The 68,706-nt window shown below is 49.6% G+C and overlaps 3 protein-coding genes across 6 annotated transcripts; all 3 read left to right on the top strand.

The window, feature by feature from the left end:
* The first annotated feature begins 8,644 nt into the window (after positions 1 to 8,644).
* On the top strand, positions 8,645 to 13,376 carry PTMS (parathymosin). Its single transcript, XM_080812062.1, has 5 exons — positions 8,645 to 9,097; positions 12,088 to 12,159; positions 12,368 to 12,446; positions 12,589 to 12,650; positions 12,821 to 13,376. The coding sequence occupies exons 1-5, from the start codon at positions 9,053 to 9,055 to the stop codon at positions 12,869 to 12,871; spliced, it is 309 nt and encodes a 102-aa protein (XP_080668188.1). The 5' UTR covers positions 8,645 to 9,052; the 3' UTR covers positions 12,872 to 13,376.
* Positions 13,377 to 14,803: 1,427 nt separating this feature from the next.
* Positions 14,804 to 20,937, top strand: LAG3 (lymphocyte activating 3). Of its 3 annotated transcripts, none has more exons than XM_080810924.1 (8): positions 14,804 to 15,222; positions 15,531 to 15,678; positions 16,056 to 16,339; positions 16,965 to 17,222; positions 17,616 to 17,891; positions 19,736 to 19,978; positions 20,241 to 20,368; positions 20,688 to 20,937. In XM_080810924.1, exons 1-8 carry the CDS (start codon positions 15,165 to 15,167, stop codon positions 20,880 to 20,882), a joined length of 1,590 nt encoding a protein of 529 aa, XP_080667050.1. In that variant the 5' UTR covers positions 14,804 to 15,164; the 3' UTR covers positions 20,883 to 20,937. The 3 variants fall into 3 exon arrangements, with proteins under 3 accessions (XP_080667050.1, XP_080667049.1, XP_080667051.1); XM_080810923.1 differs by having other exon boundaries at positions 14,824 to 15,222; positions 16,053 to 16,339; XM_080810925.1 differs by lacking the exon at positions 16,965 to 17,222 and having other exon boundaries at positions 14,824 to 15,222; positions 16,053 to 16,339.
* Positions 20,938 to 31,028: 10,091 nt separating this feature from the next.
* Positions 31,029 to 67,489, top strand: CD4 (CD4 molecule). 2 transcript variants are annotated; one of them, XM_080812552.1, is made up of 10 exons: positions 31,029 to 31,159; positions 37,416 to 37,516; positions 37,622 to 37,786; positions 61,971 to 62,129; positions 62,543 to 62,803; positions 63,165 to 63,497; positions 64,303 to 64,503; positions 65,089 to 65,213; positions 65,551 to 65,618; positions 65,970 to 67,489. In XM_080812552.1, the coding sequence occupies exons 2-10, from the start codon at positions 37,468 to 37,470 to the stop codon at positions 65,998 to 66,000; spliced, it is 1,392 nt and encodes a 463-aa protein (XP_080668678.1). In that variant the 5' UTR covers positions 31,029 to 31,159; positions 37,416 to 37,467; the 3' UTR covers positions 66,001 to 67,489. The 2 variants fall into 2 exon arrangements, with proteins under 2 accessions (XP_080668678.1, XP_080668679.1); XM_080812553.1 differs by lacking the exon at positions 65,089 to 65,213.
* Positions 67,490 to 68,706: the final 1,217 nt, after the last annotated feature.

The raw sequence follows: 68,706 nt of genomic DNA, 5'->3' as shown, positions 1-68,706 counted from the left end.
TAACTATGAGAGAAAGCTCCAAACCTGGACTTTGTCTGAGATTAAAAAGAAATTCTTGAATAGGTGGGGGTGAAGAAGGACATGGAAGAGCTCATTTCCAGAGTCCCCAGAGACATGCCACATAGGCAACTATCTACTCCAAAAATGGAAGGAATGTAATTTTACAAGTAACTTTTATGTTCCCCACAACCAAAGTTTGTGTCTCTCTCCCTTCTCCCTTCCCTTCCCTGTCCCTCCCTTCCATTCCTTTCCTCCCTCTTCCTTCCTTCCTTCCTTCCTTCCTTCCTTCCTTCCTTCCTTCCCCCCTTCCTCCCTTCCTTCCTCCCTTTCTCCCTTCCCTTCCCTTCCTTCCTTCTCTGTCCAATGAACTCTGAAGAACAGAAATTCCTCTGTCCCTGGAGTGTCCATTATATGATAAGATGTAGGAGGGACAGTGGGCCCTGCCAGGAGTGAGGTTTAGCACAAGTAGGATAGCATTTGGGGAAGGAAGAGAAACAATGTGGTTCTTATACTTGCTGCTCTGTCTGATGGAGCCACAGTCAGAAAGTCCTTGTGAGAGTAGAGCTGGGCCAGGAAAGGGACCCTCTTTAGATGAGAGGTCATACATTTGGGGCAATCCCAGGACAGTAGGATATTGGAACAGAGTAGGGCTGGGGCAATGATGTGTGAGTTAGGGGAGACTGGATTTCCTGCCTGGAAAGCCAAAGTGAATGGGTGTGACTGAGTGTGTGTGTGTGTGTGTGTGTGTGTACGTATGTGTATGGGCATATGTCTTGGGGAAAAGAGAAAAAGCCTGAAAATTAGTGCTAAGTTGCCATAGATAGAGTTGTACTGTGGACATCAGGTCAGAGTAAGATTAAAAAGTGACTCGAGCATTTTTTTTTAAATCAAATTTTCAGTTTGTTTTCATCTCCATATCCATTCAACAAATACTGAATGCCATCGTGTGTCAGGTAAAATTCCTGGCTCTAGAAATACAGTAGTGACACAGACAAAAATAAAGCACGGGAGAAGGGGGACAGATGAATAAGCAAGTAGTTGGGAAGTAGTGGTTGCTTTTTAGGGTAACTAGGGAAGCCCTAACTGATCAGATGACATTGAAGCAGAGACCTAACAAGCTCAGGAAAGCTGAGGTGAGAGCATTCTGGGCAGAGGAAACAGTAAGTGCAAAGGCCCTGAGGCAGAAGTATGCTTAGTATATTCAACACAGAAGCCAGTGTGCCTAGACTGATGTGAATGAAAGGAAGAGCAGTAGTAAGAGACAAGGTCACAGAGAAAGAAGAAGGTGGATCATGTGGGACTTTGTAAGACCTACAGAAGAATCACTCTGGCTCTTGTATGGAGAACAGACTATTGGGGGGACAACAGCAGAAACAGAAAGACCATTAGCATGCTGTTGCCATAATCCAGGTGAGACCCTGTGATGTCTTAAGAGTAGATTCGAAACAGCAGAGGAAGAGGAGTGGTCAGATTCTAGATAGATTTTGAAGATGAGGCCAACAGAATCGGCTGATGGATGGGAGTAGAGTCAAGAATGACTCCCACCAGATTTTTTTGACCTGGGCACCTGAATGAGAACGAAATGACCATCCTGCTTGCCGCACTGAGAATAGACAAATATTGGTTAGAGAATATACTGAAATCATGTCTAGCTGTAAGATCCTGACCACGTGGATACACAGGGTAACTGACCCAGATGGTCTTACCTTCAGCAGCTGACTACCCCAAGTAGGAGGAGATGTAGAAATAAGTGAATTCCATAGGCAGTTTGACCACAAGATATTAGTTGTTAGACCATTTTGAGTGGATATGCTAATGTGAATGGTCAGCTTAGAATTTGAAGGGTTTTGTTTTTTTAAATATTTTATTTATTTATTTGACAGGGAGACAGACAGCAAGAGCAGGAACACAAGCAGGGGGCAGAGGGAGAGGAAGAAGCAGGCTTCCCGCTGGGCAGGGAGCCCCATGTGGGGCTTGATCCCAGGACCCCAGGACCATGCCCCATCCAAAGTCAGACGCTTAACAACTGAGCTACCCAGGGGTCCCGAATTTGAAGTTTTCAGTCTTAAGAACTTCCTATTGTCTGATCTTTTCAAGAAGATATCCAGAAGGAGGCAGAACACCTTATGATTAACATGGACATTAAGGGTTGAAGTTTGAGCTACATGTGTGACAGTTTTAATCAAGATCTACTGAGCTTTTACTCTGTGCCAGGCGTGGTGCTAGGGGCTGGAGATAATAAGGCAAGGAAGATGTGGTCTCTGCCCCAGCAATTTCACAGCCTAGTGAGAGGGGGCAACATGGAATTGATTATAATCCTGTGATGAAGGCTTCAGTAGAAAGATGTATATTGGGGCACCTGGGTGGCTCAGTGGGTTAAGCCACTGCCTTCGGCTCAGGTCATGATCTCAGGGTCCTGGGATCGAGCCCCACATCGGGCTCTCTGCTCAGCGGGGAGCCTGCTTCCCTCTCTCTCTCTGTCTGCCTCTCTGCCTATTTGTGATCTCTGTCAAATAAATAAAAATCTTAAAAAAAAAATTTTAGAAAGATGTATATTAAGAGGGCAAAAGCCATTCAGAAGAGGGAGTGTGATGTGGGGACGGGGGTGGGGAAGCCAGGAGACCATTCCAAGCAGGAAATGTGATCAGTGCAAAAGCACAGAGGTATGCTCCATTCGGGAAGAATTGGAAGGAGTAGAAACGTTGATGAAGCAAAACTTTTGAGGGAACAGTGCTGAGAGATAAGGGTACATAGGTTAGGTTTAAAGGGACCAGTGCTTGAAGGGCCCTATTTTCTTCTGGACTTCATCCTATAGGCCTAGGGAAGCTATCAAAAGGTTTTATGTAGGGAAATGGCAAATATCAGTTTGTATTTTATTTTATTTATTCTTTAGTCGATTTGTATTTTAGGTAGAAAGTCAGTTTATGCATTTCAGGAAACATTTTTGAGCTTCTGCTGTATGCCAGGTAGGGAGGTGAGTGCTGAAGATACACAAATTCTTAAAGTATGGTCAAAAACCCTAATGAAGGAAGTCAGCACATGATCTTGACCCCTGGAGCAGAGACAGGACTGAGTTTGGACAGAAGGGGAGGTACTCCAGGAATCTTTAGAAAGTCAGATGTGGAGGAGCTGGGGAGGGAAAGAAAAGGTGGTCTTGGATGACCCCCTGGCAGGAATGAATGGGTGGAGGACAGTACCTTTAACTGAAGTAGAAAGCGAGAGAATCTCAGTGGGATCATGCAGGGTTTGAGGAGCTCCAGAGGACTGAGGGATTGATGACTGGAAGGGAGACTGTGAAGAGTAAGAACAGAACCTCTGAGACCAGTCACCTAGGAGGGTTCAGGCACCACTGTCATTGCCTCCTCCTGGTTCCTGGGTCCTCCCTCCTGTCTTTTACCCTGTGGGCAAAAGGAGTCTCTAGCTGTCACTTCCATAACATTTCCCCTAGACTTTTCTAGACTTTTCATTTCTACTCTCTGTCCTCTGCCTCAGGCACATCGTCTGTTTAACCTGTAAAAGTGTTGGAACCCTGAATAGACTTGCACCGACAGTAAAGTATATGACAACAGCCCAGATAACCTTCAGCATGGCAGCCAGAGTTGCTCTCGCCATTCTACCTACGGAACACTGGGAATGGAGAAGGGCATGAAGATGGATGAAGAGACAGTTTAGGGCTGAGGTATAAAGTGGTGCTGTCCAATATGGCGGCCACTAGCCATAGGTGGCTATTTAAATGTAATTAAAATTAAATAACCTTAAGAAATGCAGTTCCTTAGCTGCAGGAGCCACATTTCAAGGGTTCATAACCACACGTGGCTAGTAACCACTGTATTGGAAAGTGCAGATATAGAACGCTTCCATGATCACAGTAAATTTATTGGGCAGGGGCACCTGGGTGGCTCAGTGGGTTAAGCCTCTACCTTCCGCTCAGGTCATGATCTCAGGGTCCTGGGATTGAGCCCCACGTCAGGCTTTCTGGTCAGCGGGGAGTCTGCTTCCCCTTCTCTCTCTGCCTACTTGTGATCTCTCTGTCAAATAAATAAAAAATCTTAAAAAAAAAAAAAAGTAAATGTATTTCTAAAAAAAAAAAAAAAAATTTATTGGGCAGACCCAGAAACCATCTATAAATGTGATCTTCTTTCCGGACTTTTCTGAAGGCCTGTGAAGGCTTTCTGAAAAGCGTAAGCAAGGAGGAGAAACAGAAAGGAGGACAGTAGAGGGTTGGGCAGTGGCAACTATGCTTTGTCTAAAAGTGAAGGTCAGGAAGAAGGCAGGGAGAATTACAAAGCCAATCAGAAAATCTGGAGGAGACGTAAGATGGTAAAACCAATTCTTCTAGCTGGGGAGAACATTCATGGGGAAGTAGGAAAGCCACACAACTTTTGGTTGTGAGGATGATAGCATAAAAGACAGGGGCCGCCAGGACATCAGTAGTTAGAAGATTCCAAGTCAGAGAGAAGCCTACTCAAAGAAAGAAGGTTGAGAGGACTCTGAGAATGAGGCCAAAATGGTGTGTCAGGGCTAGGAAGTCAATGATTTATTGAGCTCTTCCTCTTTGGTGCCTAGCACTGTGTTAGGTATTCGGCACAGGAGAAGGAGACAATCGCTAAGGGTGGAGGAACAGGGTGGAGGAACGAAGGGAGCCTATTCTGAGTTGGGAACAATGGATAAGGATTTGTAGAATCAGGAGAGTTCCAGGAGACATTCTAGAAAAGTGTACCCATGGAGACAGTGTGCTCTCTGCCTAGTGGAAAGAGTGCTGGATGCGTGTCCCTTTCCAAAGGACTTTTTTTTTTAATTTTTAAAAAAGATTTTATTTATTTGAGAGAGAGAGAGCAAGAGAGTGCACAAGAAGGGGGAGTGGCAGAGGGAGAGGGAGAAGCAGATTCCTTGCTGAGCAGGGAGCCCAATGTGGCCTCCATCCCCAGACCCCGATATCATGACCAGAGCTAAAGTCAGAGGCTTAACCAACTGAGCCACCCAGGAGCCCCTGCATGTCCCTATTCAGGCTGTACTTTGAGCTATCCCCATCTATTCCTTGAGGAGAGGGACCATCTCTTTTTCAGCTTTGTGTCTCCATCACAGAGCACAGTGTCTGACACCAAGGAGGAACCCCCAAGTTTGGTTTGTTTGTTTGTTTTTAAGATTTTATTTATTTATTTGACAGAGAGAGAGATCACAAGTAGGCAGAGAGGCAGGCAGAGAGAGAGGGGGGAAGCAGGCTCCCTGCTGAGCAGAAAGCCTGATGCTGGGCTGGATCCCAGGATCCTGGAATCATGACCTCAGAAAAGGCATAGGCTTTAACCCACTGAGCCACCCAGGCGCCGCATCCCCCCCACCCCAAGTTTGTTGAAGGCAAGAGTTCAAGCTTGGAAAGAGGGCAAAAAGAAAACTTAGAATGAAAAAGGTTTACCTCTACTTAAGAGTGCATGGAATGTGATGATGGATATGATGTGACGGGCAGTGTTCCTGATGGATGCGCCTGAGTGTTGTGAAGAGGTTTTCTTAAGGAACATTCCTGTAGGCAACAAACATGATCAAACCTAGGCTGGTTTAGGTCTCTCTCTAGGAGTCCCTGTCTCTCAACTCTCCACTGACTTGAGTTTTGAAAAGATTAAAAAAAAAAGTAAAGGAAAAATGAGGAAAAGAAAATGAGTTATACTGCAACTAGAATGGGGATAAAAAAGTACAGTGAGGAGTGGGGAGGTTCAACTTTCAGGTTTCTGTTGTCTAATGTCCCCAAGGATCACCAGGGCTTCCTTAGCACTTAACTTATTAAGAGAAACAGGCAAGCTGAAAAAAGTCAGGAAGCTGGAGACAAGCAAGAATTAAGAATCAGATGGCAAGAGTTTGAACTGAACATCTTTCACACAGTAACGACGTAAATCTCTAGGATGTCAGGACAGCAGCCATGGTTTCCAGGGGGCTCATGCCTGCCTCCCTTGTTCTCACCTGGCTTCCTTTTTCCCACCTCCAGAAAATGTGTAAGAAGCAGGTTTCTCCATTCAGCTAGTGGGAGAAATTCTCAGTTGGCCTGAGGAGTAGTGGAACTCTAGGAATAGGCAAGCCTCTACAAGGTCTCAGAAGTAGTTCTCTGGAAGGAGCAAACACTAGCTGGCACCTTTTAACACCACTGGCCCCAGAGGCTCAGAGACTAACCCTAAGGACTATGGGGTTAGGCTTTCAGCATCCCACTTGCTCCAAATTCATCCCAAGTTCCACTTCTAGCTTCTTTCTCATGAAGCCAAGACGTCAGGAGGCCGGGTCTGCTGTCCAACCAGACAGGAAAGGATAAGAGATGCTTCTCCCCTGCAGGAAGGGAATTAGATCTAGGCTTTCTGCTTCCTGGATCTTTTCCTGTGGTCCCTGGGGACCCTAGTGTCCAAACTCTTAGATTCTCAAGGCACTCCCTTGGGCCTTGGGGCAGGATTCCCATTCTCTGCCTCTTCATCTCCCTGGAATTTTCCACTGCAGCTGCCTCCGCTCCCAGACACCCCTCCCTGGGCAAAATTCCCGGCTCCCTCCGCCTCCCTTTCCTAATCACACCTCATTCCCACCCCCAGCCCAGAGGCCCAGCCCACAGTCCGGCCCACTCCCCACACTAACCCCGGTGGTTCCAGTTAGAGAAATGGGAGGCCAGGCCCTATTCGAGGGTGACAGGGAGGGTCCCAGGCTCTCTCCAGGGCGGGGAGAAAGGACAGTGGAGGGGCTGGTCCCCTGTGGGGCTGGAGTGGGGGGAGTGGCCCTCCTCAAATCCCCATATAAGGCAGGGCAAGCAGTTAGACTCCTGGATTGGCTGATTCAAATGAGCATTCCACCTGGCAACAGGGTTTCTATTGGCTCTCAGGGAAAATAGGAGGAAGGTGGATGGAGGTTGTTGGTGGCGGTGATTGGAGGGGGGGAGGGGATTGGAGGTGACCGGAGTGGGGGGCGGTTACCAGGGCAACAGGGTAAGAGCCCAGCAGGGTGTCCGAGACTGCAGGCGGGGCTCGGAGGTGGAGAAGGGGAAGAGGAAAGGAGGGTGGGAGGGAGAGGAAAGAGAGTGCCGGGAGGGAGCGAGACGAGGAGACTGGGTGGGGGGTAAAGGAGAGGGGAGAGGGAGAGAAATGAAGCAGGAGAGTACAGAGATGGAGAGGGTCAGAGATCGCCAAAGACATCAGTGAGTGAGTCAGAGAAACAGACTGAGATAGAGATGGGAAGGTCTCACAGAAAGGTGATCAGAGTCGGGCAAGGAAAAACCTGGGTGGGGCTCCAAGATTTTTGAGGAGATGGAGACTGAGAAACTGATGGAAAGAGTGAGAAAGAGAAATTGGGAGGTGTGTACACCATAGGACCAAAAGATGGTATATTTAAGCACTCAGATATCAAATGATGATGATTGATCAGTGTCTCTCTTATTAAGAAAATGAAAAGACAAATAATGATAATGATAGACAAATACAGAAGTGCGCACACACCAAGGATATCTTTTCCCAAACCCTAGCCTTCCACTCCATCCACTTTCCTGACCGTTAATACATCCAGCTCCTGAAACCCCCAAGCTTCTCAAAAGGATCCAAAGATACGAAGACTGTGGGCCAGAAACTGAGGATGAGTGGAATGGGGTGGGGCTGGAACTCCAGGCCTGAACCCCTTGCAAAGGAGGCAAATACAATCCAGAAAGGCTGGGGAAGATGGCAGCAGAGGAAAGAAAAAAAGCAAATTGAAAATGTAAATCAATCAGGACCTGAAGAGAGAAGTTGGGGGAATCAGCAAGGGTACAGGGCCAGGTGACAGACTCAGATGGGACAGGAACAGTGTGGTCCCGGACAGGGGGGAAGGGAGATCAGAGATGGAAGGAAAGAAGAGGGGAATGAGAAGCGGGGAAGAGGCTACACAAGTATGAGAGATGTGAGGGATAAATGGTTGTGAGGGAGGGGTCTGGGTCCAGGTGAATGAGCTGGGATGAAGAGAAAAAGACCAGGCAAAGACAAGTGGGATGAGATGGGCGAAATCAGAGAGGTCCAACGTGGAAGAGAAGGAAGGATCCTGGAGGGCCTCTGACTCCTCTAGATCTCCAGAAAGATCCAGGAAGGGCGGAACCCAGTAGGGTTCACAAAAGTCAGCCTCCAGCCGGGACAGACGGTGGACTGCCCTTTTGGCCCTCCCATCCCCTCTTAAGGCCACCCAGAGAAAGGAGATGCAAGAGGAGAGGGGAAAGCCAGCGTGATGTGGAAGTAGCTCCGCCACCCTCTTCCTCTTCTTTAAGCTTTTGGTTTCTCAAATACCTGCCCGGCCTTTACATCTGCTTCTCCCACCCCAACCCTTGGCAAAATCTCAGGGTTTCTTGGGAGGTGAGGGGGAGGGTCAGAAGGATTCAGGCCATCCCTCCAGCCCGCCCCCAAAAGACAGACTCCACTTTCGCAGGCAGTAGGTCGGGATTCGGAGAGGTCCCTCCCCGCAGGAACCCCACCCCTTCCCACCTCCTCGCCCCACTCCTTTCTCCGAGACCGTCAGTCTCTCCATTTCCCCCTTCTGGTCCTGTCCTCCCTCCCGCCTCTCGCGCGCTCCCTCCCCTCGCTTTCATCCTCCTATCCCCACCTCGCCAACCTCCGCTTTCATCCCCCTCCCCTCTCCTCTCCTCCCCGCTCCCGCCAGCCCCACCCCTGGGAAGCCCCTCCCGTCGGGCAGCGCCGCCTTTATAAGCGGGTTCCCTGCCCGGGGGCGGCAGCGGCTGGTCGGCGGCAGCTCTGCTGGTGCGGGGGCGGCGAGCCGAGGACCGAGCGACCGCGGCCGGAGCGCGCCGGCCACCGCCCGCACCGCCCTTCCGCCCGCCCTCCGGACGGCCGCAGCCCTGCGGGTCTCCGTTCCAGACCCACCCCCGCCCCACCCCGCGCGCCTCTGCCGCCTCTTCCAGAGACCCAGCTTGCTGAGCGGCTGCCGCTGCCGCTGTCGCCGCCGCCGCCGTCACCGCGCCAGGTTCCGGCCGCGGCCACCCTCCGCCGTCCAGGGCCCCTCCGTCCCGGCCCCGGGACCCCGGCTCCCCGCCAGCCCCGGCCCCGGCCCCGGCACCATGTCGGAGAAGAGCGTGGAGGCAGCGGCCGAGTTGAGCGCCAAGGTACGGGCGGGGACGGCGGCGGCCAGGACCCCGCGCGACCCCCGGGCTCCGCGCGGTCTTGCGCCCCACGCCGCCCCCGACGGCCCCACGCTGCCCCGGCGCCGGGTCCCGGCGGACCCCTCTCCGCCCTCCCCCCCGCTCCCCTGCCCGGCGCTGCCTACCCCGCTTCGCGCGGCTCCCGCCAGCGCCCTCTAGCTTCTTGAGCGCTGCACGCCGCCGCTCCGGCCTCACCGCTCGGCCGTCGCCCGGCCCCCGCCGCCGTCCCCACCCCTCTCCGGCTCCGGCTCGCGCGCCTCTACCCCGTCCGCTTCCCGTCGGAGCGCGCCGCGGCTCACTTTACCGTGCCCCTCCCCCGCTGCCTCTCTCCGCGCCCCCTTTCCCCGTCTCTCCTTCCAGTCTGACCTCACCTTTCCTCTGCTAAGCGGTTTGAGATCCTCCAGAGTAAACAGGACTCTCCCGGGAGGCTGCTGCTCTCGGGCCCCTCCCCTCGAGGCCCGACTGCCTCTTGCTTCTCTCCTCGGACGGCTAGTGTCTCTGTCTTCTCTCCTTTTCTTCCGTCTGTATCCATTTCTTCCCCCTACTGGCCTTCAGCTCTCTTTTCTCTCCATAGCCCCCTCCAGCCTCTCCCCCTCCCCCCCAACACAGACGGACTTAAAGAGTCTTGGATTTCTAAAAATCACGAAGGGAGGCGGGAATAGCCTTCGAGAAAGCTGAAGCTCAGCGTTGCAAGACATTGCTTCGAGCCGTCCTTGTTCACATCAGCTCCCTTTCCTGGCCCCATCCCTTTGCCCTTGCCTCGCTTCCAGCCTTCCTCTAATTTCCCTAGGGAACCTGCTGAGTGTCGCTTTGGGAAATTAATTCGGCCAGCGTTTGGGGGCTGGGAGCCCGACTTGGCCGGGGTCGGGGTGGGGTGGGGGGATGGCGTTGGTTGTTGAGGAGGTCACAGAGGGCTCCTAGAGGCCCCCGAAGTGAAAGGGGGCCACCAGTGGGATTAAAGGCAGTGGCAGCGAGGGGCAACGTGTGAGAACTGATAAGGTGTGCCGTGGGGCCCTCCGGTGGGCTGTGCGGTGGCATGTGACTCCGCTGAGTAGGTGTCTTTGTATGTCTGAAATCCAGCGAGTGTGTGGGACTGCCCGTGTCAGTTACATGTGTGCATGTGGAGACGCCGATGTGCTGGAGCCATGTTGCTGCTTTGTGAGTGCCGAGTGGCTCCCCTGCGCTCTGGTGTGTCTCAGGAGTGTGTGCCAGAATGCCCAGACCCAGGCCATGTGTCTCCGGATCTCATGGGCCCTCCTCTGTAGCTGCGTGTGTGAATCGGTGTCAGCCTGTGTCAGTGTGTGTGCCTGTGTTGAGTAAATGAGGCCAGAGAGCTGCTTAGCACAAGACCTAGGTCACATACCCTCCTGGAAAAGGGATCATGGAAGGACAGTGACCAGAAGGACAGGACAGGGGAGGAGAGGGCCCGGCCCCTTGGACTTTGGTCTCCGGTAGTCTCCCTCCCTCCCTTCCTAGAATTCTCCCTCCCTCCCTCTGTCTGGGCAGCCCAGATGGGAAACTCAGGCCAGGGGAGCATAGATAGACCTGGTGCTGGGGTCCCTGGAGAGAAGCCGACCAGCCAGCCCCTGGCTCTCCAGGCCCAGGACAGGCCCAGGATGCCAGGGAAAGCCCACCAGGTGGTAGAGATGTCCTGTCAACCATGGAGCAAAGAAATGAGGACGGGGAAGTGGCAGGAAGAAACCGAACTGGAGTGAGAGGGTCTAGTGTCCTGTTTTTCTCTTAAAGGGATAAGGGAATTGAGTGTCCCTCCAGGTCAGCCGTTCTGCACCAACCCCTACTGCTGTCCCTGATCCTGGTCCAGAAAGGACACACCCTCCAGGGTGATCTACTCGCACAGAAAACTTCCATCCACATGGAATCAGATACACAGAGTTGTACGCCAACACCAGATCAGATCACACAGGGACACCCACAGCTGATCAGTGCCTGCCATGGACAGTTGGGGAGGGTTGGGGGGGGGGGAAGAGGACTGGAATCTAAACTGGAAGACACTGGGTGGTATCCAGAGAGAGGGGACTCAGGAGCATCTCCATCTGTCACAGCAGAATGGGACGTTAAATGTGCACCTGCTGGGCTCCTGGGGGGATGAAGGAGGGAGGGTACCCCAGACAGGTATCTTCTCCATCTACAGTCTCATCTCAGCCCAGCCCAGACACAGACCTTGTCTCTCTTCATCTACCACGTCCAGTACCCTCTCCCTTCCACGTTTCCTTTATTTTTACCGACATTGCCCCTGGAAATGGTCACTTCTACCCCTTTACCACACCAGTGGCGGCGCCAGGGCCACAGCACACCACACCACCCGCCGGGTGTAGGGAGGAAGAAACTACTCGAACTGGCTTGAAGTAGGTGTGCGTCTTGCTAGGGTGCTCTCCCTGTTTCCGTGGTGTTTGGCCACGGAGGAGCCTGAGGAGTAGAGGGACACATGGACAGAGAAACAAAGGCATTCAAGGAGGCTGAGGGGGAAGCTGGGAGGGATGCCTAGGAGAGAGTACTCAGGAAAAGGCCCCAGAGGTAGACAAAAGGCAGAGCAGGGCAGGCAGCGGGAGGGGGCAGGCCAGGAAGGCGGAGGGCCCTCAAGAGTGGGTGGGGCATCGGGGCTGTGAGCAGATGGAGGGGATTTGCTTTGCTGAGCTGAGCTGAACTCTTCAGCCGGTGAGATTTTGGAGAACTTGATGGGAGTGAAGAGCAGTTACCTCGGCCATCCATTCCTCTGTTTTCATCACTCTCCCTCCTCCCTTGGGGCAGGTGTCCCGTCCCAGCCCCCTTGTGGCCTTGAGGACCCTGGGACCTCTGTTTTGCCTCTAAGCTATTGTAGCCAACTCCTTCATTCTCCCAGTCCTCTAAGCTCACTGCAGCGGGAGAACGGGGCGAGAGGGACCGGCTGCAGTTCATTTGTGGTGAGAGGAAGGTGACCTCTTTCTCTCTTGCAGGACCTGAAGGAGAAGAAAGAGAAGGTGGAGGAGAAAGCCAGCCGAAAAGAGCGAAAGAAAGAAGTGGTGGAGGTGCCAAGGGGTCGGAGGGGTTGGGGGAAGAGACTCGGGGCTCCCCTCCACTTCCCTGGGGTTGGGGGGCACTGGGTCCTGCCTTGGCTCTGGCCCCTCCCACCCTTCCTGCCCCACCCTTGGCCCCTCCAGACCCCCTGCCCTTGGTGGTGGTGGAGGCACCTGGCAGCCTGACGCTGCTCCCTCTCCCCTCTCTCTGTCCTCACAGGAGGAGGAGAACGGAGCCGAGGAGGAAGAAGAAGAAACTGCTGAGGACGGAGAGGAGGAGGATGAAGGGGAAGAAGAAGGTGGGGAGGGGCAGGGGAGGCTGGGCTCAAAGGAACTGAGTCAGGGTGGGTTTGAAGACCTGAAGCAGGGCTGAGGGCAACCACAGGGGGTCTGTGCCAGAACTTCCTGCCCTTCCCCAATGACCCGTTTCTGGCTCCTCAGATGAGGAAGAAGAAGAAGATGACGACGAAGGGCCCGCGCTGAAGAGAGCTGCTGAAGAGGAGGTTTGGGCTGGGTTGTGGGGCCTGAGGGGCTGTCAGGGATGCAGCAGGGGCTGGGAGCCCTTTGGACTTGGACCTGGATCCCTGTGGTGCGTGGGGTGGGGCTGGAGCAGGGCAGGGACAGGGGGAGGTCCTGCTCCCGTTTTGCAGCTACCCCAACTCTCCTTCCACAGGATGAAGCGGATCCCAAGCGGCAGAAGACAGAAAATGGGGCGTCGGCATGAGCCCCCCGCCAATGGGCTGGGGGTGGGAGGCCCCTCAGGGCCTGGAGGTGGGGGTGGGAACAGATGAGTGCAGCCACTCTCCACCTGGCTCCTGGCTCTGGACCCTGCACCAGAGCTGCCACCCTCCTTGTCCCCAGCCTTTCTCATGTCCGCCTCTCCAGACACTGCCCCTTCTATCCTCACTCTGCCATTGTTCCACCTCTTGACCTGCTCCATCTGAGCTCCCCAGCTGGTCCCAATTGCTCTTCTCCCTGTCCTTGCTCTCTTCCTCCCTTCCCCCACCCCTCCTCGGGTAGCCTCTCCTTCCTCACCTCTGCATCCCAGCCTCATGTCCTGTCCATCCCTACCCTGCCTGATCCCTGGGTCTCCCTCAGATCCCCTTCTCTCAGACAGCGCCAGGCCGGGGTGGGGCCAGGGTTGGGGCCGAGCCCCACAGCTGCCCCCCTCCCCTCTCCTCCCCTTTTTGTATAATTTAATAAAGAAACGGTCGCGCTTCTGTTTTTAACCTGTCTCCTGCTTTCCCGGGACAGAGGGAGGGGGGTGGCAGACAGCACATTCCATCAGGACCCTTGCCTTCTATAAAAAAGCAGCCAAACCCTGCTACCAGCCACCACTCAAGAAGACAAGATCAGTGCTCCAGGGGTGGACGCAGAGCCCACAGCTTCTTTGAGAACTAACTTCTTTACTGGTTTTGGATTTTTGGGGATGCTCCTCCCCAGCAGAACATACACACTTCCCTGCTAGCCCACACCAGGTCTAGACACTGCTGAGCCCAGTGGAAAGCTACCAGCTCTGTTGTGCTGAACCAGGCAGAGAAGCAGCCTCAGAAACAGGAAGTCCCGCCCCTGAAGTGGGAGAGGGATGAGAGGCCTGGGTCTCAGCCTCCTGGGACCTGGAGAGAGAGTTGTCTGGCATCAAACCTGTCCTCCACCAGGCAGGGAGGAAGTGAGCACTTGGTTGGGCAGGGGAGAAGTCCAGGGCCTCTTGTGGTTCCCAGGTGTGGTACAAGGTCTTTGTACTCACGCTCCAGCTCTCTGGGCCAGGCTCCTCTGGCTGGGTGGGGTGGGGAGCAAGAGTTACCCTCTGTTAGTCAGACTTCCTTCTCTAGTTCTGTCTCAGTTTTCTTGAGTTTGGTCTCTTCGAGAATTTCTCCCTATCTCCCTTGCCTTGTTAGTTAAAACCTATGGATCGGGAAAAGCTGCTGAGCACACAGGGGTCTTGAACTGGAGGAATGTGTGTGTGCGTGACACACATTGACCCCACCATTCTTCCAAGAGGACATGCATAACTCACCCAGAATCTGGACGACAGACACCTTTTGGCTTAATACTCTGTAACTGACCTTGGTCAATTAATCTTTGAGCCTGCCTCAGTTTCATCATCTGTACAATGGGGAATACATTTCATGAGTTACTGTCTGTAAAGTATCCAATACAGTCTCCACTCTATATCTTCACTAGTATATAGTGAAGGCTCATTATAATGTAGCTTTGCTTTTCTGGGGACTTGGTGTGCCCCTCCCCACACCTGCCATCTTTTATTCCCAAGGAGCCATGGGATGGGTGGGGAGGCTAAGTGGAAGCCCTGGAAGGTTAAGGGAATGAGGGAGGAGAGGAGTACCAAGAAAAGGGCTTGCCAAGAAGAAAGTGTTAATGTTGGGACTGGAGTAGCAACTTAGAGTTGGGCAAGCAGGTAGTCCAGAAAGAAATGGCTTGGAGAGAGAACACAGAAGGCCCAGGGTAGGAGGAATAGTCAGATGGGAGGGGGAGGGTTCGGTGGGGACACCCAGGACTGAGGAAATAAACAAGGGGAGCGCCACCACAGAAGTGGAGGGTAATGCTGCTGGGAATCAACCCCCTCAGACTTTCCACTGCGAAGCGAAACTGTGAGCCTTGGGGTGTGTGTGTGGGGGGGGCGACGGGGAGGGGAAGTGGGGAAGGTGGAGGGAAGGCAGAAGGACAGGGGCAAGGGCCCTGGAGCAGCAGAACTGCCTCCCAGCTCAAGACAGCCACCTTGCCTCCACTCTACTCTCTGCCACTGCCCTGCCCATTTGCTGGGAACCTCCCCTCCCCCCACCCCCAACTCCTGCTGCCTGATCTGGCCAGCTTGCCTCTAGATTCCAGCCTCAGGTCATTGGCTCTTCCCTCTATCTCTAGGTCTCTGTCCTTGTCCCTCTTCTAGATTCCCTTCCTCCACCCCAAATCTTTGCAGAACTCTCTTTTGTCCATCTGTCCCTCCCTTCTTTCTGACCTCTTCCCTTTGGGGGCTCGGCGTGGCCCAGGCCCAAGGGGAGATGTGGGAGGCTCAGTTCCTGGTTCTGCTGCTTCTGCAACTGCGGTGGGTGGCTCCAGGTAAGATGGGGCTGACCCTCTGGGAGGGCCGCCCTCCAGACCCACGGGTGGGGAGGGGGTGGTCAGCAGGGATGTCTGGACCTCACAGATGCCAAGGTCCTTAGCTTGGGTGGATTCTTCTAATGCCTTGCTTGGGGCAGTCATTCTGCCCCCAAAGCCTCTCTTTAGTCTTCCCATTGGGTGGGGAAGGGACAGAAACCCAAGGTCTTCCTCAGCCCTGTGTCTCCTCCAGGTAACTGAGGCTCCTTCTCTACTCCTAAGTCTTTTGGCTCATGGCCCCTCCCCTTGGCCTCTTTTTTCTTCCCCAGTGGAGGCTCCAGGGTCTAGGACAGAGGTCCCGGTGGTGTGGGCCCAGGAGGGGGCTCCCGCTCAGCTCCCCTGCAGGCCCACAATCGCTCCCCAGGATGTCAGCCTTCTGCGAACCGCAGGGGTCACTTGGCACCATCTACCAGACAGGTATGCATCCGTAACTCGGGCAACAGGATCCCCCAAATCCAACAGCATTGGCATCCCGACTCATAACCCCAGGCCCAGTCTAGCCATCCGTCTCCTCCTCTGAGCTGTCAGTCCCTCTGAAGCCAGTGGCTCAGTTCCCCCCCACCCCGCCCGCCCCGCTGCCTTTCCTGGGAAAGACTGCTCCCCTCACACCTGCATCCCTTCTACACCTGCCTCTCCAGAGAGTGGGTGGCGCTGGCACAACCCGAGGGGAGACGGGCATGGGGACAGTTAGCGGGCAAGAGATCTCCTTTTGGGTGGCTTTCCTCCTCCTCGAAGTGGCGCAGGCTTCTTCCCCCTCGAATTTCTCAGTCCCGTCCCTCTCTCCCGCCCAGCAGCCCTCCGGCTCCCGCGCCCAGCCTGCGCCCCGCCGCACCCTCCGCCCGGGGTCCCGGGCCGCGCCGCTACGTGGTGCTGATGCTGGCGCCCGGCGGCCTGCGCAGCGGGAGGCCGCCCCTGCAGCCCCGCGTGCGGCTGGAAGAGCGCGGCCTCCAGCGCGGGGACTTCTCGCTGTGGCTGCGCCCGGCCCGACGCGCCGACGCCGGGGACTACCGCGCGGCAGTGCACCTCCGGGACCGCTCCCTCGCCTGCAGCCTCCGTCTGCGCGTGGGCCAGGCCTCCAGTAGGTGGGGGCGGGCCGCGGGGAGCGGGGCTGGCGGGGCTGAGGCCGGGCGCCGCCGTCCCCGTCGCCCCGGAGACAGGAAGGGCCGGGGGTAGGGGCTGTGCTTCCCAGGAGGTGCCCGGGGCCCTGGCCGAGAGCCCCCAGGAGGGGAGCGGGAGGGGGTGGGGAGCAGAGTGGAAGGGGGCCCCCCCAGGGGAGCACGTGTGTGGGGAGAGGACCCTACGGAGAGACTGTCTCACCCTGGAGCTCCCCTCCCCCACCCACACTGGGAGTGCCAGGGTGGAGGAGGGGAGGCACCCCTGGGTTGGGGGGAGAGTGCAGGGCTGGAGTGACTCATTTCAGACATCTGTAGCTCAGGGGGTGGGCTTAGTGGGGATCCTCGGGCAAAGTCTGCAGAAAGGGAAGGGTGGGGGGGCAGGGGTGTAGGGGGGAGGGGAAGGAGGCAGGAGGTCCCTGAACATCCATTTTAAATATCTCCAGGTACCAGGCGCTGGACTGAAGTGGGGTGGGGGGACGGGGAAGGGGGCTTTGCAGGGTGGTGGTAGGAGGAGGATTGCCTCTTGTCTTCTAGGAGAAGACAGGTGTTTGCGGTAGGGCTAATCAAACCTCCTTTATCCCTGAGCAGTGACTGCCAGCCCCCCAGGGTCCCTCAGGATCTCCGACTGGGTCATTTTGAACTGCTCCTTCAGCCGCCCCGACCCGCCAGCCTCTGTGCACTGGTTCCGGGGCAGAGTCCCTGTTCGGGAGTCCCCCCATCACCACTTAGCTGGAAGCTTCCTCTTCCTGCCCCAAGTCAGCCCCTCAGACTCTGGGCTGTGGGGCTGCATCCTCACCTACAGAGATGGCTTCAATGTCTCCCTCACGCACAACCTCACGGTTCTGGGTAACTTCTTCGGGCTGCCTTCACCCTTGGCCACGACCCCTCCCTGCCCGCCATCACCTCACCCTGACTTCTGGGTCCCCAGACCAGGTCTCCCGCAGCTAGCTAGGGGCCAACGTGAATGCTCTGGGCCTCACTTTTACTTCGCATTGCAACATTTCAGCTGCCTTCCCCACTCCCGGCTTTTCCCTGGGCCATCCAGCCTCACTGGCAGCCTTTGGTCTCCTGCTGGCCCACGTGGGGGCCTCTGAGCATCCTCAGTTCACCCACATTACTCTGCTCCCTTGGGCTCTTCAGAGCCAGACCCCCTCCTTTGCTCTTCTGCCTCTCTTCCCTGCTCCAGCCTCTCTGTACCTCCCCTCTCTGCTTCAACTTTAGCTTCTCCTTCTTTCCCAGGTCTGGAGCCATCAGGGCCTCTGATGGTATACGCTGGAGCCGGTTCCAGGGTGGACCTACCCTGCCGCCTGCCCCCTGGTGTGGGGACCCAGTCTTCTCTCACTGCCAAGTGGAGCCCTCCCGGGGGAGGCCCTGACCTCCTGGTGGCTGGAGACAATGGCAACTTTACCCTCCAACTGGAGGCTGTGAGCCAGGCCCAGGCGGGGGCCTACACCTGCCACATCCATCTGCAGGGACAGCAGCTCAGTGCTACGGTCACTCTGGCAGTCATCACAGGTCAGCCCCAGGTGGGAAAGGAACTCCCATCACAGGGGAGCTGGGACAGGGAGGCCAGGCCTTGGCTGGGCCAAGACCGGGCAGATCCGCTTCATGATGCTAGGCCAGTGGGCACAAGTCACAGAGGCAGCCCTGGTGGCCTCCTCCTTTCTCGCCCCCACATAAAGAACTGAAACTGAAAATCTCCCCTGAGTCACTAGGTGAACATTCCACTCTCCTCTAAGGGACTCCCCTGCTGTGAATTGGGAGGGGGGTCTGAGAAGTTAGAAGGAGAGGTGGCAAAAGTTTGAATGGTTCGAAAGAGGGGGACTCTATCTCTAGAATCCTCCTCTACCTGGGGACCAGTGCTTGGGTTCAAGTTGCAGGAAGTGGTTTGGATTTGGGAGGAGTTAATAAATCAGTCCCTTGGTCAGCAAATATTTACAGAGCAAGGGCTTTTTTTTTTTTTCTTTCTTTCTTTCTTTCTTTTTTTTTTTTTGTTCAAGAGAGTATAACATAAACACAGGAAAAAAAAAACACAACAAAACCCAAAAACTTAGAAAGTATGTGTTGATGGATTGGTAACTATGAGCCATGACAGCTGGCCTGTGTGTTTAGTGTTTACCTGTGGTCACTGAACAGTAACATCTCATAGTAGGTGCTTAGTAATGTACATTAGGGGTGCCTGAGGGCCTCAGGTCATGATCCCAGGGTCCTAGGATGGAGCCCACATCGGGCTCCCTGCTTGGCTCCCTGCTTCTCCCTCTCCTACTCCCTCTGCTTGTGTTCCCTCTCTCGCTGTGTCTCTCTCTGTCAAATAAATAAAATCTTAAAAAAAAAAAAAAAAGGTACATTGGTTCAGCGAATCAGTGAATACGCTAATAGGTCTTACATCTCCCTAGGGCCAATGCTGACTTTCCACCTGCTCCAGGAGAGCTCTGCTTATATGTCATACCCACAGCCCAGCCTCACTCTGAGCCCCATCCTTTCCTCACACTGTGTGTCCTTTTGCTGACTTAGCCTTTCTGTTGGTAACGGCATCCCACTCCCCCTGAAACTGGCCTCCTGTTTCCTCCACATCCAGTCAGCCCACAAAGTCTCCCAATTCTCTCCGTCCAAGGTCTTCTTGAAGGTCAGCTGTTTTGTGTTACTTGTCCAGGTTCTCTGCACCACAGCTCACTGGGAGAGATTGTTGCCCCTGTTTTATAGAGGGGATTTTGCTTAAGTCACAGGGCCAGGAAGTGCCAGCCTTGGGGTCTAAGTTCTGGTGTCTGTGTCACCAAACCCTCAGGTGCCTCCATCGCTATGCTCAGCTCAAGACCCTTCACCACTGGTGTCCCCCTCCCTGCCCTCTCTCTTCTCACTCTACAGCTTTGAGATGCTCTGTGTGTAGTTGTGTGGGTCAGTTCACTATTCTCTGAACATTCAGAAAAGGGGGCACGGATCATTCAGGGGGCACCGATGTGAGCCTAGTCATGAAAGCAAAAGCAAAAAAAAAAAAAAGTGTAAGGTGTGTGTGGGGGGCCCAACACACCTGACTGATCTTGAGGTTTCTGAGCATTTGAGTAGAAAGTTGTGTAAGAGAATCCAAGATGGTATTTGTTATGTGATTCTTCCGGGCCAGCTTGAGTTTGAATAGTCCCTGAAGGCAATAAAGAGCCTGGACAGCTTTTGAACTGCAGAGTGATCTGCCCAGAGCTTTGTCTTGATAAGATTAATTTGGCCCTGACCCCTGATCTCCTCCCCTCAACCTCACCCAATCAGAGCCCAGGTGAGAGCCAGGTGATAGAGACTGGGAAGTTGAGTCTATGGTTTCAAGTAAGGGGGTCGGGCACCCAAAGATCTCTTCCCTCTGATTTTCTCAGTGACTCCCAAATCCTCCGGGTTATCTGGCAAGCTGAGAAAACTGCTTTGTGAGGTGACCCCAGCGTCGGGAAGAGAGCGCTTTGTGTGGAGCCCCCCGGATAAGCAGTCTTGGAGCGGTTCCCCGGGACCCTGGCTGGAGATACAGGAAGCCAGACTCCTTTCCCAGCCCTGGCAGTGCCAGGTGTACCAGGGGGAGAGGCTTCTCGGGACAGCGGTGTACCTCTCTGAGCCGGCTGGCCCAGGTCTGAGACCCCACAACGCCGGGGCACCCGCTCCAGACCCGTCCTCTTGATCCCACTTTCCAGACCCCTCCCCGCCCACCTGCATTCCAGATCTTTTCTTTCTAACCTCCAGCTTTTGTCCAGGCCCCAGCCCCCTTCCGCCATTCATTAGCTCATGATCCTGGATAAGTCCCCAAACTCTGGGCCTCGATGTCTGCCTCTGTAACATATGAGGGGTGGCAAGATATCCTTTGACCTTGTGCCTAATGTACCTCTTCTCTAGGTGCCCAGCGCTCTGGGAGGGCCCCAGGTGCCCCCAAAACAGGCCATCTCCCTCTCTTTCTCATCCTTGGTGTTCTCTCTCTGCTTTTGATGACTGGAGCCTTTGGCTTTCACCTTTGGAGAAGACAGGTGAGCCGGGGACACCCCTCAGCCCCCGCCAGCCACTGGCCTCCCCTCTCTTCAGTTTTCTGAGTGGCACCCCTTCCTCAGGGAAGATGACCGAGGTGGACTCCTCATCCTGCCTTCAGAGCACCCCCCACCCCCCCACCCCCGCCTTCCTAAGCCTCTCCAGGGACTCCTTGTGCCTGGAGGACCCAAGGGAGGCTTGAAGGGGCTGAGAAAAGGCCTGGGACGGGATAGGGAAGGGCAGGGAGCTGGGAAAGAACAGACAGACTCGGTATCCTCCTTATTCTCTTTCCCTTCATCCTTCTCCCCACCGGCCCTCCAGGGCTACCCACAGTGGCTTCAGAGAAGATTCTCTGCCTTGGAGCATGGGACTCACCCACCTCAGGCTCAGAGCAAGCTAGGGGAGCTGGAGCAAGAGCCGGAGCTGGAGCTGGAACTGGAGCTGGAGCCAGAGCCCGAGCTGGAGCCGGAGCCGGAGCCGGAACCGGAGTTGGAGCTGGAGCCAGAGAAACTCTGACCTGGAAGCCCACAGATCTGCACAACTAGGTCCAAATAAACTCCCCATCAGCAGCAAGTCCGAGTCTGGCTCCTTCTTGTCCAGGGAAGGTTCTTGTCTCTGCCCAGCCTCTGGGGGCTCCCTTCTCCCACCGCAGCCTTCCGACCTACTTTCCCCAGCCAATCTCTCTTATCTTCCTCTTTCCTGTTCCTGGCCTCTTCGTGATTCTTTCTGCCTTGGTCTTTCTCTTGCTCTCTCTCTCTCTTTCCCCTGGTAGTCGTTTTCCTGAAGCTCCGAGAGCCCTCACCCCTTACCTCTACAGCTCTCTTCTGTGTCCTTCGCTTGTATTATGCTAGCTGCCCTGGTTTTCTTTGTATTTCCCCTGGCCCACCCCATCCCACACTTGGCTCCATTTCACATTGTCCTTGGCCCTTTTGCTGCAGTGCGCGCGCGCGCGCACACACACACACACACACACACACACACGGAGGAGCCCTGCTATGTCACGTCCTCCAGGGGATCAGGTCTTGCAACCTTTCTGGGCATCTGGCTGAGGTTCCTGCTTGCCTCCTCCCCACCCCCATGTTCCTTGGCTCTGGGCAACTTGTCTGGTCCCAGGCATGAGAACACACTGCCACCCGGTGGTCACTGCTTATCATAGCATGGGAGGTCGCTGGGCAGGCAGGGGTAGGCTGGAGGAGATGAACAGCGCCAGTGGTCCAGACAGGCCCCGATCCCTGCGTGCAGGCACCACCTCAGCGGGGTTCACTTTCTACGGTCTGCATATGTGTGTGCACCAAGCCATGGTCACCTAGCCGGGGCACTCTCCAGGAGAGAGACTGAACCATGCCCACCTCAGGACACAGAGCCCTGGCCCTGGGAAGGTTAAGATCCGAGTCTGACAAAGGGGAGTGCTGTGAACAAAGGCCCCATGTGGGGAGAAAAATGGCCAGCAAGACTGCTGGCGATGGTGTAGCTTTAGGAGTCCATAGACCTGGCTTCTGATCCTATCTCTGCTGATCTCCTCAGCCTAGGTTTCCTCCTATTATATGGAATAATGATAATAACCCATGAAAATGGGTTGCTGTGAGTATTGGATGGTCAAAGGGCTTTGAAAACTAGGGTGCCCCCGTGCATATGATTTGCTTGTCTGATCACCCATTTGTGAAGGAGGAAGCTGGCGGGTCCTGGTCACGCCAGGAAGGGTACAGAAGCCCCCACCAGCCTGCCCACCTCCCTCATTGTCTGTCTCTGTCTTGGAGAGAACATTCACCTGAGCCGTCCTTCCACAGAGGGGCCTTGGGCCCCCAGCAACCCCCTACCCCCAGGAACCTAGAGGTCCCTCTGTGATACACGCAGGGCTCAGCCGCACACAGCTCTTCCAGGGCATTTTAACCCTGGACAGGAGGAAACAAAGACTGGAAGGGAGTGGGAGTGAGCCTGCAGGAGCGGGGGGACACAAGGTGGCATGTACACGCACTATGGCAGAGACCCTGCTAGGCATCCCACTGCGCCTGGGTGCCACGTGCCCAGTGACACAAACCAGAAGGCTGAAGGTATCCCTGTGGAGACACAGCGGCCCAAGACTTGGGGACAGAGGGATACCTTTGTTCTGGGCAGAGCCTTAGAGGGCGATTGGCACCCTCTGAAGCCTGAGTAATGAACCATTTAAAACAAATTGAGTTTCTGAGCCTTAGGCTGGTGGTAACCATTGCCTTGTCACAGAAACAGTGGCACAGAGAGAGACTCACCAGAGATCATCACGCTGTAAGGTTAGGTCCTGAAGTTCCTTCGAGAAGCCTCGAAAGCATCATTCCCACCCTTTGCTGTGGGCTGGGGACAGTGGCTGAGGAGACACCTCAGGTCTGCCCTGTGACCCTGCTCTCCTTAGGGTGTGGTGGGAGCCCCCGTGTTTTAATGGGGCAGGGGTTTCCTGGAAAGTTCTGTGGGTGGCAATTTTCCTCTCTACTGGGTAACAACCTATGCCCTTTGGGCTGATGAGATCAAGGATTCACCGTCGTCTGTGGGGACTTCCCCATGCTCCTGAACCAAGGGGACAGGGAGGGGACAAAGGCAGAATGAAAGGCCACCTGGTTCCTCTACCCACTAAGAAAAAGAGCAAGGGGTAGAAGGAGGAAAGGGCATGGAGCTTGGGCATATAGGGCTCCTCCTTTCATTCTTACTCCTTCCTCTGTGGGGTCTCTCCTAGGGGTGACACATTCCTGCTCCTCCCCTTTCCCCACAAAGCTCCACTCCCCATCTGGCAGGATAACCTCAGACTCTTTTACTGTCCGCTTAAGACCCCCCAGGGAGCTAGCTGAATTTGTCTTGCATCTCCAAGTTCATTGGCAAACCAGTGTTCCAGGTTGGGGTCCTGGAGGGGAAGGGACATGAAGGAGGCAGGGAGCTCAGGAAACTTCAGTGGGGACTGGGGTGGGTGATCATCTTAAACCCTTGTTAAAAAGGAAGGAAGCGGTGTGCCTGGGTGGCTCAGTGGTTAAGCGCAGGTCATGATCCCAGTTCCTTGCTCAGCCAGGAGCCTGCTTCTCCTTCTCCCTCTGTCATTCCCACCCCACCCCCGCCCTACCCGTGCTCTCTGGCTCTCTCTGGCTCTCTGTCAAATAAACAAACAAACAAATAAATAAAATAAATATCTTTTTATTTAAATATAAAATAATAATAATAATAAATATATAATCTTTATTTGTTTATTTATTTTACTTTTTAAAAAGATTTTATTTATTTATTGGACAGAGAGAGAGAGAACACAAGTAGGCAGAGGGGCAGGCAGAGAGAGGAGGGAAGCAGGCTCCCTGCTGAGCAGAGAGCCCGATGTGGGGCTCTATTCCAGGACTCTGAGATCATGACCCGAGCTGAAGGCAGAGGCTTAACCCTCTGAGCCACCCAGGCACCCCAATAAATAAATAAATAAAATATTTTTTAAAAAAGGAAGTTTAAAAAAAAAAGATGCTCTATTGCCACATAAAAGTCACCCCAAAAGTCAGTAATTTAAAACAATAAACATATGATCTCACACTGTCAGGAAGCTAAGAGGAGCTTAGCGGAGAGCTTCTGGTGCAGAGTTTCTTGTGAGGCTGCTAAGATGTGGCCCAGGGCTGTGGTCATCTGAAGGTTTGGCCAAGGTGGAGGATCTGTTTCCAAAAAGGCTTTCTCGGGTGGTGGCTGATCAGAGGCTGGAGTTCCTCCCTGAGTGGGCCTCTCCATAAAGCTGCCCACGACATAGCAACTGGCTTCCTCAGGGGGAGAAAGTGGCCAAGAGGAAAGCTATCGAGTCTTCATAACCTCATCAAGAAAGGGATATACCATCACTTCTTCCCTAGTCTATTGGTCACACAGACCAGTGCTGGTACAATGAGGGGGGGGGGGGAGACAACACACGGTGTGAATTGGAAGTAGCGGGAATCACTGGGGGCCATCTTGCTTATGATAGCTTGATAGCTTGTCTCTCATGGGGGAACAGGCCTGAAAGGGAGAGAGGCCAAATGAGGAGAAGGAGCATCTCTGAGTTCCTCCATCCCTAGCACTGCAATTGGCCTGATAGCCTCCTCTACTGTCTACGGCCAGAGTTTCTGGAAGCCAAACGAATTCCAGGGTCTTGCCAAGTCAAGTGTGTCAGGCAAGAGGCCATATTGTGCTCATTCAGATTACATTTGCCAGTGCGCCCCTGACTTTGAAGGCAGTGGGGCTGGGGCAGGCATGGCTTCTAGCTACTGTGGCTGACAGTTTCTCCAAGGGCTGCAGGTGCCAACTGGCTGAGCCCAGGCCGAGCTCTGAAATTTGCCTGCTCCAACCTCCCATGGGAGGCAAGAGGCCCAGGAGCCTCCCTCCGAGTTGCCAAATGTGGTCCGGGTGTTAGGGACAATATGGCTGGGGTGGAGGTGGGTTAGCCCTCTAAGACTCTGCTTCCCAAACAACAGCCTCACCCCCTCCCCCACCATCTCCAAGCCCTGCCCCCAACCCCTTTCGCAGAGGGTGTCGGTGCAGCTGCAGAAGGTTCTGGTAAAGAGGCCACCACAAGCCTGCACCTGGGGCTTCCAACTCCCTACTCCACAGGTTGCCCTACCCCTTCTCCAACAGCCTGGTACTCGACACTCCATCAGCAGGTCACCAAGTGGTCTTCGCTTTTCTCCCCATCTTTCTCCCACCTCGGGTTCCTTCCCGTCCTCCAGCCTGGAGACAAAACACACACAGCAAAAGTAGCTCTCTACCAGGAAGCAGGAGCCTTCTGGAAATCCCCATGCTCCATGCTTACAGGTTTATGATGGAGCAAACAGCTTCACTTCAGTTTCTTCTTCCGTAAAAGGGGGACAGTAATACCTACCAAAAATGCTTGACATGTGCTAATGTATGTGAAAGTACTTGGAAAGTGGAAAATCACCCTGTTGATGGGAGGGATCACAGCGGTGCGAAGCCTCAGAAGGCCCCGGACGGGCTTGTCAGCCTCATACTCCTCTGTCACCGTGGGAGAAGACTTCTCTTAGCCGTCAGCCTGGACTTCCTTTTTTTTTTTTTTTAAAGATTTTATTTATTTATTTGACAGACAGAGATCACAAGTAGGCAGAGAGACAGGCAGACAGAGAGGGGGAAGCAGGCTCCCCGCTGAGCAGAGAGCCCAATGTGGGGCTCGATCCCAGGACCCTGAGTTCATGACCTGAGCTGAAGGCAGAGGCTTTAACCCACTGAGCCACCCAGGCGCCCCGCTGGCCTTCCTTTTTTAAAATTAATTAATTAATTGGCCTTTCTTAATGCAGAGGGGAGGTGGTGGGGGCCGGGGTGGGGGGAAATCATCAAGGGCTGGGTCCCCAGCAGCTGAGTTGGAATCCCAGTTCTACCAATGTGGTTGCTAGCTCTAAAACTGTTCAAGCATCACTTTCTTTATCTGTGTGATCTGGAGAAGAGCACATATGTCCCATCATTGTCATGAGAATTAAATAAAATGCGCAACCATATAAAGTACACAGCCGTCCTAACTGCTCAGCAGAAACTTCGTCTCTTCTCCTGTTATCTTCTCCTGTTTGGAAACCCCAGAGGGAGGGCCAGGTTCTTGGGGCCTGTTAACTCCTGAGAATCCAACGTCTCGGGCGCTCAAGGTTACAGACCCAAGGGCTGGACAGTATCACACAATCCGTCTGGTCTGTCGGTTGCAAATTGGTGGCCCTAAGCTAGATTCAGCCCTTTGGAATGCTTTGTTTGACTCAATCAGGGCGAGAACAACAGAAAATTAGTTGCCAACATTAGAATTAGGGGATATCATATAAATGTTTGGTATTCCACCTTTCCTTGAAAGTTTGGTAGAATAGGCAGGCAAGTCTGGGTTCACGTTCTGGTGCACCTCTCCTATCATCTCAGCTGGAGCTGTGTGCTCAGTGGCTGCCCTCATTAAAAGACGCATTCCCTCCAGCTGACGTACCTCCTTCGCCACTCCTCCAAACTGTTTACGCCAGCCTACTTTCTCACTCCTGTCACCTAGCAGGCTCCTGTAGTAGTCATTTGATTTTGTGATCCTTGGCTTTCCATTCATTTATTCATTCATTCAAAAAGTATTCAACAGGAATCTAAATCAAATCAAAGAAAATAGGAGCACTTGGGTGGCTCAGTCCATTAAGCGTCTGCCTTTGGCTCAGGTCATGATCTCAGGGTCCTGGGATCGAGCTCTGTGTCGGGCTCCCTAATCATCGGGGAGCCTGCTTCTGCCTCTGCCTCTGCCACTCCCTCCGCTTTTGAGCTCTCTCTCTCAGTAAATAAATCTCTCAAATAAATAAACTCTTTTTTAATTTTATTATTTTAAAAGATTTTTATTTATTTGACAGAGAGAGAGCACACAGCAGAGGGAGCAGCAGGCAGAGGGAGAGGCAGGCTCCCCACTGAGCAGGGACCCCCCAGTGCAGGACTCGATCCCAGGATCCCGGGATCATCACTTGAGCTGAAGGCAGTAGCTTAATTGACTGACCCACCCAGGTGTCCAATAAATTCTTTTTACAAAAAAAAATAATAATAAAATAAAATAAGAATAACATATTCAACAGCTGGGGCTGGAGGAGGAGGATGGGCAGTGAGTGTTTAAAGGGTACAGAGCTTCATTTGGGGAGGATGAAGAAGTTCTGGAAATGGATGGTGGTGATGGCTGCCTAATAACATGAATGTATTTAATGCCACAGAACTGTAGGTTTTATTTTTTAATCTTTTTAAAAAAGATTTTATTTATTTATTTGACAGAGATCACAAGTAGGCAGAGAGGCAGGCAGAGAGAGAGGAGGAAGCAGGCTCCCCACTGAGCAGAGAGCCCGATGTGGGGTTCAATCCCAGGACCCTGAGATCATGACCTGATCCGAAGGTAGAGGCTTAACCCACTGAGCCACCCAGGCGCCCCACCAAATTTTTTTTAATTTTTAATTATTTAAAGATTTTATTTATTTATTTGACAGACAGAGATCACAAGTAGGCAGAGAGGCAGGCAGAGAGAGAGGAGGAAGCAGGCTCCCCACTGAGCAGAGAGCCCGATGTGGGGTTCGATCCCAGGACCCTGAGATCATGACCTGAGCCGAAGGCAGAGGCTTTAACCCACTGAGCCACCCAGGTGCCCCCACCAAATGGTTTTAAATTGGTAAATTTCGCAGTATGCATATTTTAGCACAATGAATTTAATACCAATAAATATCAACACAATTCAATTTCTTTTTTTTAAGATTTTATTTATTTGACAGACAGAGATCACAAGTAGGCAGAGAGGCAGGCAGAGAGAGAGGAGGAATCAGGCTCTCTGCTGAGCAGAGAGCCGGATGTGGTGCTCAATCCTAGGACCCTGAGATCATGACCTGAACTGAAGGCAAAGGCTTTAACCCACTGAGCCACCCAGGCACCCCTCAATTTCTTTTTTTTTTTAAATTTATTTATTTATTTCACAGAGAGAGGGAGATCACAAGTAGGCAGAGCAGCAGGCAGAGAGAGAGGGAGAAGCAGGCTACCCGCTGAACACAGAGCCCGCCGACGTGGGGCTCGATCCCAGGACTCTGAGATCATGACCTGAGCTGAAGACAGAGGCTTAACCCACTGAGCCACCCAGGCACCCCCCTCAATTTCTTTTTAAAAGAGAGAGTGCACCCGCATGTCCGAGTGGGGGTTGGTGTGGGGATGGAGGGAGAGACTCTTACGGAGTTTCCATGGTCAGCACGGAGCCCAATGTGCGGCTCAATCCCAAGACACTGAGATCATGACTGAGCTGAAATCAGGAGTTAGACATTTCACCGACAGAGCCATGCAGGTGCCCGTCAATATATTTAATAAAGGATTCAATAGTAATAAGGGTCTACCAGGCCCAAGCACTCTGCTGGGTGCTAAGACAGACAGACAGACATGGTCAGGCTTGAGCCTGCCAGAGAGACACTAAACAGTAATTTCGTAACGATTACACCTGGACGAGTGAGTGTTTGCAAGGGAGAGGAAGCATGGGGGTACTGGCCCATCTTACCTTATTAATGGAACCTGGTTTCAACCAGGGAGCTTGAGACAAAGGGTCATGTGCAGAGGATAGCGGAAGCAACAAGGTCCAGAAAATCCTGCAAATCCTACTGCAGGGTGTGGGGTGGGGGGTGTGGGGGGTGCTCCTGTGCTTCCCTTACCTCTGAAGCACCTGCCTCCAGACTTCTTTCAGGTAAGAAATCATCTTCAGGGCGCCTGGGTGGCTCAGTGGGTTAAGCCTCTACCTTCGGATCAGGTCATGATCTGTGAGTCCAGCTCCCAGCTCCACACGGAGTCTGCTTCTTCCTCTGACCTTTTCCTCTTTCATGCTCTCTCTCACTGTCTCTCTCTCAAATAAATAAATAAAATCTTAAAAAAAAGAAAAAGAAATCACAGTTTAAAAAGTCTCAGTTAAGCTTCTATTATGTCGAATTTTCTTTCACTTGCTGCAGAGCCCAACGCTCCCTGATACACACTTGGCAGGGAAGCCTTTCTTGATCTCCCAGTTGAAATAAGGCTCCCCTATAATACGATCCCAGCACTCTGGGCTTCTCTTTTGTAGCATGTGTCCAATTGTGATGGCATTTTTAATTGTTTAGTGTCTATGACGGAGGCTGGAGCAGTGACCACATCTAGCTTACTTATTACATCCCCAGCACCCACAGAGGGCCTTGGGCCTAGAAGACACTTCAATGGGGAGGTCTGGCTGGCTCCGTCGGTAGAGCCTGTGACTCTTGATCTTGGGGTTGTGGGTTTGAGCCCCACTTTGGATGCAGAGATTACTTAAAAATAAAATCTTAAAAAACAAAAACAAAAACGACACAGCTTGTTGAATATATGAATGAAGGGGCAGAACTGGGTTAGATCAGAGGTTAGAAACTTAAATGCCCGTTAGGACCTGCAAGGTAATGTAAGTGAGAAAAGCAGGCAGACTGTAAACAGGTGCCCAGGAGGGGGATGAAGCCTGAGAACGACACACACCCTCTCTGTAAAGGATAGCCCTAGAGGTTGCACCGAATACTTGCACTTATATCCATTAAACAAAATAAACAAAATTGAGTCATTTAGCCACAACCAGTTGCAAGGGAGGCTGGGATCTAGTAGACATTAAATCTGGGCAGCCATGAGCTCAGCTAAAGAAGGGAGTGTTCTATTACTAAGGAAGAAAGAGACAATATTTTGGGGACAACTGAAAGTCTTTGCAGAGAAATAGTGAAGATCTGAAGAATGAACAAAAATTTCCTCAGTTAGTGGTTCTCAAAGTTTGGCCCATGGCGGGGTGGGGGGGTCCCTGAGACCCTTTCAGGGAGAGTTTGAGGTCAGGCTACCTTCATAAAAACAGTAAGACGCTGTTGGCTTTTGTCACTCTGTTGACATTGCAATGATGTTGCAAAAGCAATCTGGGTTAGACTGCTGCCTTAGCACAAATCAAGGCAGCGGAGCCAAACCGGGCTTGTCATTGTGTTCTTTACCGCCAGGCCCTTGCAGTAAAAAAAGAATAAAAATATTAATGCCACTTGCACTTAAGAATGCCTTTGATGAAGCAGTGAATATTAATGTTATTACATCTCAGACGTTGAGTACACCGTGTTATAAAACGAGAAGCAGCACGATGTCTTTCTGCCGCAAATGAATCACAAGGGTGTCTCCAGTAGAAATGTCTGCATGAATTGTTGGAGTTGGGAGCTCAAAGAGCTGCTCTTTTCTGGGAGGGAAAGGGCGCGGTCACATGGGCACCTTTAAAGAGCACTGAGGGCACCACCGCTCAGGCTGCTGGTGGAGGATGGCCTAGAGGATGACAGAATGGGGAGGCCAGGAGACCAGCGAGGAGGCAGGGGCTGTCGTCCTGGCACAGGATGGGGAAGGCACCTGGGGTTGGCATGGATGGAACGGTGGTTGTGGGGCAGAGAGACTTGGAAAGACTTCTGAGAGAGTTCGAAGGTAACATCCACAGGAAATGGCAAATAAACACGTGGGAGGGGTTGGGTGAAGGAGCCGGAGACTACACGCAGTTGATCTGGCCTGAGCAGCTGGGAGATGGCAAAGCCCCGGCTGGGCAGGGACTTGCAGGAGAAGGAGGTCTGGAGGGAGGTGGTAAGCCGATGAGAAGTGGCGTGCGGGATACGTTGGGTTTGCTGTGCGGGGAGCGTCCAAGTGGAGATGTCCGATGGGCAGATAGATCTACACATCTGGAGCCTGAGAGAGACCTGGGCTAGAGAAACACTCGAGGGCTGGCCAGAGATGAAGAGCTGGAGGAAAGGGGTCTGACCATGGTCACTCTGGGGGTCACTCGGCAGGTCTCAGCCCAGGCCCTCTTTGCCACACTGGGCCACCAGTAATGCCTCCTGTCCCTCCCCGCTGAACAAATGCCCTGAAGACTCTGGAGTCAGGGGCTGCTTGGGGCTTACCAAATGCCCTCACGTGTCCCCCACTTCCCCCTCACTTCTTCCCTTGAAGCCCAAACCAAACTGCAGTGTCATCAAAACCATCTTTTTTCTTGTTAGGCAACAAGTTCAGTGACACTCTGAACTCCAGCCTGGTTCTGCTCAACTTTTTCCCTTGACTTTGGCATTTTCACTTTGACATCTTCCCTGAGAGGCAGGGGGTGGGGACCCCAGCCCCAGATGGTGACGTTGGGGGTTGGCCCAGGCCTGGGGTGTGGAGGAGCCTCACCACCAGGCTTCCTGTCTCTTCGTTTACATACGTCTCTGCAGAAGTAACAAGCACTCTCCTCAGGGGTCTCCTGGCCGCAGATCCCCAGCCTTCACATAGACACACCTGTGTGAGAAGCAGAAGGGAGGGAAGACACAAGTCCCAAGGTAAGATGGATACAGTCAGCTTCATTTCTTTCCAAGGGTCTGGGAAGGGAAGGAGAACGTGATGGCAGATGCGTTTTGGAATGTTCTGGACTCCCAGTTCTCTGCCTACCACTCCGGTCATCTTCTCTTGTGTTTCGCACTAAATGAACTGTGAGTTTCAAGAGGCTGGGGACTATGGCAAACTTCTCTCCACATCCCCCTGTCCACAGCTCAGTGCCTGGAGCAGAAGGTGCTCCTCAGAGTGGCGCTGAGCTAGATTGTAAGGTCAGAGAAGGCACGGAGACTGGAGGCCACCCAGGCTGAGAAAGGCGGTGGGAGGCAACTAGCCAAGGGGCCCCCTGGAGATGGCAAGAAGAGGATAGGAAGAGGGGAAAGAGGGAGAAAAGACAGAAGAAGGGGCAGGAAACAAATAGAAAGAATAAATATATATTAAGGAGGAAGGATGCCCATAAAAAATTTAAACGAAAAGAGGAAACAAAGGAAAAAGCAAGAAAATAGAAGGACAAGCGAAATCTAGTCTAGAAACAAGTCTCCCCAGATCAATTTTCCCAATGACGCCATTGCCAGAAATTCACACCAGAAACCATATTTGTTTGCAGCATTTCATAAGCCCTATGACCAAGGTAGGTTCCTTTACCTATCTTTTCTGCTTATATTTATTTGTACATTTTTGTCTAATTTGGGGCATTTTTAGGATTTTTGAACAATATGTCTAAGGGTGCTTCCGTTTTAATGAGCTTAAAGCTCATGATTAACGAAATTCTCTGAGAAGGTTAAAACTGAGCTCTTAGATATGCAATGCTGTAAACATGGTAGATACATATTCTTAGGTAAATACATCATTAGAAAAATGGCTTCTAAGAAAGTTTTAGATGTCTCAGCTGCTCTAGAAAAGGAGGCAAGGCAGTTTAGAAAAGGATCTGCAGGTCCCTCCTGGGCTTGGTGTGGTGCGGGGGGATGCAGGAGGTGTTACCCCTCAAGATGGAATGTCTTGTATAATCCCGCCGCCCACCTCCACCCTCTTTGTCCTTTCCCCTCTCCTAAGACCTCCATGGCCTTGCAGCGCTGTCCCCAGGTGTCCTCAGCCTTCCCTTCTAGACATATTCTGGGAGAGGGACCTTCTCCGTACAGTCAGATTCCTCAAAATAGAAAGGCCCCACTATCACTAATTCAAACATTTTTCTCTGGGTGGGATAGCTCTTCCTGAAAGTCCCTTTCTTGTGGGGCAAATTTTTAAGGGTGCAAGGCTGACAGTAGAACCTGATGGGGCAGATCACCCCGTTTCATATTTTGATAAATAATTTCTCATGCTGTGTTAGATTCTGTGGGCTCATACAAAATGGCTGCCTTCTTAACCTTGGATGAAGGAGTTCCCCAAGGACAGGATCAGAGAGAACTCCCGACATGATTTCCCTCTTTCAGTTGGGGGGCACTTGTGTAGAAGAGGTCTACCTTAAAATAAAAACTCCCCCCGGCCAACTGGTTCTAGGCAGAAGGGCTGTAGCAGCTTAGGCCCTGATCCAGGCCTTAATGGTGAGGTGGCGGCAACAAGGGAGTTCAGTAGACCAAGGGTCTTGCACATTTTGGACACTCAACAAATGTTGAATGAAATAACTTTGATGAGGGTGGGTGATGGGAAAGGGGCAGATGGGGGCCTGGGTTTGTAGGGCTCTAAGGTTGAGCTCTGTTCCACACCTTTTGGGGGATAGAGGGGAAGGAAGGAAGGAGGGCACAGCACCCCTCACGTGGGCGTCTGAGGCAAAGGAGAGGATGGCGGAGGTTGCAGCCACTGAACCACAAGGGTCCCTTAGAGGGTCACGGTCTCTAGGAAGTGTATACGAAGCCAGTAGAGAGCATGAATGCGGTGGGGGGCCCATTCCGCGGCAGGGCTCGAGGGGCTGCCTGGGGGCTCCGGGGAGAAGATGAAAGTGTCTGTGGGACCACACATTGTTGCTGTGGTGGGGCTGTGCCCTCTTCCTCTCCCCAGTCTTGCTCCTCATCCCATGTGGGGGGCCAGGGCAAGGGGAACAGGAACCTCAAGAGCTCAGAGAGTTTGCGAATGTGTGTTGCCATTTTGGTCTCACCGTTCTCTTGGTCCCTTTTGATCTCTCTTTTGGTCTCCTGCTCTGGGCATGTGTGCTGCCTTTCAGAATGTCTTCATCCCTTTCCCTCTGACGCTGCCCAGTTTGTACTACCCTGGGCTTGGCATGGGATCAGGGATTATGAGAAGTGTAGCGGTGCCTTTGACCAGCTGCTCTGGGGCTCTCCCTCCCAGCTTTTCTCATCCTCCCTTGGGACCTCTGTGTGCTTCTTGGAATCTGTCCTTTTCCCTTGGTCCACCCTGCAGACATCTCCCTCTCACTCACCTTCGGCTCCCGGCTGTGCTCTGCGGGCTCCCCTCACATCAAAGCTTGTTGAAAACCTGTGTTCCGCCAGAGGCCTGGATGCCTGATTACTGGCAAGAAGGGGCTAGAGCTTAGTGGCAGCTGGAGGTGAAGATGAAAAAGGAGGAGAGAGGCAAGGGGCGCTCCCAGCCAGACCAACAGAGCCGGAATTGGTTCCTGGCATCCGAGGCCATGAGGAAGAGAGGTACAGATGTGGGGAGTTGCGGATGGGAGCCATCAGTGTGGGGCGGCACACATACAGAAATACACAGATGTGAGCAGAGGAACAAGGAGAGACAAAGGGAGAGAAAGAGAGATGGGGGGGGGCCAGAGCCTGGGGGACCAGCAAGCCCTCCCAGCCTCTCTCAGGCGCTATGGCTTACAGGGTGCTACTGTACTGGGGCAGAGCGCGTCTGGGGAGGATGAGGATGTGGGAATCAAAAGCCTGCTCTTTGGGGCGGCAGCGGAAGCCCAAGTCACCAAAGCAAGCAGCAGCTGGAAACTCTTAGCTTCCTCCACCGAGGAGCTGAGCCCCGGGTGATTTGGGGCAGTACAAGGAGCTGGAGGTGGGGAAGGAGCCCTCGGCACAGACCCCAGGATCATGGCATGAGGAAGAAGAAATGGCCACCAGCTGGGGGAGGGTCAATAGTGTCCCTAGCCTTCCCCAGGCATCTATACTGAATTTGGACCCTAGGGAAAGGATATTCCAAATGGAGACTCCTTTACTCTCCGCTTGCCAAGGACATAGCTGGGGATAAGTCCAGGATAGGGGGACAATGGGAGCCACTCTCAGACATAAGAGCAACCATAGCGCACTCTCTCCCCTCAGCAACCCCATGCCCCATGCTAGCTTGTAAACAGCTGCCCCTGTGACCAGCCTCCACCCTCTGTTTCTGGAAACCTTCTCGATCTCTTCATTTCCTATTTCCCTGGTTTAAAAAAAAAATTCTGTCAGAGACATCTAGCTGGCCCAGGCAGAAGATCATGCAACCCTTGATGTTAGGGTCGTGAGTTCGAGTCCACGCTGGGTGTAGAGATTACTAAAAAAAAAAAAAAAAAAAACTTAAAAAAAAATTTCTGTCAAGCCCCTATCTTGTGTTAGGCCCTGGGACATTACTCTTGCAGGCAGATGGAGTGACTGGAGATGGCATTTTTTTTTAAAGATTTTATTTATTTATTTGAGAGAGAGAGAGTATGAAAAGGGGGAGGGTCTGAGAGAGAAGCAAACTCCCTGCTGAGCAGGGAGCCTGATGCGGACCCGGAACTCCAGGATCGTGACCTGAGCCGAAGGCAGTAGCTTAACCAACTGAGCCACCAAGGCGCCCCCTGGAGATGGCATTTTTATATCATATCTGATATATATATATATATATATCTCCTCATTGGGAGGTCCATGTCCCCAGCACCCATCTGAGAACAACATCCCTATCATGGGTCAGTGCCCAATGGGAAATATAATCTGCCTCTGATAGCTCAAGGGACTGCAGAAAGGGGTTCTTCCCAGAGGTGGCAAGAGGGAATCAGCCAGCGCATGGAGGTGCACCAGATGTTAAGTGCAGTAGGCAGGGATGGAAGGGGCAAGGGTGAAATGATGTTTCTGGAATCTAGGGAGGGTTTGAGTTGTGGATCGGGGGCCATCTGACAGGAGCTATAGTCAGGGTTTGGGGAGAAGAAGGGGGAGGGAGGGAGTATAGCAATTGCCAGAAAGTAGGCCTGAGTAGGAAGAGAGTTAGGGAAAAGACCCCAACCTCTTTCTCTGACCCTCCTGTCTCTCGTGGGTGCGTCCCACTGGCCAACCCCAGCTAGTAGCAGGGGAGCACGGGAGCCTGTGTGGTACAGTCTGCAGAGATCAGCCTCATTGCAGAGAGCAGGGCAGGGAGGCTGGAGAACAGCCCAGAGGTGGGGAGGGGTGGGGAGAGGTGGAGAGGAGGGGGAGTGGGGGGAGGGGCACAGGAGTAGGCAACATGCATGGGGGTGAGTCGGGTTCATCCGGGACAGGGTGGGCATAGACACATACTTAAACGACCCGCTTTAGTGACACAATTACTACGTCGGGTGCAGGAAGAAGTCAGGGATTTTCCCTCCTCCATTCAATTCCATTTGGTCCAAGTTAACCAAACACACCCCAAATCCCTTCTTGATGCTCCAGCGGGTGCTGGGCCCTACGGAGCTGGCTGGACCCTCATCTTCATCTTGGAGGAGATCAAGCTTCCCAAACACTGCACCGTGTGATAGAAGGCGGACATGGCTGCGAGGGCATCAGCAGGGGCCTGCGGGAGCGGGAGTGGAGCTGCAGACCTCAGTTAGCAAAGACGGGGCCGGGGACAGAGAAACAGGTCTGGATGCACAGTCTCCTCTTGCCAAGCTTTGGACCAGGTTCACGCTGACACTGCCCCCCAAGGCAGCCACCCCTCTGAGGCCTACTTGCAGTCTGGGCCTGGAGCGTAAAGATACCAGCCCTGTTCCCACCTGCGTTCCAGACATGATCTGGTGGCCTTCCTCCTGTCCCCACTCCTTCCATGTCATCTGGTCCCCTTCCCAAAGCTCTACACAGACCCTGTCCCGTCTCTGCTCAAAATTCAGCAGTTCCTCCCAGTCATCTGCAGAGCAAAGCCCTGAGCTTCTAGCCTCCCTGGCAATATTCTCAACCAGGCCTCAGATGCTTTCTCACATCCCACCCCCGTCCTCCCGAGTCCTCTCCAGACTCCCAGCTGGGAGCTGGGCCCTGCCCCCTGATAGGCTGCCTAACCTAGCTGTGGCACAGTGGGGTTCCCCCCTTTCCCTCTAACTTATGGTTTGCACACTTGAGCCTATGCCAGTCACCTCAGGGTGGAGTGGGGTTGTGAAAACACAGCAGGCTAGACAACCCCCCACCCCCCCACCCCCGGTTTCTGATTCAGCAGGACTGGGGGGAGGCCTGAGATTTTGCATTTCTAACAAGTTGACAGCTGCTGCTGATCCAGGACCATACTTTGAGAACAGATGCTCTGGGTGCCTGGGTGGCCCAGTCAGTTGGGTGTCTGCCTTCGGCTTGGGTCGTGATCTCGGGCTCCCTGCTCAGTGGGGAGTCTGCTTCTCCCTCTCCCTCCACCTCTCCTCCCTGTTGGTGTTCTCTCTCTATCTCTCTCAAGTGAAAAAATAAAATCTTTTAAAAAAAGAGAGAGAGAGAGAGAATCACAGCTCTAACCTCACACTGCTCATTGTGCTGGGTTCATTCAGAGCCTTTCTACAACCCCCCCAACCCCGCCCCAGGCACCACCATCTCCGGAACTCACAGAAACCAACTCTGAAACAGTATTTTTCTGCTTTCCCTCAGAGGCCTTACAGGGTTGGTCTGAGAGTGAGCCGGGAGTTACCCTCCGTTCCTTCTCTCCCTCACCGCTCACAGTGTATCTGGCCCCAAGTCCTGGGAATTTGCCCTCAGTCATGCCCCTCAGGGCAGTCTTTTTCCACACTTCCATAGTTCTGACTTGTCCCAGTTCGGGCCTGTCTTCTCTCACCAGGATGGTCACCACCTGGCCTCCTGTGCTTGGCTGCCTCTAGCTTGTCTCCTCCTTCCTCTCACAGTCACTGAAGGGAGCCACTCTGCACACCAAATCATATCCTTCTTGACATAAAGTCCTTTACTGGTTCCCCAGTGCCTAGGGTCATGGCCCCTCATGGCAACATGGCATTGGAGGATCTTCACGGCTTGGCCTGGCCCCTGTCTCCGTCCTCACCAGTTTGCCACCTTCTCTGTGAATCCTTTTCTGAGGCCACTTGGAGAACCCGCTCTGGCCTGGGCACAGCCCTGTGCGCCTGTCACCCCCTCGTATCCCTTTGTGCTCCAGGCCCAATAAGTGCCTGCTGACTGATGATTGGTGTCTCCTCAGGCCCTGCTCTTTGTGCGGGGAAGGCCCAGGTCCCTGCTTCAGCAAGGCCGCGATGAATCCAGGAGCTGCTCTTAGGCATCTGCTCCTGGTGCTGGAGTTGGGTGAGTGCTCAGACTTGGGGTCCTGGTGGGAGGAGGGGCTGACTGGGAGATGATGCAGAGGTGAGGGGTTGGCCTTGAGGCCTGAGCTCCTTTTTTCCCACCTAGCGATGTTCCCCACGGTCACTCAGGGGAGAGAAGTGGTGTTGGGGAAGGTGGGAGACACAGCCGAGCTGCCGTGCACTGGTTCCGTGGGGCAGAGCACAGTCTTCAACTGGATGAAGTCTTCCTCGGTCAAGATCCTGGGGCGTCAGGGCAACCTCTGGATCACAGGTAAGGTGGCCCAGCTCCCCGTCCAGGGAGGAAGACACCATGGACTGAACATGCCTGGTAAACTCTGAGATCCCCAGAGGGGTCTGGTTGACCGCTCAGGTGCGCGCTACCAGTCCAGGGTTCCCCTGTGCCACCTGCGATGGCCCCGGGAGTGGCTCTCCATGTCTGTTACAATTTCAGAATTTCAATGTCCATGGCCTTATTTCAGTGGATATTAGAGAAATAAGGATCATATAAAACCTGTAGGTTCATGGATGTTATTGCTACAGACCTAGGATGATATGTTTTTGCTTCCATTAAAAAGCAACAGAATGATTTTTTTTTTTTAGCTTTTTAAAGAGGAATTAAGATCTTTATACTTCTTAGGAACATATTTTGCAGTAAAGGAGTTTTACTGTCACATTCAGGCTTGCCCTCATGCTCGTCTTTAAAAAATTCTTCCTTCTTGTGTGTATGGCCTCGAATCTTCAACAGGAAGCACCATATGAGAAAACCTCATCAGCATGGAATGTGTAATTTTGTAAATATGTTTTTTATTTTATAAGTTTGTTAGATTTGCCATTGTTTGTACTTCATTGCTCGTTTTTATTTTTTACTGTTTTTTTTAAAGATTTTATTTTTAAGTAATCTCTACACTCAACGTAAGGCTTGAACTCACAACCCCAAGACCAAGCATTATACACTCTACCAGCTGAGCCCACCAGATGCCCCTCATTGCTTATTTTTAATTATGAAAAATTTAAACATATAGAAGAGTAGAATAATTAGATAATGAACCCCCATGTATCCCACTCAGCTTCAACAATTACCAATCTATGGTCAGTTAATGGTTTCCTTTCATCTACAACCCCAAACCTCCACCACCACATTATTTTATAGCAAATAGCAAACACTATATCATTTCGTCTGTAAATACTCCAGTACATATCTCCAAAATGTAATGACTCTTTTTTTTTTTTTAAGATTTTATTTATTTTGACAGAGAGAGAGAATAAGAGCAGGGGAGGGGGGAGAGGGAGAGGGAGAGGCAGAGGCAGGCTCCCCAGCAAACAGGGAGCCTGATGTGGAGCTTGATTCCAGAACCCTGGGACTGTGACCTGAGCTGAAGGCAAACGCCCAACCCAGTAAGCCACCCAGGTGCCCCCAAATTAATGACTCTTTAACAACATATCCACAGTATTATTATCACCCATTAAGAATGAAGAATAAGGGATGCCAGGGTGGCTCAGTGGGTTAAGCCTCTGCCTTTGGCTCAGGTCCTGATTTCAGGGTCCTGGGATCAAGCCCTGCATCGGGCTCTCTGCTCAGTGGGGAGCCTGCTCCACCCCTGGCCCCTGCCTGCCTCTGCCTACTTGTGATTTCTATCAAATAAGTAAATAAAATCTTTTAAAAAGAATGAAGAATAATCTGGGGTGCCTGGATGGCTCCCATAGTTGGGCATCTGCCTTCCCCTTGGGTTGCAGTCCCGGAGTCCTGAGATCTAGTCCCATATCAGGCTCCTCGCTCAGCAGGGAGCCTTCTTCTCCCTCTGCCTTTCCCTGCTGTTCCCCTTGCTTGTGCTCTCTCTCTGTCAAATGAATAAATAAAACCTTTAAAAAGAGAAGAATAATCCCCTAATGATAATACATATCCAGGCAGTATTCAAATTTTCCCAATTGCCTCTCATATTATATTTACATTTAGTTTATTTGAATCAGGATTCAGATAAAAATTTATGCATGATATTTGGTTGATATGTCCCTTAAATCCCTTCGAACTTATGTATTTACTCTCCCAGATTTTTTTCCCTCTTATCACTGATTGGTTGAAGAAATGAAGCAATTGTCTCATGAAGTTTTGCACGTTTGAATAGGAGCTGGCTGCATTCCCATGGTGCCATTTAACATCCCTCTGTCCCTTGTATTGCCTATAGATTGGTGCTTAAATCTAGAGACTTGATTAAGTTCACATTTAATTTTTTAAAAAGATTGTACTTATTTATTTATCAGAGAGAGAGAGAGAAAGAGGGAATAAGTGAACACAATCAGGAGGAGTGGCAGGCAGAGGGAGAAACAGGCTCCCCGCCGAGCAAGGAGCCCGATGTGGGACTCAATCCCAGGACCCTGGGATCATGACCTGAGCAGGCGCTGAACCGACTGAGCCACCCAGGTGTCCCAGTAATTTTTTGACAAGAACACCTCATAGGTGGTGTTTGGTACTACCAATTTCATCACATCAGGAGCTATGTAATGTCTATCACTCTTTTTGGGCTATTAAGATTAATTGATAGGTTCAAGTGTTAGCTGTTAAGTGATAATTATAAAAACATTATTTTTTGTTTTTTAGTTTTTTTTATAGTTGCCTTCCATTTATGTCAAATGCTACAGACATTCTGTTTATTATAGCGATAACAACTTTCCTTTTATTTATTTATTTTTAAGAAAGAGAGCATGAGCCAGGGATGAGAGGGCAGAGAGAAAGGGAGAGAGAGAGAGAATCTTAAGGAGGGGCCACACTCAGTGCAGAAGCTGGATGTGGCTCTCGATCTCACGACCCGGAGATCATGACCTGAGCCAAAATCAAGAGTCGGATGCTTAACCGGCCGAGCCACCCAGGTGCTCCTAAACTGTCCTCGTAAAATAAATGTATTTATTCTAAAAAACGTGAATGCATTTAAAGATGTTACATTAATAAGATAGGTAGATTTGGCCAAAATCATGTAGAAGATGTGTGAATGGTTGAAGTCTGGGAAACCTGGCTTTTGTCCAGGACTCTGACTTTACTAGTGAGGAAACTGAGGCCCAGGGAGAAGTCCCTGCCCCAAGTTTGTGCTGGGTTTAAAGGCGGAGCTGGGGCTAGAGCTTTGGTCTTTCAACTCTCAGGCCTAGGCTCTCCTGTGGGAAGTTATCCTAGGTGCAATCAAAACTGAATTGGCCACGTGCATAGAAAAGTACCTCTGTTGAGAACGGACGTCTCTTGGCACCTGGGTGGCTCAGTTGGTTGAGTGACTGCCTTCAGCTCAGGTCATGATCCTGGAGTCCTGGGATCGAGTCCCCACATCAGGCTCTCAGCTCCATGGGGAGTCTGCTTCTCCCTCTGACCTCCCTTCTCATGCTCTCTCACTCTGTCTCTGTCTCTCAAATAAATAAATAAAATCTTAAAAAAGAAAAGAAAATGGACATCTCCTCTTCTTGCCTCTGTCCACTGGGAGAAGAGTCCTGCATTTTTGGCAAGGAAGTTCTTGCTGGACCCCAGAGGGACAATTCAGACACCCCCCCCCACCGTGTCCACTTTTCATGTTTGGACATGAAGAAAAGGGAATATTGGGCTGGATCTTTATTGACCCAAAGCCATTCCCTAAAATTAACAAAACCCCCAAACTCTGATCTCTTTCTGATACAGGCACACAAAGCAGAAATCAGCAGGTTAACGGCTCTTGGCTTGCCCATGTCCTCTCCATCAAACAGCTGCTTAAAGAGGACCCTATGGGGGACGCCTGGGTGGCTCAGTCAGTTAAGCTTCTGCCTTTGGCTCAGATCATGATCAGGGGGTCCTGGAATCGAGCCCCGCACCGGGCTCCCTGCTCAGTGGAGAGCCTTCTTCTCCTTCTCCCTCTGCCCCGCCCCCACGCTTGTGCTTTCTCTATCTTAAATAAATAAAATCTATCTTAAATAAATAAAATCTAATAAATAAATAAATAAGAGGACCCTGTGATCAAACTAACTTGTGTCCTCCCCTGGCCTGTGGGCTCCTGGTGCCCATTATGTAATTTTCACTCCTGGGCAGAGCTCAGAACACTCCCACAAACTCTGCAAGTGATTTTCTTGTCCTAGAATTCTATTCTGCTGAATGGCTTGAAATAGGCAGACTTTCAGCTGAGACTTTATTTTTATTAATTTTAACATTAAAATGAGTTGAAAAAGTAACACAGGTACATGGTAAACATTTAAAACCATGCAAACGATACCCAGTGTGTTGAAAACAAAATTCAGCTGAGTAAATTCGGAGATCTAATTGGCTTTTTCCAGTGATTCATAAATTGGGCAACATCCTGTCTAGCAAACAGAAAAGAGCTCTGTAGAGCTGTAGAGAGGAAAGGTTTTTAAAGGCAGAAAAGGGGTGGGAAAAGGAAGGTTATTAGCAAAGAGTGCATTGTTTCAGGCAAGGTCACCTGCTTGAGGGGACAGAAGGGGTCCTTCAGGCAGATTTCCTCACAAGAGCTGACCAGGTAATTCCAGATTGACTCATTAAAGATTATGTTGCTGGGAAAAGTTGAAACTGCATTAGGTTAGGTATGAAGTCTTGGTTTGCTGATGTGGGGGTTAGCATAACTGACGCCATTTTGGTCCTGTTGGGTCTTTTTTCACAGTTCTCCTCTTTTGATCACAGCTCTCAGCTAAACTGAGAGTGACATTAGCAGCTCTCCCAGCTACTGCTCTGAAGTTCTTGAAGTTTCTGTTGATTCTTTGTCTGGTACTCACAGGTCATGACTTCTCCCCCCTAATCTCTGTGACATTCATAGCTTATAACTTCAGGCTTACAATTTTGAAGTTGGTGGTTCTTTTTGTTCCTTTTCTGATGTTCCAGTCTTAGGGAGATCATTTGCTTGGTGGTTAGCAACAGCCAACATTTGGGTCAATAAACTTTATTTGGATCGATAAAGATCCAGCCCTTTTCTTCATGTCCAAACTCGAAGAGTGGACACGTGTGCGTGTCTGAATCATCCCTCTGGGGGCCCCAGCAAGAACCTCCTTGCCAAAAATGGAGGTCTTTTCTCCCACTGGACGGAGGCAGGAAGAGAGGACATCCATTTTCAAAGGCATCTAAAGCCTTTGAGAGAGAGGCACCTGGGTGGCTCAGTCCCTTAAACATCTGCCTTTGGCTCAAGTCATGATGCTGGGGTCCTGGGATTGAGGTCTGGGTTGGTTTGGACTCCCCACTCAGCAGGGACTCTGCTTCTCCCTCTCTCTCGGCCCTTTCCCCTGCTCATGGCTTCTCTCTCTCTCAAATAAATAAATAAAACCTTAACAACAACAACAACAACAACAACAACAAAGTAAAGTCTTTAAGAAGATACAGTGCACCAGGGAGACTACTATATTATAAGCAGGGAAATTCCCAGTGTTTGGAGTGTACTTTGGAATCATGATCCCTGAGACCCAAACCAATAAAAATCAAACAAGTCAAAGAAAGACCCCATTAAAAGAGTCACCTTTTCAAGCCAAGTAGCTTGCTCAGTGATGTTATGTAACTGAGTTTCAGCTTCCCTAGAACTGTTAATCCAGGCTCAGCAGGTAGTACCGGCCAGTGCAGACACTTCTTTGCTCAGCAAAGAGAGAATTAAAGTCTGCCTTATTATCAAGAATCACTTTGGCCAGAGAATCTAAGGATTTTTGTTGGTTAGCTATTATTTTAGCAGTGGATTCTATAATATTTTCAAGAGTGAAGAAGTTCCTGATTGTATCCTCGTTTGCATTTAATACTAGTTGGGGGAACACTGATCTACCAAGGTAATTTTGAATCAGGGATACCTACTGGTAATTCATGTTTGAGTCTGTGGTTCAGGACCAGAAAGGTGACTATCGTGGAGGCCAGTTAAATTTAAGGGTCTGTAGACCACATGGGTGGTTTTCTTCTGATTACCCTTGCCTGGTATCTCTTCCCCAGGTTTGGGGTTTTTAACCAGAGACAGGGAAATGGACCAGGGGCTCTCTAGTGTCATGGACAGATCAGATTTTTTTTTTTTTAAAGATTTTATTTATTTGACAGACAGAGAGCACAAGTAGGCAGAGAGGCAGGCAGAGAGAGGCAGGCAAAGAGAGGAGGAAGCAGGCTCCCCGCCGAGCAGAGAGCCCGATGCGGGGCTCGATCCCAGGACCCTGGGACCATGACCTGAGCCGAAGGCAGAGGCTCCAACCCACTGAGCCACCCAGGCGCCCCAGATCAGAATTTTTTATGACAAATCCAGCAGCCTGAAGGGTTACCCCCTTTAGCAATGACCTGGGAGATCCAGATGATCTCCAAGCCAATGCCAATCTTTCCAAGCCAATACCAGAGTAAAGGAAAGAGAGGAAGAAAGAGTGTCATGTTCAGCTTAAGTGTGAAGTCTTGATCTAGCTTCTTGGGTGGGAGCAATTTATCTCAACGTCTGCTACTCCTCTTCTCAGAAAATTTGATTTTGAGGTCTCCAGCTAAAAGATTTTGAGGTATACAGGGCCAGGTGGCAGGTGGAGACTTCCTCAGCTGTAAGACATGTCCCCAAGGCTCAGGTCCCTTAAGTTTGGCTGCCATCTGGGTAGCAAAGAGGACCTGATTTAGTACCATCCAAGGAGATTCAAAGGCAGTCTTTGTTCTTAGTGATTCCAAATCAAAAGGAGGAAAGAAAATTGGAAATGTTAGTTTGGAGAGTTGCAGCCAGATATTTGAGGACACTAGAAGAATTCAGGACCCAGTCCAGTATACAGGTATGTAAGAAAACCTCAAAGAAAATTAACAGGGTTTGAATCTAATATGGACAAAAGTGCAAACATAATTTTTGTCTCTATAGTTAGCCCCATTTTTATCAAAGATAATCACAATAAAACTAATTTGTTTCATTAAACTTGGTCTGATTATTTACATAAGTGCTGCATGAATAGTGATTGGCCATATAAACTTTTTTTTTAAAGACTGCTTTGCTGGAACCTTATGAATAAGGTACTAGGTCAGTTTTTTCAAGGGGCTTTTTTGGCTCCATAAAGTCAACCTTATTTTTTTTTTATTAATTACTTTTATTAACATATAATGTATTATTTGCCCCTCGGGTACATGTTTGTGAATTGTCAGTCTTACACAATTCACAGCACTCACCATAGCACATACCCTCCACAATGTCCATCACCCAGCCACCCTCTCTCCACCTCCCCCGCCCAGCAACCCTCAGATTGTTTTGTGAGGTTAAGAGTCTCAGATGTACAGATGTACATCTGGCTTGGCAGAGGTACAAATACATTTTATAGTTTCTAGAAATATATGCTTTCTTTTTTAAATAAAGATTTTATTTATTTGTTTGACAGAGAGAGAGCAAGAGAGGGAACACAAGCAGAGGGAGTGGGAGAGGGAGAAACAGGCTTGAAACCTGACATGGGGCTTGATCTCAGGACCTTAGGATCAGGACCTGAGCCAAAGGTAGACACTTAACCACTGAGCCACCAGGTGCCCCATAAACAAGTTTTTTAACAGAGATAACAGGAACTTATTTGACTAGTTAACCCAGGTAGAATAAAAGTTGTGTGTCTGCATTGTTTTTATATTTATTTATTTAAGATTTTATTTATTTGACAGAGAGAGAGACACACAGGGAGAGAGGGAACAAAAGCAGGGGGAGTGGGAGAGAGAGAAGCAGGCTCTCTGCTGAGCAGGGAGCCTGATGCGGGGCTCGAGCCCAGGACCCTGGGATCATGACCTGAGCTAAGGCAGACGCTTAACGACTGAGCCACCCAGGTGCCCCTGTTTTTATTTTTTTTAATTTTTAAATTTAAAAAAAAAGATTTTATTTATTTGAGAGAGGGAGAGAGAGAACGAGAGAGAAAGCATGAATAGGGAGAGGGAGAGGGAGAAGCAGACTCCCCACTGAGCAGAGACCCTCCCCTCCCCACTCCACCCCTCCACCCCCCTACCCTGCCCCTGCAACATGGGGCTCTATCCCAGGACTCTGAGACCATGACCTGAAGGCAAACGCTTAACTGACTGAGATGCCCAGGCACCCCTGCACTGTTTTTAATGTTGATAATTCTACAGACATGTCTATTTTAATTAAACCAACATTGTAAACTTTTAATTACTAAAGATTACCTCAGATCATGTGAACCTGAAAAGTGTTTGGTTTCATTTTTACTACATTTCTAAGAACTTTGGGAGTCTATAAATTAATTTTGACAATGTCATCTGGAGGTAGAAAATGCCACACATCTATAATACACACACATATATAGAGACACATGTAAACACATCCATACAGATGCAAAGAGCTTATAGTTTGCAATTTTCAGTTACTTCCATGAGATGGGTATGATAATGCAAAACTTACTAGCTTATAAAAGAACAATTGGAAAAAGTTAAGATTACCTGCTCGGATGCCTAAAGCTTTTTATAAATATGAGTGGTGAGGGGTGCCTGGGTGGCTCAGTGGGTTAAGCCTCTGCCTTCGGCTCAGGTCAGGGTCTCAGGATCCTGGGATCGCATCTGGCTCTCTGCTCAGCGGGGAGCCTGCTTTCCCCTCTCTCTCTGCCTACTTGTGATCTCTCTCTCTCTCTCTGTCAAATAAATAAATAAAATCTTAAAAAAATATGTTAGTGGTGAGACACAATATTTTTCATTTGTCCAAGTCTCGAATAACATTTCTTCCCCTTTTGCTTTTCTTCTGAAGAATTACCTCCCTAAAGTTTATAGACTAGGCAGAATACTTACATCTCAAAGGCACAGGGAAAGAATGCAAGTTCCCCTAAGAAGAATTATTTCCTGAGGCCAAAAATTTTTACAGTACTTAACAAGCCTTTTGAGAGAAATAGGGAAGGTTTGGGGATTGACATAGGAATAGGTGGATTTTGCACTATTTCTAGAGAAGGTAAGGGTAGCTGCTCTCAATTCCCCCAAGGAACTGGGTTATAGCCTAAACGATAGCGAGAAACCCACCTGGCCATCCAATCACATTATCTTCAAATTGCTTCAGAACCCTCTCCGGACACAAAGTTTCATCTTAGCATAAGGGAGAAGGCTGAAAAACTTAAAAAAAATCCTTTTAGGATTGCCTGGGTGGCTCACTCGGTTAAGCATTTGACTTCAGCTCAGATCATGATATCAGGGTTCTGGAAAGGAGCCCGCAGGCTCTGCTCTCAGCAGGGAGTCTGCTTGTCCCTCTACCCCTCCCCCAGGGCTCGCTCTCTCTGTCAAATCAATAAATAAGATCTTTAAAAAAAAATCCTTTTAAATATCTTGTCAGTGTTCCGCTGGGACAAACAGCACATATTCTTGGCAGTATTGAACAGCTCCTGGGACTCAAGAGGTAGCCACAAAAAGGGTGCAAAATATATTTTATTTTCTCTCCCTACTCGGTACTATGCTCAGAGATACAGAAGAGCTGACTCTGGTAGTTCTCACCTTGAGCTGGCTTCTGCCAGTTTTTCCAGGATCCCATCTGTACGGAGCTTGGGTATCTACCAGAATTTGGCAAAGTTTTCCATAAGCTTTAATTTTAGTTTTCCCTTGGCTGCTTGAAGTGAATAACATAGCGTTTACTAAAAAAATCCCATGGAGTCCCAACGACTCTGGGAGGGGTCCAGACAGACAAAAGGGAGGGGCTCCCTTTTGAGGATACTATGGGGGTATCTGTAAGGTCACTCAGCTGGCCGACTTTTATTTATGGTCTTGTAGTCTCTTGAGAGTGGAAAGCCAGTTCAGGTGGAGGGTTACTAGAATGAGCGCTCAAATAAAGGACCGAGGGGCGCAGTTACATCACTCTTACAGTCCTTTGTTTTAGGAATACCTTTTAAGGAAGGTACTTTGGAATTTTGAAACTTTTTTTTTTAAATCATGATAAGTGTACTCTTTAATCCCATCCCCCATCCCCCCAACCCCTCCCCTTTGGTAACCATCAGTTTGTTCTCTCTAGTTAAGAGCCTACTTCTTGGTTTCTCTCTCTCTCTTTTGTTCTTTGCTTGTTTGTTTTGTTTCTTAAATTCCACCTATGAGTGAGATCATATGGTGTTTGCCTTTCTCTGACTGACGTATTTTGCTTTGTATAATACTCTCTAGTTCCATCCGTGTTGTTCCAAATGGCAAGATTTTATTCTTTTTTGTGGCTCAATAATATTCCATTATATATATATATACCATATCTTCTTTATTCATTCATCTATGAATGGACACTTGGGCTGCTTCCTTATCTTGGCTAGTGTACATAATGCTGCAGTAAACATAAGGGTGAATGAATCCCTTTGAGTTAGTGTTCTTGCATTTTTTTTTTAAGTTGTATTTATTTATTTATTTATTTATTTTTGGTAATCTCTGTATCCAACATGGGACTCAAACTCATGACCCTGAGATCAAGAGTTGCATGCTCTTCTAACTGAGCCAGCCAGGCACCCCGTGTTCCTGTATTTTGAGGTAAATACCTAGTAGTGCAATTCCTGGGTCAGAAAGTAGTTGCATTTCTAATTTTCTGAGGAACCTCCATACTGTTTTCCACAGTGGCTGCACCAGTTTGCATTCCCACCAACAGTGTAAGAGGGTTCCTTTTCCTCCATGTCCTCACCAACACTTGTTTCTTGTGTTTTTGAGGTTTGATTTAGCCATTCTGAGAGGTGTGAGGTGATAATACATTGTAGTTTTGATTTGCACTGACTTGCATCTCCCTGATGATGAGTGATGTTGAACGTCTTTTCATGTGACAGATATTTTGAAGCTTGTTCTATATTCATATGCATGTGTGTTCATATATCTACGTCTGTCTGTCTTTATTTCTACCTCATTTCTTTTTAGTGACTGCGTCGTTCTTTTTCATAATTATGCCATGATTTATTTGACTGACCCTTATTGTCGCACATTCAGGCTGTTTTCAGTTTATTACTATCACAGTGAATCAAACTGTGTATCTCTGAACACATATGCAAATGTGTCTTCGTAAGATAAATTCCTAGAAGTGAAATTGGTGGAACAGGTCAGCTTCATCTTTAGATCTCTTTCTGTTATGCAAATTTTTTTCAAATGGCATCTGCTATACGATTTGACTATATATTAATTTGTACCTTCCAATACATTACTTCCTTTATGCAAATTTTATTGATGTTACTGTTTTCTTTCTCCGCATTTAAAAAGTATTACATACTCATTACAGAATATTTGGCAAATGCAAAAAAGAATAAGGAAGAAAATCAAGTGCATGCATACTTCCACCATTCAGAGATATCCTCTGTTAACATTTTGATATATTTCTTTCCAAGCTTTGTTTAGTGTGGATAATGTAATAGATATATTTTTACATAGATGATATCATGCTGTATTACCTTTTATCTTACTCCTCCATAACATTTTATCATGATGGGACAATCAATTATTAGACTAATTTTTAAAAATAATCTGCCAAAGTTTAACAAATACAAAATTATAACTCTTTTATGTAGTAATAGCTACTCTGGAAAATTTACTTGACAGAAATAAAATTGTGAATAGTTCATGATATTTGTACAAGGATGTTGTTATAAGCATTGCTTATAATACACAAGAATAAAATTCAACTAAATATCCATTAATGAGGGGCGCCTGGGTGGCTCAGTGGGTTAAAGCCTCTGCCTTCGGCTCAGGTCATGATCTCAGGGTCCTGGAATCAAGCCCCGAATCAGGCTCTCTGCTCAGTGGGGAGCCTGCTTCCCCCTCTCTCTCTGCCTGCCTCTCTGCCTGCTTGCGATCTCTGTCTGTGAAATAAATAAATAAAATCTTAAAAAAATATATCCATTAATGAGGAAAGAATTGAACTATGGTACAATGATGGAAAATTATTCAGGTAATGAAAAAGTAAGGGCTTTCAGGAGAATGGAGTAGACATATATATTAGTCAGCTTAGGCTGCCATAACAAAATACCATAAACTAGGGGTCTCCAGCAATGGAAATTAATGTTTTCACAGTACTGTAGGCAAAAAGTTCAAGATTAGGGTGCCAACACGGTTGGGTTCTGGAAAGAACTTTCTTCCTGGCTTACAGGTAGTGCCTTCTTGCTGTGTCCTCACATAGCAGAGACAGAGAGGAAGAAAGCTCTCCGGCATCTCTTCTTATAAGGGCACAAATTCCATCATGAGGACCTCATGACCTCGTATAAATCCAAATCTAATTACCTTTCAAAGGCCCCATCTCCAAATACCACCACACTGAGTGTTCAAGCTACAACATAAGAATGGGGGCAGGGGATACAATGCAGTCCATAGTAACTTACTTTGTGCTAAGCACACTGGGTACAACAGAAAACCCTGGACATTACACACAGAACTAACATAAGAAGACTCTGGAAGCTGTAGAGGAGAGGACAGCCTGGTAGAGAACCCAGTGTCTGAGGAACAACAAGGTGGTGTGTTTTCTTTTGCCTTGTATATTCTAGTCTTGGAGCTAAAGAAGTCAGCAGCTTGGAAACCTCAATGGACACAGACAAAAATAAGCTTCAACAAAAAGCCTGCTCTCTTTAACCAGGGGACCAGGAAAGGAGCAACCTAGAAAGACAAAATACTTTTAGATCATAACTGCTGTCCTTCTGTCAATCACCAGAAGAAAAACAGTGGCTCCTTCCCGTGCCAGAAGAGGCTGAGCAGGGAGCCTAAACTTCTACCCTCCTGGGGCTATTGAGGCACCCCAATACCCCCACAGGTCCCAGTAGAAACCTGGGCCATTCATTCCCTTCAGCCAGTGGCAAGTGTTCTCAACCCCCTGCATAGTCAGTAAAGGTCACATAAGAAGCCTGGATTTCCACCTCCACCCAGCAGTCATGGGGCACCCCTCCTTGCTGGATGGTTTTCAGAGGAGGTCTAGTAGAGAGTCAAGACTTTCACCATCACTCAGCAATAACAAAGCCACAATCATAGGATTTATGGAGATTGTGTAGGCAGCTAGAAATTCTACCCCTGCCCAGTTATAAGGAGCATGCCTTTCTAGTGGCAAAGGAGAATGAGAGGGAAACCTAGATTTCTATCTCTACCTGGCATTAGTAAGCTAGCACCACTCTCTTCCCTTGTCAGAGTGATGTCAAAGAAAGCCAGTTAAGATAGAAGGCTCAAATAAGATCCAAAATCTCATTACATAACACTCACATGTCCAGGTTCCAATAAAGAGTCATTCATGAAGGGCACCTGGCTGGCTCAGTCAGAGGAGCATGTGACTCTTGATCTCAGGATCATGGGTTCAAGTCCCACATTAGGTGTAGAGATTACTAAAAAAATAAATAAACTTAAAAAAAAGTTATTTTTTAAAAAATCATTCATGATACCAAAACCCAGGAAGATCTCAAGTGGGATGAAAAAAAAGAATCAGTGACTGTCCACACTGAGATGAAAGAGATATTGGAATCATGTGACAAAGATTTTAAAGCAGTCACAGTAAAAGATCCTTCAGCAAGCAATTACAAACATACTCAAAACCAATGAACAAAGAAGTAAAAGATAAAATAAAAGAAGAACACATGGAAATTTTGGAACTGAAAAATATAACAACCAAAGTACAAAGATCAGTGGATGGACTCAACAACAAAATGAAAAGGATGGAGGAAAGAGCCAGTGAGCTGCAAAATAGAATAATAGAAATGATGCAATCTGGGGGTGCCTGGGTAGCTCAGTCGTTAAGTGTCTGCCTTCCGCTCAGGTCATAATCCCAGGGACCTGGGATCAAGCCCCACATCGGGCTCCCTGCTTAGCAGGAAGCCTGCTTCTCCCTCTCCCACTCTTCCTGCGTGTGTTCCCTCTCTCTCACTGTGTCTCTCTCTGTCAAATAAATAAAATCTTTAAAAAAAATTATGCAATCTGATCAACAGAGGGAAAATAAACTGGAAAAAAATGAACAAAGCCTAGGGACCTGTGGGACTATAACAGATGATCTAGTGTTTGTGTCAATGGAGTACCATAAGAAGAGGAAAAAGAAAATGGGGCTGAAAAAACATTTGAAAAAAAAAAAAGGCTGAAATGTCCCAAATTTGGTAAGATATTTAACCTATAGATTCCCTCTCTTGCTGTCTTTCTCTCCGTCAAGTAAATGAATAAAATCTAAAAAAAAATAATAATAATTGAAATTGTGCAGTGCGTTCTCTGACCACATGGAATCAAACCAGAAACCAATAACAGAAATATAACAGGAAAATCTCCACACACTTGAAAACAACACCTTTTCAGTATTCTGTGGGTCAGTAGTGAAGTCTCAAGAGAAAAAGAAAAGCACATCAAACTGAGTAAAAAAAATTTTTTTAAAGATTGTATTTATTTATTTTTTATTTTTTTAAAAATATTTTATTTATTTATTTGACAGAGATCACAAGTAGGCAGAGAGGCAGGCAGCACGCTCCCCAACGAGCAGAGAGCCCAATGCGAGGCTCAATCCCAGGACCCTGGGATCATGACAGGAACTGAAGGCAGAGGCCTTAACCCACTGAGCCACCCAGGCGCCCTATTTATTTATTTTTTAGAGAGCAGGGAGGAAATTGGGGGTGGAGCAGAGGGAGAGGGAGAGAGAGTATCTTTATTTTTTTTTTTTTAAGATTTTATTTATTCATTTGACAGGGAGAGAGATCACAAGTAGGCAGAAAGGCAGGCACAGGGGGAGGGAGAAGCAGGCTCCCCGCTGAGCAGAGATCCCGATGCAATTTGGGGCTCCATCCCAGGACCCTGTGATCATGACCTGAGCCAAAGGCAGAGGCTTAACTCACTGAGCCACCCAAGCACCCCAAGAGAGAGAATCTTAAATAGGGTCCATACCCAGAGTGGAGCCTCACAGGAGGCTCGGTCTCACAACCCTGAGATCATGACCTGAGACAAAATCAAGAGTCAGACACTTAACCAACTGAGCCATTCAGGGGCTCCAAACTGAGTGAATGTTTAAAAAGCATCTAAAAAAATCTTACAACTCATATTATACTTAATAATGAAAGACTGAATGCTTTTCTCTAAGATCCAGAACAGAGCAAAGATACCTGCTTTTCTACCTGTATTCAGCATAGTACTGCAACCCTTAGCCAGTGCAATAAGGCAAGAAAAGTATACAAAAGAAACACTGATTAGAAAAGAAGAAATAAAACTGTTCTGATTTGCAAATGACAAAGAATCTATATTTTAAAAAAACTCTTAGAATCAACCTATGAGTTTAGTAAGTTTACAGAAGTTAAGAGAGGGGCGCCTCGGCAGCTCAGTCATTAAGCGCCTGCCTTCGGCTCAGGTTGTGATCCCAGTATACTGGGATCCAGCCAGATCCAGCTCCCTGCTCAGTGGGAAGCCTGCTTCTCCCTCTCCCACTCCCCCTGTTTGTGTTCCCTCTCTTGCTGTGTCTCTCTGTCAAATAAATAAATAAAATCTTAAAAAAAAAAAAAAAAGATGAGCAGGGTGCCTGGGTGGCTCAGTGGGTTAAAGCCTCAGCCTTCAGCTTGGGTCATGGTCTCAGGGTCCTGGGATGGAGCCCCATGTTAGGCTCTCTGCTCAGTGGGGAGCCTGCTTCCTCTTCTCTCTCTCTGCCTGCCTCTCTGCCTGCTTGTGATCTCTGTCTGTGGAGTGAATAAATAAAATCTTAAAAAAAAATGAGAAACATACAAAAATCTATTGTTTTCCTGTATCCTAGCAATGAGTATGTGTGTACAGAAATTTTAAAAATAATGCCATTTACAAATGCTCAAAAAACACTTAGGTAAACGTAACAACATGCACAGGATTTGTATGCTAAAGACTACACAATACTGATGAAAGTAGTCAAAGAAGATCTAAACAAATAGAGAGACATGCTATATTTATAAGTGGAAGACTCAACACTGTAAATTTGTCAGTTCTCCCCACATTGATATACAGGTTTAACACAATTCCTATCAAAGTCCCAGCAAGATTTCTTTTGTAGATATAAATAAGATTATTCAAAAATTTATAGGGAAAACGAAAGAACTCAAAGAACTAAGCCAATTTTGAAAAAGGAGAATAAAGTAGGAGAACTCAGTCTATCTGCTTTCAAGACTTATTATATACCTAGAGTAATCAAAGTTAGGTGGTATTGGTCAAGGGTTAGACACATAGGTCAATGGAGCAAAATAGAGAACCCATAAATAGATCCTCATAAATACATCCAACAGACTTTTTTCTTTTAATACAAAGGTATATTGAAGGAAAGATAGCATTTTCAACAAATGGTGCTAGAATAATTGGACATCCATAGGTAAAAACAATCATCAGCAACAACAAACCCTTGACCTAAGTCTCACACCTTAGTTAAAAACTCAAAATGGACTATGAACTTCAATGTAAAATTATAGCCCATACGAGAGAACTTTCAGTACCTAGACTGGGCAAAGAGTTCTTAAACTTGATACCAGGGGCACCTGGGTGGCTGAGTGGGTTAAAGCCTCTGCCTTCGGCTCAGGTCAGGATCTCAGGGTCCTGGGATCGGGCCCCGCATTGGGCTCTCTGCTCAGCGGGAAGCATGTTTCCTCCTCTCTCTCTGCCTGCCTCTCAGCCTACTTGTCCTCTCTGTCAAATAAATAAATAAAATCTTAAAAAAAAAAAAAAAACCAAAAACAAAAACCTTGATACCAAAAGCACAATCCCTAAAAGGAAACATGCATAAATTGGTCTTCATCAAAATTAAAAACTTTGCTCTGCAAAAGTCTACTAAGAAGAGGAAAATATAATTTATTAAATGTAAGAATATATATGCAAACTACCTCTCCAACAAAGGATTAGTACCTAGAATATGTAAACAACTCTCAAAACTCAATACCAAGCCCCCCCCAAAACAAACCCCAATCCAATTAGAAAATGGCCAAAAGATATGAACAGATATTTTACCAAAGAGGATAATAGAGATGAGAAAAAGCACATGAAAAGGTCTTCAACATCATTAGTCATTAGGGAAATGCAAATCGGCACCATGATGAGGTATCATTACACAGAATGGCCAAAGTAAAAAATAGTAACAATACTAAATGCTGGTGAAGATGAAGAGAAACTGGTTTACTCTGGCATTGTTGGTGGGAGTACATAATGATACAGCTATTCTGGAAAAAGAGTTTGGCAGTTTCTTTCTTTCTTTTTTTTTTTTAAAGATTTTATTTTATTTTATCTGACAGATATCACAAATAGGCAGAGAGGCAGGCAGAGAGAGGAGGAAGAAGGCTCCCAGCCGAGCAGAGAGCCGGATGCGGGGCTCGATCCCAGGACTCGATCGCGGGATTTCGACCCGAGGTGAAGGCAGAGGCTTTAACCCACTGAGCCACCCAGGCGCCCCGTGTTTGGCAGTTTCTTAGGAGCTAAACATGCAACAACCCAACAATTGTCCTCCTGGGCATTTATCCTGGAGAAATGAAATGAAGATTTATGTTGACCCAGAAATTTGTATATAATTGTTTATAGCAGATTTATTCATAATAGCCAACAAGTAGAAACAATGCAAATGTCCTTCAGTGGATGACTGGCTATATCTATACAACGGAATACTTTTCAGCAGTAAAAAGAATGAACTATAGATATATATAGCAACCTGAAAAAAAAAAAAAAAAAAAAAGTCAATCAAAAAAAAAAGTTAATACCAAAGGTAATATGCTGTGTAATTCTATTTATATAACATTCTTGAAATGACAGATTATAGAAATGGAGAACAGAAAAAAAAAAAGAAATGGAGAACAGATTAATGATTACAGAAGCTAAAGGAGGGAGAGGTTTGGAATCTAGGGTCTGGGGTTGAGGGAAGGAGATATGGCTAGAAAAAGGCAACATCCTTGTGGTGTTGAAAATATTGTGTATTGGGGTGCCTGGGTGGCTCAGTGGGTTAAAGCCTCTGCCTTCCGTGAAGGTCATGATCCCAGGGTCCTGGGATAGAGCCCGCATCGGGCTCTCTGCTCAGCAGGAAGCCTGTTTCCTCCTCTCTCTCTGCCTGCTTCTCTGCCTACTTGTGATCTCCGTCTGTTAAATAAATAAATAAAATCTTAAAAAAAAATAAGAAAGAAAATGTTGTGTATCTTGACTGTGTCAATGCCAATATCCTGGTTGTGATGTTCTACAATTTTGCAAGCTATTACCATTAGGGTAACCTGGATAAAGGGTACTTGAGATTTCTGTGTTATTTCCTATAGTTATACTGAAATAAAAATTTTGATTTAAAAGATCAAAAGAATAAAAAGATTAGCTCTCATAATTTCAAAATAAAACAAACAAAAAATGAAGCTCCATATGTATATGCTTAAAAGGATATCTAACATATTTTAAGTGGGAGGAGTAAGTGTATGTTAATATAATGCCATTTTAAAGATTTATTTATTTATTTGAGAGACAGAGAGTTGGGGGGGAGGGGCAGAGGGAGAGAATCTTCAAGCAGACTCCCTGCTGAGCATGGAGGTCAATGCAGGGCTCAATCCCATGACCCATGTGATCATGACCTGAGCTGAAACCAAGAGTTGGATGCTTGGGGCGCCTGAGTGGCTCAATTGGTTAAGCGTGTCTGCCTTCAGCTCAGATCATGATCCCAGGGTCCTGGGATGGAGCTCCGTGTCAGGCTCCTTGCTCAGTGGGGAGTCTGTTTCTCCCTCTCCCTCTACCTGCTGCTCCCCCTGCTTGTGCTCTCTCTCTCTCTGTTGAATAAATTAAAAAAAATTTTTTTTAAGTCAGATGCTTAACTGACTGAGCCACCCAGGTACCCCCAAAACAATCCCATTCTAATTTTAAAACTCCATATGGGGACGCCTGGGTGGCTCAGTGGGTTAAAGTCTCTGCCTTCGGCTCAGGTCATGATCCCAGAGTCCTGGGATCAAGCCCTGCATCGGGCTCTCTGCTCCATGGAGAGTCTGCTTTCTCCTCTCTCTCTGCCTGCCTCTCTGCCTACTTGTGATCTCTGTCTGTCAAATAAATAAATAAATAAATCTTTAAAAAAAAAACAAACCTCCATATGTTTGTATGAGCAAAGAAAAAAGTATGGAGGAATCCACACCAAACTGTTTACAGTAATATTAGAAGGGCAGGCAAGGGAAAAGGGAAGATCTGAGTTTGTATAAATTTTGTATTTCACAACTAAAAAGTAAAGACTATTCTCATGCAACTTTTAAAATACGTTATTTTATGTTATTATAAAATATGTTATTTTATAATAACATAAAATATGTTATTTTATATAACATATGAAATATGTTATTTTATATATACATATAAATACACATTAAATATGTTATTTTACTTTTAAAATATGTTAAAATATGTTATATAAAATATGTTATTACTATAATATTTCCATTTCATTAAAAATTGTTTTAATACAACTGCACCAAAAATAATAAGATACCTAGGAATAAACCTAACCAAAAAGGTGAAAGACCTGTACTCTGAAAAATACAAAACACTGATAAAGAAATTGAAGATGACACAAAGAAATGGAAAAACATTCCACACTCACAGATGGGAGGAGCAAATATTGTTAAAACGTCTGTACTACCAAAAGCTATCTGCAGATTCAATGCAATTCCTATCAAAATACCAACAGCAGTTTTCACAGAACTAGATCAAGCGATCCTAAAATTTGTATAGACCATGGAAGACCCCGAATAGCCAGAGCAATCTGGAAAAAGCAAAGCAAAGCTGGAGGCATCACAATTCCAGATTGCAAGTTATATTACAAAGGTGTAGTCATCAAAACAGTATGGTATTGGCATAAAAATAGACACATAAATCAATAGAACAGAATAGAAAATCCAGAAGTAAACTCACAATTATATGGTCAATTAATCTTTGACAAAGAAGGCAAGAATATCTAATGGGAAAAAGACAGTCTCTTCAACAAACGGTGCTGGGAAAACTGGACAGCCACATGCAGAATGACACTGGACCTCTTTGTTACACCATATACAAAAGTAAACTCAAAATGGCTTGAAGACCTCAATGTGACACCTGAAACCATAAACATCCTAGAAGAAAACACAGGCAGTAACTTCTTTGACATCGGCTATAGCAACTTCTTTCAAAAATGTCTCCTGAGGCAAGGGAAATAAAAACAAAAATAAACTATTGGGGCTACATCAAAATAGAGCTTCTGCACAGTGAAGGAAACAATTAGCAAAACTAAAGGGCAACCTATGGAATGGGAGAAGGTATTTGCAAATGACATATCCGATTAAGAGTTAGTATCCAGAGGCGCCTGGGTGGCTCAGTGGGTTAACGCCTCTGCCTTCGGCTCAGGTCATGATCTCAGGGTCCTGGGATCGAGCCCCGCATCGGGCTCTCTGCTCAGCGGGGAGCCTGCTTCCCTTGCTCTCTCTCTGCCTGCCTCTCTGCCTACTTGTGATCTCTGTCAAATAAATAAAATCTTTAAAAAAAAAAAAAAAGAGTTAGTATCCAGAATATATAAAGAACTGATACAACTCAACACCCAAAAAGCAGATAATCCTTTCTAAAATGGGGCAAAAGACCACAGACATTTCTCTGAAGAAGACAGACAGGGGACACCTGGGTGGCTCAGTCGGTTAAGCTGCTGCCTTCGGCTCAGGTCATGATCCCAGGGTTCTGGGATCGAGTCCCACATTGGGCTCCTTGCTCAGCGGGAGCCTGCTTCTCTCTCTGCCTCTGCCTGCCACAATGCCTGCTTATGCTCTCTCTCTCTCTCTCTCTCTGACAAATGACAAATAAATAAATAAAATCTTTAAAAAAAAAAAAAAAAGACAGGGCGCCTGGGTGGCTCAGTGGGTTAAAGCCTCTGCCTTCGGCTCAGGTCATGATCTCAGGGTCCTGGGATCGAGCCCCGCATCGGGCTCTCTGCTGGGCAGGGAGCCTGCTTCCCTTCCTCTCTCTGTCTGCCTCTCTGCCTACTTGTGATCTCTGTCTGTCAAATAAATAAATAAATAAAATCCTTAAAAAAATTATTAAAAAAAAAAAAGACAGACAGATGACCAACAAGCATATGAAAAGATGCTCAAAGTCTCCCATCTTGGGGAAAATGCAAATCAATGCAAATCAGAACCACAATGCATTATTACCTCACACAGGTCAGAATGGCTAAACCTAACATCAACAACACGAGAAACTACAAGAGTTGGGTGAGGATGTGGAGAAAAAGGAACCCTCTTGCACTGTGGGTGGGAGTGCAAACTGGTGCAGCCACTGTGGAAAACATTACGGAGATTCCTCAAGAAGTTAAAAATAGGGCACCTGGGTGGCTCAGTTGGTTGAGCAACTGCCTTGGGCTCAGGTGGTGATCCCGGAGTCCTGGGATGGAGTCCCGCATGGGGCTCCCAGCTCCATGGGGAGTCTGCTTCTCCCTCTGACCTTCTCCCCTCTCATGCTCTTTAACTCTCTCTCTCAAATAAATAAATAAAATCTTTAAAAAAATTTTTTTAAAAGTTAAAAATAGAACTACCTTAAGGCCCAGAAATTGCACAACTATGTGTTTACCCAAGGAACACAAGAACAATAGTTCAAAGGGATATAGGCGCCCATAGGTACCGCAACATTAATTTACAATAGCCGAGATTTGGTAGCAGCCATCCATGTCCATCGATAGAAGAGTTCATCGATAGATGAACGGCTAAAGAAGGTGTGGCATATACACACAATGAAATATTACTCAGCCATAAAAAAGAATGAAATCTGGCCATTTGCAACAACATGGATGGAGCTACAGGGTATAATGTCAAGTGAAATAACTCAGTTGGAGAAAGACAGATACCACATAAATTCACTCATATGTGGAATTTAAGAAACAAAACAAATCAGCAAAGGGGAAAAAATAAGAGAGAGAGGCAAATCAAGAAACAGACTCTTAATTATAGAGAACAAACTGATGGTTACCAGAGGGGGTGGGTGGGTAGGGGGATGGGTTAAATAGGAAGAAAGAAAAAAAATTATTTGGGTTATTTTGGTGCCAACCTAATATTCCAAATTAATATACTATAATATACAAATATTATCTTTTTGTCTAATGTACCCTATTAACAACACTATTATATTTGTTTCTACATTTTGGTTTGCATTTTTAAATTATTGTTTTAAGGATAACATTCTAGAAATGAAATTAAAGGTATAAGGGTTTTTTTTTTTAAGATTTTATGTATTTATTTGACAGAGAGAGAGAGCACAAGCAGGGGGAGAGGCAGGCTCCCTGCAGAGCAGGGGAAGCCCAATGTGGGACTCGATCCCAGGACTCTGGGATCTTGACCTAAGCTAAAGGCTGTGGCTTAACCAACTGAACCACCCAGGTGCCCCCTGGGTATAAGTTTTTAATAATAGATAGTATATACTGCCAAGATGGCTTCCAGAAAGTTTCCATCCATTTACACTAAGTCTAGCTAACAGTGCCTTTTCCACTAGCACTCTTGCCAGCCCTGAGTAGTATTATTTAACACTTTTCTTCCTTTCTTTCTTTTTCTTTTCTTTTTGCTAATTTGATATCATTGTTGGGGCTCTTGGGTGGCTCAGTGGGTTAAGCCTCTGCCTTTGGCTTGGGTCATGATCTCAGGGTCCTGGGAGCCTGCTCCCCGCCCTCCTGCCCCCGCCTGTCTCTCTGCCTGCTTGTGATCTCTCTCTCTCTGTCAAATAAATAAATAAAATCTCAAAAGAAAAATATATCATTGTGGTTTTAATCTGCATTTCCTTGATTGCCTGTGAGGTTGAAACAATGTGCTCCTTTCTAAAAATTCTCATCTTTTGTGTCAGTGTTTTTGTTCTGTTTCTAGGATTTGATTTTCCTCCAGAACAGTTCGCCTTCTCAACTTCCTGATCCCTGACTCTCCTGACTCCCCCAATTTCTGAACCAGAGAGTCAGGATTTTTTTTTTTTTTTTTCCTCTACTTCAATCCCTGTTTTCCTATCAGTCACCCCTGATGGCTATTCCTTCCTTTGAATGTGTTTTTCTCTTTCATCTTGTTAAAATGAAAGCAACAGGCCTAAATGGTGTCACTTATGTTAAGGCCCCAAGTCGGTAAACCAACACTTAATACCTAACCTAACTGCAGTTTCAACCCCCAGAAATGTGACCTTTAACTAGTCAACATGGGAATTTCCTGGTCATCGCTAGGAAATTTACTGATGGACCTGTTCTGGTTCCCTTAGGAGGGTGATCTTTGTTAATAATTCCCTTTTCTCCACTTCCTCCCCACCTTTAATAACCTTTCCTTTTCAGGGGTACCCAGGTGGCTCGGTGAGTTAAGCTTAAGTGTCTGACTTCAGCTCAGGTCATGATCTCAGGGTCCCGGAACAGAGCCTTACCCAGCGGGGAGTCTGCTTGTCCCTCTGTCCCCCACCCCATGCTCTCTCTCAAATAAATAGATGAAAACCTTAAAACAAACAGATGCTTTCCTTCTCTGTAACCCTTCAGAGCTCCCCTTTACTTGCTAGATGGGATGCTGTCCAATTCACGAACCCATTAATAAAGCCAATGATCTCTACAATTCATTCAGTTGAATTTTTATTATTTAACAATCTTCTTTGTTCCTGTGCGAATGGCACCTTCATTAGCCTTGGCCACAGAACTCCCCCCGCCTGGATTACAGAGGAAGCCTCTGGGCAATTCTCTCTGTTCCCAGTCCCTCCTACTTGGATTTCTCTTTCACCTGCTTCCGTACTGACTTCCAGACCCATGCTTTGTGCATGTCAGCCCCTAGTCCATTGGACCTGGCCTAGAACCCTCTGCCAGACATTCACCACGCGGCCATCACTTTTTTTTTTTTTTTGTCTAATATTGTACCCTATTAACAAATCCAAAAGGTAGAAAAGGGTATGTAGTGGGAAGCCCCCACCCCCGACACTTGTCCTGGGGGGTATTCACTCCCTCTCCCCACGGGCACCCAAAGTTACCCTGTTCTTCTGTTTACTTCTAGAAATACGTGTTCCTATACACAGCATCTACAAAGAGATAGCTATAGATAGGTAAATTTCTCCCTCCTTTGTAGGCGAATGGTAGCCTGTCTAATGTCTTGCTTTGTTCAGTTAATGATGTTTCTTAGCTATTATTCCATTCAGCAGATAGCTTCCTCCTTCTTCTCATATAGCATTCCACTGAAGGGGCGAACCATAATTTACTTGACCTATCCTTTCTTGGTGGACGGGTATTTTTGTGTGTGCATTTGTAATTCTGGTAGATGTTGTAAATTGCCTTCTAAAGAAATTGGACTGGTTCATGTTCCTGCCAACAAGGCCTAAGTACGAGGTGAGGCAGCTACACAACTTGCAAAATAAGCCAAAACGGCGCTTACTTCTTGGAATTGTTGTGAAGATTACTTGAGATGATGCATGTAAAGTATTGGGCATTGTAGGAGGTGGCGTTCTGGAAATAAGGATATTATTTTATTTTGGATTAAGACGATACTGTCCTGGCCAGTTAAGTGAGGGTGATGGGACGGCCTCACCGGTCTGGGGTTTTCTGATTCTGCAGGAAGTTAGGGACTGAGATCAGAAAAGTCGTGGGCCCTGCCCTCCCCAGGGATGTCATGCCTTCAGGCTACCCCAGCCTCCTCCATCTGACTTCTGCTCCCAGGTGCCTCCAAGCTGAAGCATCGTGTGGAACCGAAAAAAAACCTGTGGGACCGAGGATCCTTCCCTCTGATCATCAAGGATCTTGAAGCAGCAGACTCAGGGGTTTACTTCTGTGAGGTAGATGGCAAGAAGCAAGAGGTGGAGCTGCTGGTGTTCAACCGTGAGTAGATGAGGGGCCCTCCAGCCAACCGCCTTCCTCCCTGACTCCCAATCCTCCACCAAAACCAGGCCTGAGCTGCTTGTGGCTCCTCCACAGTCCCGAGATGGCTCAGACTGGCCCCCGCATCTCCTCAAACCCTCCTCGGGCTTCTGGTCTTGGTCTCGGTCTTGGTCTCCGTCTGGCAGTGAGAAAGGAAGAAACCTGGGAGGTGGAGGGGTGCGGAGAAGGGCTCGAGCTAGAGGAAGGAGGGAAAGCCACAAAGGCAGGGAAGAAAGCCCACCTGAGGAGGAGAGAGGGAATGGGTCCCTGGGTCTTAGCAGGGGGGTAATGGAGAGACACTCTGGGTTTCCTGGCTTCTTCCTTCCCCTTGGGGATAGCGTGTGTGTGACACAGGTGGCCTGTTCCTTCCACAGTGGCTGCCAAGTGGGACACCGGCAGCAGCAGCGGCGGCAGCAACATCCGCCTGCTGCAAGGGCAGCAGCTGACCCTGACCGTGGAGGCCCCCTCTGGTAGCAGCCCTTCCGTGCAATGGAAAGGTCCAGGGAATAAAAGCAAGGGCAGCAGCCAAAGACTCTTGCTGTCTGGGCTGGACCTGCAGGAGAGCGGGACCTGGACATGCACCATCTCCCAGAACCAGAAGACAGTGGTGTTCAACATAAACATCTTGGTGCTGGGTAAGAGGGGCGCCTCTCCCCTGCAGTCTCCCCTCTGCCTCAGTGGCAGGCACACCCGGCTGCTGTTCCCACTGCTCTGCTCCTGGGTTCGCTGCTGGTCCACGGAGGGAGGCTCCAGTCTCCTCCGGAGCCGGAGCCGGACTGTTCTATGAGGACTTCCAAGGGGGAGGAGGTGCTGCCTTGGGAACACTCTGGGGTGGAGAGAACAGAGAGGATGGGAGAGGTAGATGGCAACCTGAGGGTTTTAGACTCATGGTCATCCCCTTCCATCCCTTGGCTGTCCCCGGCCCATACCTACCCTACCCCATACCCCCTCATCTTCCTATCTCCGGACCCAGCTTCTTTCTCTTCCCACCTCCAGGTTTCCAGAAGGTCCCTAACACAGTCTATACAAGAGAAGGGGAGCAGGTGAAGTTCTCCTTCCCACTTAGCTTCGAAATTGAAAACCTGAGCGGGGAGCTGAGGTGGCGGGCAGAGGGCTCTCCATCCTCCCTGCTCTGGAGCTCCTTCACCTTGGAGAACAAGAAGCTATTTGTCAAAGAGGTCCACCACCCCAGACTGCAGCTGAAGGAAACGCTCCCACTCAGCTTTATCCTGCCCCAGGCTTCGTCTCAGTGTGCTGGTTCTGGAACCCTGACCCTGAGTCTTCCCAAGGGGACACTGCAGCAGGAAGTGAATCTGGTGGTGATGCGAGGTAAAGAACTAGACTGAGAAAGGGAGGATGGGGGTGGGAGGTGGAGGGGCATTGCCCAAGGCTGGCTCTGAGGCAGGGCTGACCCCAACAGGGAGGCCTCAGCCCTGGCCCTAGTTCCCTGAAGGAGCTGATCCGGGGCCTTCTGGTTTGGAGCTGGTTTTGAACTGAGACTTGAAGCCACATGTCCTTCCTTGACATCTGTGAGCCAGCCCGGGGTGGGCTCTGCTGAGAATCCCCAGAGGGCCTGAGCTGGGAACAGGGGCTCTAATTCTGCCTCTGCCCAGCCCTCTGTGACTCTCCCTAAGTCCCCTGCCGCTGCAGGCCTCTTTCTCCTAACGAGGAGAACAGAATCCGCTCTTAGTATGACAGTGTAATGTCAGGCTCGTGCTGAGCTCTTGACTTCCTTATCTCCTTCATCACCGTAACTGCACAAATAATAATAATAATGGCTAAATCTTGATGCTCTCTCCGCACCAGACCCATTCAAGAGCTTTACATGTGTTTGTGAATTTACTGTGTATTTAATTAACGTCTGGGGCTGGGCTGTCGAGTCACTGGCAGGGACCCACAGATAGTAAGCATTGGGGTTAAGATTCAAGTCCAAGATCCTGGGCCTCGAAACCTGCTTTTTCTTTGTGTAACTGCTTGAAAATGTGCTCTGAAGAGGGGGATTCAAAAATCCCCCCTCAAAGAGGGGGATTCGTGTGGACCATTTTGACTGTTGTCCTACCGAAGTCCCTTAGAGCATGGGGGGTGTCAGGGAGCTCAGAGATCCAGGCTCCCAGCCTCAGGCTCTTGTCCGCAGTGATGAAGTTTCCAAACAATTTGACCTGCGAGGTGATGGGACCCGCCTCCCCGGAGCTGACGCTGAGCTTGAATCTGGAAGAGCGGGCTGCCAAGGTCTCGAAGCAGCAGAAGCTGGTGTCGGTGGTAGAGCCTGAGGATGGAACATGGCAGTGCCTACTGAGTGACAAGGACAAAGTCCTGCTGGCCTCCAAGGCTGAGGGTGAGTGAGGACCCAGGTTCCGTGGTCTAACCCCGAGCCCCTCGCTCTTCAGTTGTGGGACCTTCCCTGCGTTGGAGGACACCACCCAGCGTCCCGGCCTCCCAGTTCCTCCCAGAGGGGTGGGTTATTCTCCTGCTGCCTGGACACACAGGGCGAACGAGGTAAGGCGAGGTGTGGTTCCTACCTGTAACCCCACAAGTTCCTGCCTCCTTGAGATGCACAGCCCAGGAATGGGGCCCCTCTGACCAAGAGCCTCTGCCTCTGCTGGCTCCTTTCCAAACCCAGACACACACACATACTCACACATGCACACACCATGCCCCGTGCACAGCCTGAAACCGCTGCTTCCAGTTCCCCAGAGGGCCCTGGAGTCTCTAAACCTTAAAAATCCTGCCCCAGCCCTTCCTCTTCAGCCCTGGTGGCCTGTGAGAGCCCTGTGGACCCTGCCCTGCTCTCCCGGCCCAAGGCTGAGCCCCAAGTGGAGCTGGGCAGCGAGGCCTTCCTGGGGCCCTCCAGAATGGCCGGCACCCTGATGGAGGGCAGTGAGCTGAAACATCTCTCTCTCTTTCTCCCTCTCGCTTCTAGTTTTGTCCCCAGTGTTCACCAAGGCCTGGCCAAAGCTCTTGGCCATTGTGCTGGGCGGGATCTTAGGTCTTCTGCTTCTCCTTGGGCTCTGCATCTTCTGCTGTGTTAAGTGCTGGCACCGCAGGGTGAGTGAGCCGCCCCAGACGCCCCTTGCACTCCCCATAGGGCATCCGAGCACCTGGGGCCTGTAGACAACAGCAACAACAACAGTATCCTGAACATGTGAGCCACTCCCGCCCTGTTCTCTCAGCCTGCCCAGCCGGTTCCCTCACGGAGGACTGGGCCCTGTCCCAGATCCATGCCAAGGGAGAGACCGGAAAGAGCAAAGAGTTAATTCTGGGACAGATGGCCTCAGCCACAGTAACTGCTTCTCCTCTCCCAGCTCTCCCCACTCCCTCCTCCAAGGGGTGCCTCCCTTCTGGAGGCCTGGGACCCTCACAACTCTCCTTTCTTCCCGGACAGCGGCAGGCAGAACGTATGTCTCAAATCAAGAGACTCCTCAGTGAGAAGAAGACCTGCCAATGCCCCCAGTAAGGAACTGGGGGCGGGGGTGCAGAGAGGGAGGAAAAGGGGAGGGTGGCCGGTGTTGGGGGTAAGAGAGGGAAGAGAGGTGGGATGGAGGTGAGAGGATGGGGGCTCAGGGAGGTGGTGGAGGGCAAAGAAGGGTGCAAAGGGGTGGCTGAGGAGGTGGGAAGCAGGGAGAGGGTGGACAGCAGAGGCGAGGGGGCAGCAGGCCAGGGATCTTTCTGGAGACCGGCCTGCAGCTGGGGCCCATTGGCTGCCACTGCACAAGAAGGGAGAGTGCGGACTGGGAGACGTGGAGCTTCAAGGATACAAAGGAGTCTGGAGAAGAATAAACTTGCTCTGCTTTGTTCCTCCAGCCGGCTCCAGAAGGCATGCAATCTCATCTGAGGCGCAGGGCCAAGGGAGTTTCCGGCTCGTAGCCTTCCCAGCTGCCTTCCCTTGCCTTTCCTGCCCGGCTCCTGGGCTTGCGCGCGGAGCAGATGAATGTAGCAGACCCCAGCACTTCCGGCCCTCTCCCGCTCTCCTTGGCATTGGTCCTCCTCCTATTGAGGCTTATACCATTTCTTCCCGGTTTCCTTCACATCAAGCCTAGCCCTATCGATGATTTCTTCCCAGCTCTCTCCCTCACGGCCCACTGGTCCCCGGGGAATCACGTGGGACCAGCCCTGCCTGGCTTGAAGGGCAAGGCTGGGTGTCTGAAGCAAGAAGCGCAGGGCTGTGATTTTACTGGTCTGGACCTTGGGACCAGAGGGGGCAGACCCCAGCCCTAGATCACACAGCTGGAGGAGGGTAGATCCAGATCCGAAGGCTCCTGACTGCCAGCTTCCACTGCTCCATTCGGTCTGCTTCTCAATCGTGTTGGCAGGACACAGACTCACATCGTGACCTGTGCACCAACGGGCACCCCTGGACCCACATGTGTGTACAGAGTGCACACTTGTGCACAGACACAATCCCTTATGCCCCAAGCTGTATGTGTCAGTTTATGAGCCCGTTTCACATTCTTTGCCTGTTTAAACCTTAAGAAGATAGTGTAGAGCTAGGAGTGTTGGGACCAAGATTAGCATCTCCAAATTATGGACCAGAAATGGAACTCAGAGAGGTCAGATGATCACCCAAGGTCACACAGCTGGTCAGTGCCAAAGGACGAGCCCAGGTCTCCTAACCCCTCGTTCCAGGGCTATGCCTTGAACACAGAGACAAGTACCACGCAGATGTCTGCAGCTGATTAGTTACTGATGCCCAGGACCCAGCTCTGGATTCATAAAAGCACGCCACCCCAGACAGGGCTTGCCTCAGAGAGTTCAGAAACACGGAAGAGGAGCCCCCCTGTCTGAAATCCCTCCTCTATTCACCTGCCGGTGGCAGAATCCTGTTACCAGAGGACAAAGCTGTCAGTTCTCCTAATCAGAGCACAGGCTGGGAGCCACGGGCCCTGTGGGAGAGAGAGTGCCCAGTGACCTACCATTCACCCTGTTGCAGAACCTTCTGGAAGGTGAGCTTTGCCAGGGGGAGGGGGCAGGGAGTTGGCTGGAGAGGGAACCCCCTGAGGGTCTCCTGTAAAGGGTGACAGAGCCAGGCTTCCATCCCCCTGCCCTGTACTTTCCTTCATCCCTCCCCCAAACCATCCAGGATACAGGAAAACTGGGGTTACAAGAGTCTTCTTCTTCCTCTTCTTGGTCCATTTCTCTCAGGATCCCCAGCCTCCTCTGCCTCTCCTTCCTTCCCTTTCTCACCACCTGTCTCAGTCCTGACCCCCTCTCCCTAGTCTTCTCTTTCCAGCTTGCCCCTTCCAGGAGGACTCCCTCCCCACTGCTTGCTTGGTATTCCTGCCCACTCCAGCCCCTGCCACAGAAAAATACAATAAACTTACTATAAAGAAGATGCTTCTTTGTGTATTCATGTGTATGTGAGAGAGACAGGCAGACAGACTCTTCTCTGGGGACCAGGATCTTCTGATCTTTGGGATAAGGCCCAGAGGAGAGGTTGCCAAGCTTGCCAGGGGAAGGAGGTGAAGTTTCCCTGGGTGGGTGGGGGGGGGGGGTGTCTTTGGAGCCCAATTACCCCACTGCCCACCCCACAGGGTCCTGTGTGTGCAGGAGGCCCAGACTTTGGGGGAGACCCCGCAGGGTTGTGTGTGCTCTACACACATATGTGTGTGCTGGAGAAAAAGGACCAAGAGAAACTGTAATGTGTGTCTGCCAATTGTGTGCATCCCCAAGAGAAGTGAGAGTTTGTGTTCCAGGAGGAGGAAGCGGTATGTGTGTGTATGGGGGGGTGCATTCTTGAGACCTGCCCCCCCACCCCGCCACAGCAGCCCCAGCTTCAGCAAACCCTCCAGCACTTGCCCCTCCGCCCTACACTCCAGGCGAGCGCAGCCCTCACGGATACACACAGTGACACACACGCTTCCTCCTCCCCGAGCACCACCAGCTGCCTCTCTGAGCTGGTGTTCGTGTCGAAAAGCGGGGTGGGGTGGGGGCAGGACACGAACCGTCTCACCAATGAAGCCGGTTCCCCGCCAGCGTCCTCGCCCCCTCCCTGCCGGCGCCTTCCCTGCCCCTCCCCCTCCAAGTCTCCGCCGTCCAGTTCCCCGCCCCGCACTCGCCCCCGCGCCCCCCGAGCAGCTCCCTGCCGGCCCCCTGACCCGGGGCTCACGGGCGGCGTGCCTCCGGGAGAGGGGGGGTGCTCCGAAAGACCTGGGGTGGGGGGCAGAGGCTGAGTGAGCGGCGGACCGAGCCCCGGAGGCTGGGACCGAGGGTGGGTGGGGGGGGCAGGGAGGCCCGGAGGGAAGGAGGGAGGGAAGGAGGAGGGCGGGCGAGCTGGAGCCGGCAGGCGGCGGGAGCCCGGGCGAGCCGCGTCGGGAGTGCGGTCTCCATGGCAGTGCCGGGCTCAGCCAGAGGTAAGAGGACCCCGGCCCTGTCCCCCCGCGGCCCCCATCCCCGCGGCCCCCATCCCCGCAGCCCCCTCCTCCCCACCCGCCTCCTCTCCCCTCCGGCCGGCCCCTCCTCCCCAGCCACCTGCTGTCACTGCCCCGGAGTACATGGTGGGTGGCGGGAGGGAGGAGCCGCCTGACCTTACCCCTTCACCCCG

The sequence above is a fragment of the Martes martes genome, assembly GCF_963455335.1.
Source record: "Martes martes genome assembly, chromosome: 8".
NCBI lineage: Eukaryota > Metazoa > Chordata > Mammalia > Carnivora > Mustelidae > Martes > Martes martes.
This window is presented reverse-complemented; position numbering and strand designations above follow the sequence as displayed.

Bases quoted from the DNA above. Each gene is read 5' to 3' on its own strand.
- CD4 (XM_080812552.1), top strand. From the start codon at position 37,468: ATGAATCCAGGAGCTGCTCTTAGGCATCTGCTCCTGGTGCTGGAGTTG. The intron at 37,517-37,621 runs GTGAGTGCTCAG...TTTCCCACCTAG, and splicing joins GCTCCTGGTGCTGGAGTTGG to CGATGTTCCCCACGGTCACT. The intron at 65,214-65,550 runs GTGAGTGAGCCG...CTTCCCGGACAG, and splicing joins TTAAGTGCTGGCACCGCAGG to CGGCAGGCAGAACGTATGTC.
- PTMS (XM_080812062.1), top strand. From the start codon at position 9,053: ATGTCGGAGAAGAGCGTGGAGGCAGCGGCCGAGTTGAGCGCCAAG. The intron at 9,098-12,087 runs GTACGGGCGGGG...TCTCTCTTGCAG, and splicing joins CGGCCGAGTTGAGCGCCAAG to GACCTGAAGGAGAAGAAAGA. The intron at 12,651-12,820 runs GTTTGGGCTGGG...CTCCTTCCACAG, and splicing joins AGAGAGCTGCTGAAGAGGAG to GATGAAGCGGATCCCAAGCG.
- LAG3 (XM_080810923.1), top strand. From the start codon at position 15,165: ATGTGGGAGGCTCAGTTCCTGGTTCTGCTGCTTCTGCAACTGCGGTGG. The intron at 17,223-17,615 runs GTAACTTCTTCG...CTTCTTTCCCAG, and splicing joins GCACAACCTCACGGTTCTGG to GTCTGGAGCCATCAGGGCCT. The intron at 19,979-20,240 runs GTCTGAGACCCC...CCTCTTCTCTAG, and splicing joins CTCTGAGCCGGCTGGCCCAG to GTGCCCAGCGCTCTGGGAGG.